Genomic DNA, 72,089 nt, shown 5'->3' on the forward strand with positions numbered 1-72,089 from the left:
TATACCATTCATAACATTATTATTTACATATCCCAACATTGGGATATGCATAGGCTCTTGGGGCCCGATTCAGACTAAAGAAATGTATGTATTTCCTATGCACGCCTTTCCTTTGCACTTCTCAGTAGTTGGTATTCAGACTTACCTTATGCAGGTGCGTAATGGGCTTTGCAGACATGGTTCCCTTGCGTGCGATGAATAAACCCTCCCACTTGCTGGCCAACAGATTTTTTTGTGGAGTTTTCATTCAATAGGGTTTTCACTACATTTATCTAAAGCCATCCCTTTAAAGTTGGTGTACCTTTAATTAGAATTTTCTCGACAGACTAACTAGAATATATGGAGAGAACGGTTCAGAATACAAGGATCAATTAAAGCAAGCCATCTAAATATACGCATATTCTTCTCCGTTTCAGCACCAACTGGTAGATTTAGAAATACTCTGATCTTGTAGATTATATGGGCAAATTTTAGGGCTAGGAAAGTATGAATCATAAAAAACTGGTTTGGAGAGCCTTCACGCATGAAATATATTGATGAATCAAATATACAGTGTTTTGATTAATCTTGAAAGTTGCCATATTCAAGTTCAATCCATGAAATATTGTAAGGTGGAAAAAAACGGTACAATAGGGGTTTAACCATAGTCCTATAAATCTGGTGTCCTGTGTGATCTTAGGTATGCTCCCTCTAATTTTCCCATCTCTCTCTCGCTCTCTCTCTCTCTCTCTCTCCTCCCGGAGGACCTGAGCCCTAGGACCATGCCTCAGGACTACCTGGCCTGACGACTCTTGGCTGTCCCCGTCCCCAGTCCACCTGGTCGTGCTGCTTTCTGCTTTTAGAAACCTGCTGTTTCGACCCTCTCTCTCTCTCTCTCTCTCTTTCTCTCTCTCTCTACTCCCCCGCACCTGCTGTCTCGACCTATGAATGCTCAGCTATGAAAAGCCAACTGACATTTATTCCTGAGGTGCTGCCCTGTTGCACCTTCTATAAGCACTGTGATTATTATTTGACCCTGCTGGTCATCTATGAACGTTTGAGCATCTTGAAGAACAGTCTGGCCTTAATGGCCATGTACTCTTATAATCTCCATCCGGCACAGCCAGAAGAGGACTGACAAGTACCTAAACCCCAGAAAGCATGAGAGCAAGCAATGCAGATGTAGAAGCACGGTGGCTAGGAAAAAGTCCCTAGAAAGGCAGGAACCGAGGAAGAAACGTAAAGAGGAATCAGGCTCTGAAGTCACCCCTCAGGGCCTGGTTCCGCTCTAGGTTTCTCCCTAAGTTCCTGCCTTTCTAGGGAGTTTTTCCTAGCCACCGTGCTTCTACATCTGCATTGCTTGCTCTCTGGGGTTTTAGGCTTGGTTTCTGTTTAAGCACTTTGTAACAACTGCTGATGTAAAAAGAGCTTTATAAATAAATTGGATTGATTGATTGAGGACCCCCTACCGGCGAAATAGTCATGATTCTACAAGCCTCTCGTTCACATGTCATTCACCATAAAGGGCTTATTGGATCTGTCATTTGTGATTGAGACTTGTAAAACGTGCTTTAAACAATGTACATTTGTTGATTGTTAGGCAAATATGATTATGTATCTGACTAGATTGTGAATGACTCTTGGCGGAATGCATTGCTTAACTGCTGTGAGGGTGATAAGCACAATATTGTTCGTGAACTGCAGCACCCCAAACGATTTGTTCTCGAGTTCAAGTTTGTTGAGCAAAGGCTGTGTAGGTTTTGGTTCTACAAGGTTGTGTCCATCATAACATTCAATAATCAATTAATTGCATTCATTCTTGCACCATGCAAACAATTATCAGTTCTAAACAGTCCCCTGTAGCTCAGTTGGTAGAGCATGGTGCTTGCAACGCCAGGGTTGTGGGTTTATTTCCCACGGGGGGCCAGTATGACAATGTATGCACTAACTGTAAGTCGCTCTGGATAAGAGCGTCTGCTAAATGACTAAAATAAAATAAAAGGTATTGAACAATCCAGGTGTGAAGTTAGAGATTTACCCAGAAAGACTCACAGCTGTAATCGCTGCCAAAGGTGATTCTAACATGTATTGACTCAGGGGTGTGAATACTTGTGCAAATTAGATATTTCTGTATTTCATTTTCAATACATTTGCAAAAATGTCTAAAAACATGTTTTCACTTTGTGATTTTGGGGTATTGTGTGTAGATGGGTGAGAAAAAAATATGTAATCCATTTTTAAATCAGGCTGTAACACAACAAAATCTGGAATAAGTCAAGGGGTATGAATACTTTCTGAAGGCACTGTATATGACAAGACAGTTGTTGGTCGGAGTACGTCTCCGGACAGAGGAGCGTGTATAGACATAGACGGGTTAGCTGACAACATCACGAAAATGATGAGTGCGCTTCAATGGGTGTTGTTGTCATTCTGGATGGCCAGATAGCTAGCAACAATGACAACAATCTGCCATGCGGGGAATCGTAGGAGGCTCGTTTCAGCAAGTTTTATCTTGTCTTGATACCATGTCTTATTTTGATGTGTTTTGACTGATGTCATGTATATGCTATCGTTCACGACCTACACATCACTACTCAATAACCCAGCATCAATAACCCAGCACCCAGCATCAATAACCCAGCAGTTTTTAAAGAAAACAGCCCAACTATGTGACCCATAGCCTGCAACCCAGCAGTTGGGTCAACCAAACAACCAAGTGTGTGTACAAAATGTAAAAGCATTGAGTCAGCTCTCTCAAATCGAGTTAGTCCATCGTGAGCTAAACAACAAAATTAGCCTTGGACCAGTATGAAGAGAGAGTAATAGCACGACTCTGATCTGGGCAGCGCGGGTTCTGATTGGACGCAAGGACCACGAGCTCCGTGTGATGTTGTATTACAGGGACTGCACGAGCGCTGCTGTGGCAGTGCGTGGTTATTACGGCCAGACGGTGAAAACTATTTGAAGACGAATTACGAAAAGAAAGCTATGCAATACTGACGGTGTGATGCTCTATATTTAATATAATAGAGAAATAGTAATTTATCAACCTCTGCTCATATCTTCTCCCTTTGTTTTCATACTGTAAAGATAAAAGTACATGCGTGCGTTGCTCAATTTACAAGTTTAGGCTACTATGTAACTGTTATGGCTACATTCTGCCAAACGTTAATGTTACATAGTGTCAAGGAGCTGTTGTTCAAGTGAAACATTATTCTGTGAAGTAATGGGTTCTAAGTTTACGAGGCAGAGTAGTCTGGACCAAATAGAAACCACATTTTCCAAGAAGAGACGCCAGCGGCATGGCAGCTCCAGAGAAGCCGGGAGGAGTGGAGGCAAGGGAGGCGGGGAGTTCTTGTTTACATCCCTGATGCTAAAGTCCGACAAGCTTCCAGGGATGCTGCGAAAAACCAACCACAGCCCCTACGTGAGACGGGTGGCATGGATCCGAGATATACAGAAGCTTCTCCGAGAACAGAAACAAGAACAAGCAGTCGAAGTGCTCAAATTGCTAAGAAAGGTAAGAGATAATGTTTAACATTGAATATTAACGTCTCCTCAACTTCATAAGACGTGCCCGTCCGTAAATCACCTGCTACACCTACAGAATGTGATGCTGTTTGTTCAGCAGTATCCACAGGTTGTCACTCAAGTCATTGCCTGATCAATAATTACAAATGTACTGGTAAAAATTCTGCATCTATTATTAGTATTAGATTATATTGTAGGTTTGTTTTTACATTAGGCTGGGTTCCTAATAATTTTGGGGTTTCCCGTTTAAAATTATTTACTGTATGTCTTGAAATGTTTTGGGGTTTTTCATTGTCAACCTTTAAGTGTCTTAGCTTTATAGTTAACTTTGCTCCAGGATACAATTATTCAGTGGCTTGGCCCTTATATCATCTCTCAGCAAAGGTGTAACTGCGGTGTCGGATTGCCATTTAGCAGATGCTCTTATTCACACCCCTTGACTTTTTCCACATTTTAGATTTTTGGTCACTGGCCTAAACACAATACCACATAATGTCAAAGTGGAATTATGTTTTTCGGAATGTTTACTAATTAATAAAAAATGAAAAGCTGAAATGTCTTGAGTCAATGAGTATTCAACCCCTTTGTTATGGCAAGCCTAAATACGTTCAGGAGAAGAAATGTGCTTAACAAGTCACATAATAAGTTGCATGGACTCACTCTGTGTGCAATAGTGTTTAACATGATTTCTGAATGACTACTTAATCTCTGTACCCCACCCATACACATCTGTAAGGTCCTTCAGTCGAGCAGTGAATTTCAAACACAGATTCAACCACAAAGACCAAGGAGGTTGCAAGAAGGGCACCTTTTGGTAGATGGGTAAAAAATAAAAAATAGACGTTGAATATCACTTTGAGCATGGTCAAGCTATTAATTACACTTTGGATGGTGTATCAATACACCCACTCACTACAAAGATACAGGCGTCCTTCCTAACTCAGTTGCCGGAGTGGAAGGAAACTGCTCAGGGATTTCACCATGAGGTCAATGGTGACTTTAACAACAGTTACAGAATTTAATGGCTGTGATAGGAGAAAACTGAGGATGGATCAAGAACATTGTAGTTCCTCCACAATACTAACCTAATCGACAGAGTGAAAAGGAGGAAGCGCGTACAGAATACTTTTTTTTCTCCAAAACATGCATCCTGTTTGCAACAAGGCAGTAAAGTAATACTGCAAAAAATGTGGCAAAGCAATTCACTTTTTGTCCTGAATACAAAGTGTTATGTTTGTGGCAAATCCAATACAACACATTACTGAGTACAACTCTCCATACAGTGGGGGAAAAAAGTATTTAGTCAGCCACCAATTGTGCAAGTTCTCCCACTTAAAAAGATGAGAGAGGCCTGTAATTTTCATCATAGGTACACGTCAACTATGACAGACAAAATTAGTAAATAAAATCCAGAAAATCACATTGTAGAATTTTTTATGAATTTATTTGCAAATTATGGTGGAAAATAAGTATTTGGTCAATAACAAAAGTTTCTCAATACTTTGTTATATACCCTTTGTTGGCAATGACACAGGTCAAACGTTTTCTGTAAGTCTTCACAAGGTTTTCACACACTGTTGCTGGTATTTTGGCCCATTCCTCCATGCAGATCTCCTCTAGAGCAGTGATGTTTTGGGGCTGTCGCTGGGCAACACGGACTTTCAACTCCCTCCAAAGATTTTCTATGGGGTTGAGATCTGGAGACTGGCTAGGCCACTCCAGGACCTTGAAATGCTTCTTACGAAGCCACTCCTTCGTTGCCCGGGCGGTGTGTTTGGGATCATTGTCATGCTGAAAGACCCAGCCACGTTTCATCTTCAATGCCCTTGCTGATTGAAGGAGGTTTTCACTCAAAATCTCACGATACATGGCCCCATTCATTCTTTCCTTTACACGGATCAGTCGTCCTGGTCCCTTTGCAGAAAAACAGCCCCAAAGCATGATGTTTCCACCCCCATGCTTCACAGTAGGTATGGTGTTCTTTGGATGCAACTCAGCATTCTTTGTCCTCCAAACACGACGAGTTGAGTTTTTACCAAAAAGTTATATTTTGGTTTCATCTGACCATATGACATTCTCCCAATCCTCTTCTGGATCATCCAAATGCACTCTAGCAAACTTCAGACGGGCCTGGACATGTACTGGCTTAAGCAGGGGGACACATCTGGCACTGCAGGATTTGAGTCCCTGGCGGCGTAGTGTGTTACTGATGGTAGGCTTTGTTACTTTGGTCCCAGCTCTCTGCAGGTCATTCACTAGGTCCCCCCGTGTGGTTCTGGGATTTTTGCTCACCGTTCTTGTGATCATTTTGACCCCACGGGGTGAGATCTTGCGTGGAGCCCCAGATAGAGGGAGATTATCAGTGGTCTTGTATGTCTTCCATTTCCTAATAATTGCTCCCACAGTTGATTTCTTCAAACCAAGCTGCTTACCTATTGCAGATTCAGTCTTCCCAGCCTGGTGCAGGTCTACAATTTTGTTTCTGGTGTCCTTTGACAGCTCTTTGGTCTTGGCCATAGTGGAGTTTGGAGTGTGACTGTTTGAGGTTGTGGACAGGTGTCTTTTATACTGATAACAAGTTCAAACAGGTGCCATTAATACAGGTAACGAGTGGAGGACACTGGCTATAAGGTGAATGCACCTATTTGTAAGTCGCTCTGGATAAGAGCGTCTGCTAAATGACGTAAATGTAAATGTGAGGACAGAGGAGCCTCTTAAAGAAGAAGTTACAGGTCTGTGAGAGCCAGAAATCTTGCTTGTTTGTAGGTGACCAAATACTTATTTTCCACCATAATTTGCAAATAAATTCATAAAAAATCCTACAATGTGATTTTCTGGATTTTCTTTTCTCATTTTGTCTGTCATAGTTGACGTGTACCTATGATGAAAATTACAGGCCTCTCTCAGCTTTTTAAGTGGGAGAACTTGCACAATTGGTGGCTGACTAAATACTTTTTTTCCCCACTGTATTTTCAAGCATACTGGTGGCTGCATCATGTTATCCGTATACTTGTAATAGTTAACTTAGGCGAGTTTCAGGATTATAAAGAAATGTAATGGAGCTAAGCACAGGCAAAAACCTAGAGGAAAACCTGGTTCAGTGTAACGTCGACGCAGGGATTCAGGAAGCAGGTGCAGTTAGTGAGTTTAATATGAACGAACTTAGAACAATACAAAACAAGCGACACGTCTGACAAGGAAACATAACCAATAACGCCTGATGGGAAATAACAATGCAGTGCTATATATAGGGGGAGTAATTAAGGGAAGTGATAAGGTCCAGTTGTGCCTGATGATGAGGCACAGGTGTGCGTAATGAAGGGTTGCCAGGACCGGTGGTTAGTAAACCGGTGACGTCGAACGCCGGAGGGGAGGAGCAGGAGTAGACTTGACATTCAGTCTGCTTTCCACCAGACACTCGGAGATGAATTCACCTTTCAGCAGGACAATAACCTAAAACACAAGGCCAAATCTACACTGGAGTTGCTTACCAAGAAGACAGTGAATGTTCCTGAGTGGCCGAGTTACAGCTTTGATTTAAATCTGCTTGAAAATATATGGCAAGACCTGAAAATGGTTGTCTAGCAATGATCAACAACCAATTTGACAGAGCTTGAAGAATTTTGAAAATAATAATAGGCAAATGTTGCACAATCCAGGTGTGGAAAGCTCTTAGAGACTTACCAAGAAAGCACAAGAGGTTGGTGGCATCTTAATTGGGGAGGACAGGCTTGTGGTAATGGCTGGTGCGGAATGAGTGGAATGGTATCAAATACATCAAACACATGGAAACCATGTGTTTGATGCCATTCCATTCCATTCGCTCTGTTCCAGCCACTATTATGAGCCGTCCTCCCCTCAGCATTCTCCTGTGCCAGAAGACTCACAGCTGTTATTGCTGCCAAAGGTGCTTCTACAAAGGATTGACTCATGGGTGTGAATGCTTATGTAAATGAGATATTTCTGTATTTCATTTTCTTAACATTTGAAAAAAAAATCTAAAAACACAGTCAATGGACCTAGATTCATACAGTTTCTGGACTGTCCAGCTTGCTAATAATCATTGACTAGACAGTCAGGGCGCATCGAAAATGTAAAAAATGATGGATAGAACCCTATATTTTGCCAATTCTGAAGAGATGGAAATATAACCAATATTCAGTGCGGCCCTCCGGACCTTGTTGGAGACCGAATGCGGCCCTAGGGCAAAATGAGTTTGACACCCCTGGACCACTTCACTGCAGGCAACCACTGCATATGTTAAACCAGTGGTCACCAGCCTTTTCTGAGTCAAGATCAGTTTTGCACTCAAAAAGCAAGCCGATCTACCTCTTAAAACATTTAAACATTAACCTAATAAAAACAGTTCTGTAGGAATGAGGTTTGTACAGTAGGCCTAATACATTATCACAGCATATTTACTATATTCCTGGCCTGCCAAAATTGTTATTCTCAGACCATAATATATTTCAAAACTCCAGTTTTGATAACAAATGAGATCAGTTGGTGTAGCACTTGCAAGGCACAGCTGAGCATAAATTCAAATAATTTGCAAATAATTTGCTTTTTTATTTTACTGGACTGATGGTACCTGCATCTGATGGTCATTGTGCTTTCAAGACATCTGGGAATTCTGAAAAAAAACTAGGTCAAATCATGACGTCAGTGATCTTCAGGTCGGAAAGTCGGAGCTCTAGAAAGATGCCAGAGTTTCCGACTTGGAATTGGATGACTGTTCTATTTTTCCCAGCCGGATCTAGTTTTTTTCCCAGTTGTCTTGAACGCACTGAAGTCGGAAGTCTGAGATTTCCGAGTTCCCAGATGTTTTGAACATTAGCATTAGACTCATCTGAGGGAGGGAGAGAGCAGCAGAGGGTCCGTCTCATGGTCCCTGCTCTCTCCTTCCTTTCCTCCTGTGAGACTGACCAGAGAGAGGGGACACCGTCTTCCACCTGATGGCGAAACTCAAGTCACACCGCATGTGCCTCATGCACAAATTCATGTTATTCCTATGACCAGAGAAAGTGAAATATTCCTTGATATTAAATAGAAAATACAATCTGCTAATAATAATACAAATGTAGGCAGACTTTGTCTTTTCAGACAAATTAAATGGTTCAAAATGGGAACACTTTGCCTACCCGGTGCGCAGGGCTTCTGAATCAAGTGCACTTAAAAAATGGAGCACAAGCCTTTATAATTGGCATTTCTACAGAAATGTTTGCTGATCGACTAGGAATGCCTTGAAGATCGACCAGTCAATCGCCATCGACCGGTTGGTGACCACTGTGTTAAACCAAAGGCCAATTTTCTATTACTTAGATATCATTCTCGGGGACACAAAAATGCTGTTTTTCTACATTCTACAGTTCTTCTCAGTGTTCTTTACAGATGCACTATGCAGATATCACTCCGCCATTTCCTGGTTGCTAAAATTCTAATAGTTCGCCTAATTTCAGTTTATGTGACATAACAAGCAAGTATAGTGTAGAGAATCATTGTACCATCTAATCCGTGTGAAATACATTTTCCATAACCAAAAATATTGTATTTTCAGCTGTTTGAAGCTGTTGTACAAAACCAAAAGTAAAAGACGCAAAAACTAAGAACGGGAAGCATAGAAATAGAGCACATAGAATATATCTACCGCTTCTTATACTTGCTTTCAATGAGAATGACAGATCTATAACACACATTTCAATGTGAATTTGGTCGGGTCACCCAAAAAGTTACATATTGTAACTAAGTTATCTACAGGGTACACAGAAATGTGTCCATCTATGATTGTGTTCAGGGGTTGGAACCGGTTCAGGGAACAGAACAGAAAACCAGATTTTTTATTTGAGGAACAGAAACAGAACCAGTAATGAAAGTGATCTATACTGTTCCGGAACAGAACAGTTATTTTAAAAGCAGGGGAACCGGATAATAACGTTATTTTACATTGCTGGCATTTTTTTACAGTCCCACAAGAAATGCAACAAAGTGCCTATGCAAAGCCCTCACTCTCACTCCAACCTGGTCTCAGAGCATTTTGTATTATTCTGTATGTAAATCCGAGAACTACATTTAGTATGATATGTTACATTTGGTATGGTTACAGAAGACAGATAGTTACTAAAGGCAAAAACAAAAAGAGGGTGGTTGGTCGGTTGGGTGTATAACGCGAATGTCTAGCAACCCAAAGGTTGCGAGTTCAAATCTCATCACGGACAACTTTAGCTAATTAGCAACTTTTCAACTACTTACAACTTTTTAGCTACTTTGCAGCTACTTACCATGTTAGCTAACCCTTCCCCTAACCCTTAACCCTTTTAGCTAAGCTTTCTAGGCTTGGGCGGTATACCGTATACCGGGGTATTTGGAAATAGCCACAGGATGGTTTTTAAATACCGTCAATACCGTTGAAACAATTTATTTAACGTTTTTTTGTCCATTTTAATATTTGTAGCAATTTTTTTAGGAAATACCTGCAGTCAACTTGTGCAATGCGTTAGGAGATAAAGCAGATTGCGTTCTTATTTCACCTGTCACATTATTTTACATTATGAAGCTTACTTAGTTCCCCAGCACAGTTGAGCGAGTCACGTGTTTGTTTGTAAATAGCACAACAGGAGAAAGTGGGAGCATTTGAGTCCAGCAGTGTATTGACAGGGGTTGCGTTTTATATTGAAAGTCAACAATGTTTTCTTTTGCTTTAATAGAGTGATCAGAGATGTGCAACTATAGTTTTCCTTAACAGAAAATACATTAGTGCGACACATTCTGCATAAAATAGCTTAATTTTCATCAGATGACAACAGAAGTGCAATGCTATTTGGTTGGCAGCCACACAAGTAAATGAGCTTACAATGAAAAAGCAAAAACGATGCATGGCCCTCATATTTCTAATTTTTAGGCCTATCATAGAAAGAATGTAGCCAGCTACATTTCCTAATGTTTTGCTTAAAGTTAATCTTGCATTTTACCAGAGAAATACAGGCTGGCTACACCGAGAAAATGTTTGAACTAAAGTAGCTACACAATAGTCAGAGCGCTGTCTGCTGATAAAATGACCTTTCATGAATTCTCATCCGAGTTTAGAAGTGCAAATGAAACACAACATTTGTCTGACGCTGAGCAGAAATTACAATAAGAAGCATTTTAGGTCTGTGTTTACAAATGCAGCAAGATATTTCGTATGCGTTTTATCTTTTTTTCCTGCGTGAAAAACGCAGAATTATGTGTTAACACGACCCCTAGTTTAACTTGCTATCTAAGCAAGTGGCTGAATAAATAAGGTAACGGGTTATCATATTGTGTTAGTTTTCTGCCGTGCTTGAGAAGGCAAAAGCCCTTCGGATGAGTTATTTGACCAGCTGCCACTGTTATCTTGATTTCCTTGCGTTTTTTTCTCCTCTCTGTTCTCGGCCCGTCTGCTCCTCCCCCTTCTTCTCCAAGCAGAGCAGGCAGGCCCATTGCCCTAGCGACTCAGACTGCACACAGACACAGCATGTAGACATGCTGCTGGAGAGCCAGTACTGCATGCGTCAAAACTTTGTTCATTTGCAAAATGTCTCTCGTTCACATTCGCTTGTAAATGTCCAAACTGACCAAAAATGACATTCGGTAGCTCCTACCTATATATGTATAACTTTAGGAGCTGGATTGCCTGTCTTCGCAATTCATCGATTTTCTTTTGCGCTGGTTAGCATATTTAGCTACCAGCCTCTATGTAAATGTGCTATTACTTGTGCTAATTTTGTTAGCATTCTAGTAATAGACGCCCAATGGCGTCACTTCCTGTTGAACGCGGAATGAGGAAGAGCTCGGATTTGTTGTTTTGAAAAGTTTGTTGTTTTGAAAGTGTATTGGGAAGTTTTTAATAGCTAGCTAACTTTTTAGTTTGGATCCCGCGACACAGTTGGCATCAGTTGCTGGGATTGCTAGTCTCTGTCCAGTGATCCTGCCGACCAAGGACGGGTCTGAGGAGCTATTTGGCGTTGCAGCTAGCCTAGCTGCTAGCTAGCAGCATATCAAGCTGGCAGGGTTTTCTTGAGGGCTTGAACGTAGCCCGTGACGGGGTTAGCCATTGTGGCTGGGACCGCGGATTGTCCCGGGTTTGTGGCTGTCTAGATCCCTGCTGTTTGTTGTTTTCAATCTTCCCTGTGACTTGCCCTGTCTGGAACTGCGAGGAGTCACAGCGTAACCTACGTTGCTAGCTACCATGACAAAGACCAAAGCCGGCGGGAGTACCGTTGTCAAGGACAGTGGTGTCTCTCTATCACACGTGAAGGATCTTTTAAACAAACAAAAAGAGTTCTACAAGCAGTTGTTACAACAAGAAAATTGCTTCAAGTGCTTTGTCCAAATACTGGTGGATTCAACTAATAAAAGAATGGACGACCTGACCAGAGAGGTCCAGGACCTAAAGAACAGTTTGCAGTTCTCCCAGGGTCAGCTCGATGAGTTGAAACAGGAGAACGGCAAGATGACAGCAATCTGTAAGTCATTGAGAGAGGACATCAGTTCTGTGTGTGAATCCATGATAACAATGACGGATAAATCAGACTATCTCGAGTCTGAGGACAAAGTGAGGGAAATGATCTCTGAGAAATTGAAGATGGACCACAGGAAGATTGAGGTGGAGCGCACCCACAGGACTGGAAAACCCACCACCAGCCCAGGTAACAGGCCCAGGCCGATAGTGGTCAAGATCCTGAGGTTCAAGGACAAGGTAGCTGTTCTGGAAAGAGCCAAGAACTTGAGAATAACGTATATCTTTCTCAACGAGGACTATCCTGAAGCTGTGCGCAAGAAGAGGAAAGAACTTATCCCAGCCATGAAAGCTGCCAGAGCGCATGGGGACATTGCTTACATCCGCTATGACAGGCTCATTGTCCACCCTCCCTCCCAGAAGCCTGGAAGGGATGAGAGAGCCAAGCCTATGGGTTCGTAGCTTCAACCCTGCAGCACACATACACACACCAATTGATTAATGGACTGCTGAATGTATTTTTTTTTCTCTTGCTTTGTTTGATCTTTTCAGTATTATGTCTATCTCTGATAAGCTACCCAGGAAAGGGCTGAAAATAGCCCATATTAATATATGTAGCCTTAGAAATAAGGTTCATGAAATCAATAACTTGCTAACATCAGAAAACATTAATATATTAGCCATTTCTGAGACTCACTTAGATAATTCATTTGATGATACAGCAGTAGCAATACAAGAATATAACATAAATAGAAGAGACAGAAATGCTTATGGGAGGTGTTGCTGTATATATTCAGAGCCATATCCCTGTAATGCTTAGAGAAGATCTTATGTCAAGTGTTATTGAAGTGTTGTGGTTGCAGGTTCACTTGCCACATCTAAAGCCTTTTCTTTTGGGGTGTTGCTATAGGCCACCAAGTGCGAATAGTCAGTATCTAAATAATATGTGTGAAATGCTTGATAGTGTAAGTGATGTAAACAGAGAGGTCTACTTTCTTGGGGCCCTGAATATTGACTGGTTTTCATAAGCTGTCCGCTTAAGAGGAAGCTTCTTACTGTAACCAGTGCCTGTAATCTGGTTCAGGTTATTAATCAACCTACCAGGGTGTTTACAAACACTACAGGAACAAGATCATCCACATGTATCGATCACAGTTTTACTAATACTGTAGAACTTTGTTCTAAAGCTGTATCCATACCCATTGGATGCAGTGATCACAATATAGTGGCTATATCCAGGAAAGCCAAAGTTCCAACATATGGGCCTAAAATAGTGTATAAGAGATCATACAAAAGATTTTGCTGTGACTCATATGTGGAACAAAAAATATTTGTTGGTCTGATGTGATTAATAAGGAGCATCCAGACGCTGCACTTGATGCATTTATGAAATTGCTTCTTCCAATTATTGATAAACATGCACCTGTTAGGAAACTGACTGTTAGAACTGTAAAGGCTCCATGGATTGATGAGGAATTTAAAAACTGTATGGTTGAAAGAGATGGGGCAAAAGGAGTGGCTAATAAGTCTGGCTGCACATCTGACTGGTTGACTTACTGCAAGTTGATGTGAGGAGGTGATTTTGAAGGAGTCAGGCGCAGGAGGGTAAATCACATAATAACAGGATTTATTCTGAACCACAGAGTTACGCAGAAAGGCAGCCTCGGAGAAAGTCGTGACAATTGAGAAATTATGTGACTAAACTCAACAACAAAAAAGAAGAAACTGTATTATGAAGCCAAGATCAATGATATAAAGAATGATGGAAAAAAACTTTGGAGAACTTTAAATGAAATTATGGGCAGAAAGACAAATTCAACTCCATCTTTCATCGAATCAGATGGCTTATTCATTACAAAACCATTTGATGTTTGCCAATTAATTTAATGATTACTTCATTGGCAAAGTGGGCAAACTTAGGCAGGAAATGCCAACAATGAACAGTGAGCCATCGTATTCATGCATAAAAAAATAAAATAATGAAAGAAAAGCATTGCAAGTTAGAATTTTGTAATGTTAGTGTGGGAGAGGTGGAAAAATGATTGTTATCGATCAATAATGACAAACCTCCTGGCATTGACAACTTAGATGAAAAGCTACTGAGGATGGTAGCTGACTCTATAGCCACTCCTATCTGTCATATCTTTAATCTGAGCCTAGAGGAAAGTCTTTGTCCTCAGGCCTGGAGGGAAGCCAAAGTAATTCCGCTACCCAAGAATGTTAAAGCGGCCTTTACTGGTTCTAACAGCAGACCTATAAGTTTGCTGCCAGCTCTTAGCAAGCTGTTGGAAAAAATTGTTTGACCAAATACAATGCTATTTCTCTGTAAACAAATTAACAACATACTTTCAGCATGCTTATAGGGAAGGGCACTCAACATGTACTGCACTGACACAAATGACTGATGATTGGTTGAAAGAAATTGATAATAAGAAGATTGTGGGAGCTGTGCTGTTAGTCTTCAGTACAGCCTTTGATATTATTGAACATAACCTGTTGTTGAAAAAACGTATGTGTTATGGCTTTTCAACCTCTGCCATATCGTGGATTCAGAGCTATCTATTTAATAGAACTCAAAGGGTTTTCTTTAATGGAAGCTCTAATGTCAAACATGGAATGTGTGGTGTACCACAGGGCAGCTCTCTAGGCCCTAGTTTTACCAATGACCTGCCACTGGCATTAAACAAAGCATGTGTGTCCATGTATGCTGATGATTCAACCATATACGCATCAGCAACCACAGCTAATGAAGTCACTGAAACCCTTAACAAAGAGTTGCAGTCTGTTTAGGAAAGGGTGGCCACTAATAAACTGGTCCTGAACATCTCTAAAACTAAGAGCGTTGTATTTGGTACAAATCATTCCCTATGTTCTAGACCTCAGCTGAATCTGGTAATGAATGGTGTGGCTGTTGAACATGTTGAGGATACTAAATTACTTGCTGTTACCTTAGATTGTAAACTATCATGGTCAAAACATATATATTCAGTGGTTGTAAAGATGGGGAGAGGTCTGTCCGTAATAAAGTTATGCTCTGCTCTTTTGACACCACACTCCAAAAAGCAAGTTCTGCAGGCTCTAGTTTAGTCTAATCTTGATTATTGTCCAGTCGTGGTGTCCAGTGCTGCAAGGAAAGACGTAGTTAAGCTGCAGCTGGCCCAAAACATAGCGGCACGTCTTGCTCTTTATTGTAATCAGAGGGCTGATATAAATACTATGCATGCCAGTCTGTCTTGGCTAAGAGTTGAGGAGAGACTGACTGCATCACTTCTTCTTTTTATAAGAAACATTAATGTGTTGAAAATCCCAAATTGTTTGCATAGTAGGCATACACACAGCTCTGACACACACACTTACCCCCCCAACAGACATGCCACCAGGGGTCTTTTCACAGTCCCCAAATCCAGAACAAATTCAAGAAAGCGTACAGTATTATATAGAGCCATTATTGCATGGAACTCCGTTCCATCTCATATTGCTCAAATTAACAGCAAACCTGGTTTAAAAAAAACAGATAAAGCAACACCTCACAGCACAACGCCTCTCCCCTATTTAACCTAGATAGTTTGTGTGTATGTATTGATATGTAGGCTACATGTGCCTTTAAAAATGTTTTATGTAGTTCTGTCCTTGAGCTGTTCTTGTCTATTAATGTTCCGTATTATGTCATGTTTCATGTTTTGTGTGTACCCCAGGAAGAGTAGCTGCTGCTTTTGCAACAGCTAATGGGGATCCTAATAAAATACCAAATACCAAATACCAAATGGGCTTTTTTGTGGGGGTTTTTCGAGCCCCCTTGTGTACTAAACTGGTAATACCATATATCCCAGGTTGAGAGAAGGACGGTATGATGATATGAAATAGTGGATACTGCCCAACCCTAAACCCTTCCCCTAACCTTTACCCTTTAACCAAACTCCTACACTTAACCCAAGCTAACGTTAGCCACCTAGCAACCTATCTAGAATTCGTAACATATCATAAGTTTTGCAAATTTGTAACATAATATACTTTTGCATATTCGTAATATATTGTACATTTTGTAAATTCGTAACATATACTGTAATACGAATTGTAATTCGGGACATATCATACGAAATGGGTGATGAACATCCAGAAATTCATACCATACTAAATGGAGAGGTGTGTGTTTACGTACAGAATAATACGAAATGCTCTGAGACCATGTTGGTCACTCAGAAACTTCTTCCAGTGTCTGCCATCCAGCTGAAAATATTTGCCAGTGTGTGTGCATGTGTAGGCTACCTGCCCCTCGTACTCTCTCCACCCGCTAAATTTAAGTAGCATCTCACGCCCTACACTTGTTTGACCATCACGTATTTAAACAACTAGCTTGCATGCTCCATACAAGCTGCTCTATCTGCACTGATTGGTGAAGTAATTTAATGAGCTCAATGTAAAAAAAACTGTTGATTTCACAGGTTTAAAAGGAACAGAAAGGAACGATATAAACCAGTCCTTTATTGGGGTTCAAACCAGTTCAGAACTTTATTTTGCTGGTCGTAACAGTGGAACGGAACGGAATAATTGTGGTTCTGTTCAGAACGAAACGATTGGAAAATCATTTAGGTTCCAACCACTGATTGTGTTGCCATGCAGGATGGGGCATGTTAATTGCACAAGTTAGTTAACTATATCTGAGCCACGTGCCATACATCAAACCTTAGCAGCAGCAAAAAGCATAACCTTGTCTAAAGGACGTCACGCTATTCGCTGACACTTAAAGCTGAGTAATTTTCACACACCCCCTGTGCTACATTCACCCCTCAAACTTAACAGTGACCCCAGTGGCACCAGTGTAAAGGATGTCACGCTGCTTGCTCAGCGAGTACCACTTCCTCCTAATTCGGCTCACACTGAGGCTCAAACCTTGGACCTCTGCCTTGCTAGCACACGAGACCGCCCTCCTAAAGCATCTTACCAGTCAGCGAGACACTTCAAGCTGAGTTTCACACAACTTTCGAAGATCTGCTTCATGGTTGGAAGAAGTTGCTCTCGGAGGATGTGTTGGTACCATTCTTTATTCATGGCTGTGTTGTTAGGCAAAATTGTGAGTGAGCCCACTCCCTTGGCTGAGAAGCAACCCCACACATGAATGGTCTCAGGATGCTTTACTGTTGGCATGACACAGGACTGATGGTAGCGCTCACCTTGTCTACTCCAGACAAGGTGATTTCCGGATGCCCCAAACGATTGGAAAGGGGATTCATCAGAGAAAATGACTTTACCCTAGTCCTCAGCAGTCCAATCCCTGTACCTTTTGCAGAATATCAGTCTGTCCCTGATGTTTTTCCTGGAGAGAAGTGGCTTCTTTGCTGCCCTTCTTGACACAAGGCCATCCTCCAAAAGTCTTCGCCTCACTGTGCGTGCAGATGTACTCACACCTGCCTGCTGCCATTCCTGAGCAAGCTCTGCACTGGTGGTGCCCCGATCCCGCAGCTGAATCAACTTTAGGAGACGGTCCTGGCGCTTGCTGGACTTTCTTGGGTGCCCTGACACCTTCTTCACAACAATTGAACCTCTCTCCTTGAAGTTCTTGATGATCCGATAAATGGTTGATTTAGGTGCAATCTTACTAGCAGCAATATCCTTGCCTGTGAAGCCCGACGGCACGTGTTTCCTTGCAGGTAACCATGGTTAACAGAGGAAGAGCAATGATTTCAAGCACCACCCTCCTTTTAAAGGGTAAAGTCATCATCCAGGCTCTGTCGTAGCCGGCCGCAACCGGGAGACCCACGGGGCGGCGCACAATTGGCCCAGCGTCGTCCGGGGTAGGGGAGGGAATGGCTGGCAGGGATGTAGCTCAGTTGGTAGAGCATGGCGTTTGCAACGCCAGGGTTGTGGGTTCGAAACCCACGGGGGGCCAGCATAAAAAAAAGTTATATTAAAAAATAATCATAATAATATTACGGTCAAAAATATTAAATAAAAAAATACATGTATGCACTCACTAACTGTAAGTCGCTCTGGATAAGAGCGTCTGCTAAATGACGTAAATGTAAAGCTTCCAGTCTGTTATTCTAACTCAATCAGCATGACAGAGTGATCTCCAGCCTTGACAACACTCTCACCTGTGTTAACGAGAGAGTCACTGACATGATGGCAGCTGGTCCTTTTGTGGCAGGGCTGAAATGCAGTGGAAATTTTTTTGGGGGATTAAGTTCATTTTCATGGCAAAGAGGGACTTTGCAATTAATTGCAATTCATCTGATCACTCTTCCTGACATTCTGGAGTATATGCAAATTGCCATCATCAAAACTGAGGCAGCAGACTTTGTGAAAATTAGTATTTGTGTCATTCTCAAAACTTTTGACCACGACTGTATATCATGAAAATCAATACATTATAGCATGTTTTTTGGCTCATTCAGTAGTTTATACCTAAGTAGGTGGATTCATGTTGAAAGATTATCTTAAAATAATAATTTATATTCCTAAAACTGAAGTTGAAAATGATACTGTTGCTGCTTCCTGTTTTCATGAATTTGAGATTTATTGCCCTGTGTCAAAACACCGGTTTTAGATGTCCAAATTCATAATCGATATGCTGAAATAAGCTGTGATATATTGAAGACAAGAAAAATTACTCCCTACACACACGTCACACTTGTAAATTTGTACCTTATAAACTGCTCTCGCACCAATATTTACCAGGCAGTCACTCTAGATTGGAATTGATTAGCTTGTTCTACTGTAATCAATAGCGTGCACATATTAATCAGTAACATCAATATTTGTATTAAAGTCAATGAAACTGGTACAAAAACTGCGTTGACATGTACCGCTTGCGCTCTTCTAACAGACAAAACTCAATGAACTTGGGTATACTACATATATTAACTCATATCTCTGTGAGAAAATGTTTACGGCAGACAGCCAATACGAAGAAGGGATCACAACACTCACTTTTTGACTGAACAATTTCAACGGATCACCACCTCACATCGGTTTCTAAATAGCAACAGAGGTTGGCTTTCATTTGAATGATAGCCCTCAAATCCACAAATTCATGTGAGGCCAGAGATGTTTATATATAATTTTTTCTTGCTGCTATGGTCTGAAAGTCCCACTACAGACAGAAACACTGGTACTAAACCAAATATATTGATTTGTTTCAAGCAATCGAATTTGTAAGATTGTGATCACTTATTTTTTACTTTTATTTAACTAGGCAAGTCAGTTAAGAACAAATTGTTATTTACAATGACAGCCTACCCCGGCCAAACTCTCCTCTAACCCGGACGACGCTGGGCCAATTGTGCGCCACCCTACGGGACTCCTGATCATGGCCGGTTGTGATACAGCCTGGGATTTTTTTTTTTTTTTTTTTTTATGCCATTTAGCAGACACTTTTATCCAAAGCAACTTACAGTCATGTGTGCATACATTTTTACATATGGGTGGTCCCGGGGATCGAACCCACTACCCTGGCGTTACAAGCGCCATGCTCTACCAATTGAGCTACAGAGGACCACAACTTCCTGACTGATGTCTTGAGATGTTGCTTCAATATATCCACATAATTTTCCTTCCTCATGATGCCATCTATTTTGTGAAGTGCACCAGTCCCTCCTGCAGCAAAGCACCCCCACAGCATGATGCTGCCACCCCCGTGCTTCACGGTTGGGATGGTGTTCTTCGGCTTGCAAGTCACCCCCTTTTTCCTCCAAACATAACGATGGTCATTATGGCCAAACAGTTCTATTTTTGTTTCATCAGACCAGAGGACATTTCTCCAAAAGGTACGATCTTTGTCCCCATGTGCAGTTGCAAACCGTAGTCTGGCTTTTTTTATGGCGGTTTTGGAGCAGTGGCTTCTTCCTTGCTGAGCGGCCTTTCAGGTTATGTCGATATAGGACTCGTTTTACTGTGGATATAGATACTTTTGTACCTGTTTCCTCCAGCATCTTCACAAGGTAATTTGCTGTTGTTCTGGGATTGATTTGCACTTTTCGCACCAAAGTACGTTCATCTCTAGGAGACAGAACGCGTCTCCTTCCTGAGCGGTATGACGGCTGCGTTGTCCCATGGTGTTTATACTTGCATACTATTGTTTGTACAGATGAACGTGGTACCTTCAGGCATTTGCAAATTGCTCCCAAGGATGAATCAGACTTGTGGAGGCCTACAATTATTTTTCTGAGGTCTTGGCTGATTTCTTTTGATTTTCCCATGATGTCAAGCAAAGATGCACTGAATTTGAAGGTAGGCCTTGCAATATATCCACAGGTACACCTCCAATTGACTCAAATGATGTCAATTAGCCTATCAGAAGCTTCTAAAGCCATGACATCATTTTCTGGAATTTTCCAAGCTGTTTAAAGGCACCGTCAACTTAGTGTATGCAAACTTCTGACCCACTGGAATTGTGATACAGTGAATTATAAGTGAAATAATCTGTCTGTAAACAATTGTTGGAAAAATTACTTGTGTCATGCACGAAGTAGATGTACTAACCGACTTGCCAAAACAATAGTTTGTTAACAAGAAATTTGTGGAGTGGTTGAAAAACAAGTTTTAATGACTCCAACCTAAGTGTATGTAAACTTCTGACTTCAATTGTATATATATATATATATATATATATACATACATACAGTGGGGGAAAAAAGTATTTAGTCAGCCACCAATTGTGCAAGTTCTCCCACTTAAAAAGATGAGAGAGGCCTGTAATTTTCATCATAGGTACACGTCAACTATGACAGACAAATTGAGAAAAAAAAATCAGAAAATCACATTGTAGGATTTTTAATGAATTTATTTGCAAATTATGGTGGAAAATAAGTATTTGGTCACCTACAAACAAGCAAGATTTCTGGCTCTCACAGACCTGTAACTTCTTCTTTAAGAGGCTCCTCTGTCCTCCACTCGTTACCTGTATTAATGGCACCTGTTTGAACTTGTTATCAGTATAAAAGACACCTATCCACAACCTCAAACAGTCACACTCCAAACTCCACTATGGCCAAGACCAAAGAGATGTCAAAGGACACCAGAAACAAAATTGTAGACCTGCACCAGGCTGGGAAGACTGAATCTGCAATAGGTAAGCAGCTTGGTTTGAAGAAATCAACTGTGGGAGCAATTATTAGGAAATGGAAGACATACAAGACCACTGATAATCTCCCTCGATCTGGGGCTCCACGCAAGATCTCACCCCGTGGGGTCAAAATGATCACAAGAACGGTGAGCAAAAATCCGTGTTGCCCAGCGACAGCCCCAAAACATCACTGCTCTAGAGGAGATCTGCATGGAGGAATGGGCCAAAATACCAGGAACAGTGTGTGAAAACCTTGTGAAGACTTACAGAAAACGTTTGACCTGTGTCATTACCAACAAAGGGTATATAACAAAGTATTGAGAAACTTTTGTTATTGACCAAATACTTATTTTCCACCATAATTTGCAAATACATTCATTAAAAATCCTACAATGTGATTTTCTGGATTTTTTTTTCTCAATTTGTCTGTCATAGTTGACGTGTACCTATGATGAAAATTACAGGCCTCTCATCTTTTTAAGTGGGAGAACTTGCACAATTGGTGGCTGACTAAATACTTTTTTCCCCCCACTGTATACATATATATCTATATATATATATATACATACATACATACATACATACATATACATACATATCCTTTTTTAAAATATATTTCCCTTTATTACATTTCAACCCCACCACCCCTTCCCTAATTGGAGTAAACTAGTGAACAACAATGCTTAGGCCTCTACTTCCAGCTTATACATACTATATACATTTTATGGACACAGTCAATTTTACAATAATTATATTTTGTTTGTTTTTACTCCTGAACTTCCTCTACCCTCAACCGCTCTGATCATTTTCATAATGTCCATCCAGTTTGCTTCTATATGCCATATCTTTCTAACTGTGCTCTTTCACAAAAGCTCTCAACCTATATACTTATTATGCTTACATTTTTTGTTATCTTGTTGTTATTAGTTGTTGTTAGTTGTTATTAGTCCCATCATTCAACTCCGTTCAACACCACCCGTCTATATCTTAACACCATCCATATTGGATTTCTATTTGCCATATATTTTTCAACTGTACTGTGATGTTTTAGAAAAGTTCTGAACCTTTCTATTCTCATTGTTTCTACATATATTAAATTGAAAATAAATATTTTTGCTAAAAGTATTATTATATTATTGATCGATTGACTATGACTTTTCAGTTCACCCAGTAATGCTATCTGCAGGGTTAGCTCCAGGTAAATATTGCAATCCTTTAGCCATTCCTAGACCTGTGTCCAAAAACAAGCTACAAATGGACAGTACCAAAACAAATGATCTAATGATTCTGTCTCTTCGCAGCAAAATCTGCAGAGCTGGGAAGATTGTATCCCCCATATAAATAACATTCTATTGGTAGCAAGAATTTTATATAATAATTTAAATAGAAAAATTCTAAGTTTTGAATCCGGCGTCGTTTTGCGTATCAGTTCATAAACACTATGCCATGGGATCGGTACATCAAAAATCTCTTCCCAACTATTTTGCAATCTATATGGGACGGCTGTCAATCCTTTGGTTCTTAAATTAAACTGGTATACTTTTTTATTTATAACAGTTTTCTTTAACCAATTATGTTCTTTAATGCAAGGCCGACAGAAAAGTTCCTTACCTTTTCCTCCTTCCACTTTCCTCTTCCATTTTTGCGGTAAGGCTGCAATTATTTGGTTGTAATTTTGGGTAGAGCAGACATTTCCATATGTTTTTGTTAGCTACATGTGCGACATAACTCCACCAGTCCTATCGATGATATCATTTACGAAGATTATACCTTTTTTAAACATTTTGTCAAAAAAAAGGTTTTTTATCAATTAGAATATTTGAGTTTAACCACAATATTTGTTGCATTATTTGTTCTGTCATTTCTGGAGGATTCAATTGAAATTGCAAGCAACTTTCTATGGCTTGTTTTAGAAATAGTGATATTTGGGAAATTATTTCCTTTTCAAATAACTGAAAGTGAGAGGTTGTAATCTGAATAAAGGGGAAAAGGCCATTCTTGAACATTGGATGAAACAATCTTACTAATTTGCTAGAGAACCAGTTCGGATTTAAGTATAATTTTTTTATGACTGAAGCTTTTAGTGATAGGTCTAATGCTTTAATATTTAATAATTTATGTCCTGCAAATTCATATTCAATATATAAATAGGCCCGTTTAATTTTGTCTGGCTTGCCGTTCTAAATAAAATGGAATATTTTTTTCTCATATAATTCTAAAAACTGTTTGATAGGCGTAGGCAAGATCATAACCAAATAGGTAAACTGGGATAATACTAAAGAGTTAATCAGGGTGATTTTTCCACAAATTGACAGGTATTTACCTTTCCATGGTAGCAAGATCTTATCTATTTTTGCAAACTTTCTATTAAAATGTATTGGAGTGAGATCATTTATGTCATTTGGGATATGTATTCCGAGTATATCCACATCACCATCAGACCATTGTATTGGTAAACTACATGGTAATGTGAAAATTGTATTTTTTAGTGATCCAATACGTAATATAGTACATTTGTCATAATTTGGTTGTAATCCAGAGAGGTTAGAACATTTATCTAGATCCTCTATGAGGCTGTGGAGGGATTCAAGTTGTGGATTTAAAAGAAACATGAATCATCAGCGTACAATACCACCTTTGTTTTTAAGCCCTGGATTTCTAATCCCTTGATATTATTGTTGGATCTGATTTTAATAGCAATAATAAATAGATATACCGATAGTGGACAACCTTGTTTCACTCCTCTTGACAGTTAAACATTTTCTGAGAAATAGCCATTATTTACTATTTTACACCTAGGGTTACTATACACGATTTTAACCCATTTTATAAGAGATTCTCCAAAATTGAAATGCTCCAGGCATTTATATATAAACCCCAGTCGTACTTTATCAAATGCCTTTTCGAAGTCTGCTATGAATAGCAGGCCTGATTACCCAGATTTTTCATAGTGTTCTATTGTTTCCAGTACTTGCCTTATATTATCTCCAATGTATCGTCCATGTACAAAACCTGTCTGATTCGAATGAATAATGTCCGACAATACCTTTTTAATTCTATGCACTATACATTTTGCTAGAATTTTTTCATCACAACACTGAAGTGTATGGGGCCTCCAATTTTTTAAATGGACTGGATCTTTATATTTCCCACTTGTATCCTGTTTCAGTAATAATGAAATCAGACCTTCTTCTTGAGTGTCTGATAATCTACCATTTACATAGGAGTGGTTAAACATGCTAATAACGGTCCTCTGAGTATATCAAAAAAGGTTTGGTATACCTCGACTGGTATGCCATCCAACCCTGGAGTTTTCCAAGACTTAAAGTCTTTAATTGCATCCAGATGTTCCTCCTCTGTAATTTCACCTTCACATGAGTCTTTCTGTATGGCTGTTAATTTTACATTGTCAATAGGAAAAAATCTCTACAATTAGCTTCAGTTAGAGAAGATGGAGGCGACTGAAACGAAAACATATGCTTAAAGTACTTTGTTTCCTCCTTCAAAATATCATTTGGTGAGTCATGGGTGACTCCGTCATTTGTAACCAGATTCAGTAAATTATCTTTGGTAGCATTCCTATGTTGAAAATGTAAAAATAATTTAGTGCATTTTCCCCCACATTCCATCGAGTTTCTTTATTTTTATAATATATTACACTTGATCTTTCTTGAATAAGTTTCTCCATTTATTTTAGTTTTTCCTCTAATTTATTCTGTGCCTCTATGTTACAATTTTTATTGCTATCTATCTGTTCTGTTAGACCTTCTATTTCCTTTGTTAGTATGGACTCTTTTGACCAAAATTGCTTTTGTTTTCGAGATGAGTACTGAATTGCATGGCCTCTAAAGGCACAATTAAAGGTGTCCCATACAATAAGGGGCTTTGCTGTACCTATGTTATGTCGGAAAAAACAGTTAAAAACAAGTTATCATCCAATAGGCTTAGATTAAATTTCCAATATCCTCGCCCACGTGGAATTTCAGTAATAGTAATGTATATGGTCCGACCGCATTCTGTCCCCTATCAACACTTTTAAAACTTTTGGTGCCAACGAGAATGACATAGGAAAGAAGTCAAGACGACTAGCTTGATTGAGTCTCCGCCATGTATATCTCACTAGAGCAGGATATTTAAGCCTCCATATACAGTGGGGAGAACAAGTATTTGATACACTGCCGATTTTGCAGGTTTTCCTACTTACAAAGCATGTGGAGGTCTGTAATTTTTATCATACGTACACTTCAACTGTGAGAGACGGAATCTAAAACAAAAATCCAGAAAATCACATTGTATGATTTTTAAGTAATGAATTTGCATTTTATTGCATGACATAAGTATTTGATCACCTACCAACCAGTAAGAATTCCGGCTCTCACAGACCTGTTAGTTTTTGTTTAAGAAGCCCTCCTGTTCTCCACTCATTACCTGTATTAACTGACCTGTTTGAATTCATTACCTGTATAAAAGACACCTGTCCACACACTCAATCAAACAGACTCCAACCTCTCCACAATGGCCAAGACCAGAGAGCTGTGTAAGGACATCAGGGATAAAATTGTAGACCTGCACAAGGCTGGGATGGGCTACAGGACAATAGGCAAGCAGCTTGGCGCAATTATTAGAAAATGGAAGAAGATGACGGTCAATCAACCTCGGTCTGGGGCTCCATGCAAGTTCTCACCTCGTGGGGCATCAATGATCATGAGGAAGGTGAGGGATCAGCCCAGAACTACACGGCAGGACCTGGTCAATGACCTGAAGAGAGCTGGGACCACAGTCTCAAAGAATACCATTAGTAACACACTACGCCGTCATGGATTAAAATCCTGCAGCGCACGCAAGGTCCCTCTGCTCAAGCCAGCGCATGTCCAGTCCCATCTGAAGTTTGCCAATGACTATCTGGATGATCCAGAGGAGGAATGGGAAAAGGTCATGTGGTCTGATGAGACAAAAATAGAGCTTTTTGGTCTAAACTCCACGCCGTGTTTGGAGGAAGAAGAAGGATGAGTACAACCCCAAGAACACCATCCCAACCATGAAGCATGGAGGTGGAAACATCATTCCTTGGGGATGCTTTTCTGCAAAGGGGACAGGACGACTGCACCGTATTGAGGGGAGGATGGATGGGGCCATGTATCGCGAGATCTTGGCCAACAACCTCCTTCCCTCAGTAAGAGCATTGAAGATGGGTTGTGGCTGGGTCTTCCAGCATGACAACGACCCGAAACACACAGCCAGGGCAACTAAGGAGTGGCTCCGTAAGAAGCATCTCAAGGTCCTGGAGTGGCCTAGCCAGTCTCCAGACCTGAACCCAATAGAAAATCTTTGGAGGGAGCTGAAAGTCCGTTTTTCCTAGCGACAGCCCCAAAACCTGAAGGATCTGGAGAAGGTCTGTATGGAGGAGTGGGCCAAAATCCCTGCTGCAGTGTGTGCAAACCTGGTCAAGACCTACAGGAAACGTATTATCTCTGTAATTGCAAACAAAGGTTTCTGTACCAAATATTAAGTTCTGCTTTTCTGATGTCATGCAAGAAAATGCAAATTATTACTTAAAAATCATACAATGTGATGTTTTGGATTTTTGTCTCTCACAGTTGAAGTGTACCTATGATAAAAATTACAGACCTCTACATGCTTTGTAATTAGGAAAACCTGCAAAATCGGCAGTGTATCAAATACTTGTTCTCCCCACTGTACCTACTAGTTCTAATGTATCCATGACATTCACGATTTCCTTAAGAGCATGAGGGTGATAGTTTGTAGTGTGATTTCCTTTACGGTCCATTGAGCTATTTAAAACGGTATTATAATCTCCCTCCATAATAATAGAGTCTTGACTTGCTTGCAGGGTTGAGAATGTATTATATATATTGTCAAAGAAATGTTGATCATCATTATTTGGTCCGTAAAGGTTAATGAGCCATATCTGTTTATGGTCCAATAACATATTTAAAATAATCCATCTACCTTGTGTATCTGTTTGGACAATTTGCACATTCGGATCGAAATTACTGTTAATTAATATCATCACCCCTTTTGAGTTACTTTGCCCATGGGAGAAGTATATTTGCCCCCCCATTCCCTTTTCCACGTAACTTCATCTAGAATTTTTGAATGAGTTTCCTGTAAACAATAGATATTATATTCCTACTTTTGGAGCCATGTAAATATTGTTCTTCTTTTGTTATTATCTGCTAAGCCATTACAATTATAACTGGCTATACTTATTTCACCATATACCACTATGGTTTCAAATCTATTTGTCATTATATATGTTTGTAAATTTACCAATAAAAAATACCATAGTGATATCTATTTCTTACTACTTTAACATGAGAGTTTAAAAATGCTCCTAACCACAATTTAACAGGGCACACTAGACTAGAGCTTCCAAAGTGATTGTGCAGCAGGCTGAACATTTGACATCTCTATATCTATTCTGTACATTTTACATTTACGTCATTTAGCAGACGCTCTTATCCAGAGCGACTTACAAATTGGTGCATTCAACTTATGATAGCCAGTGGGACAAGCACTTTTTTATGTGGGGGTGGGGGAGGGTGGGGGGGGGGGGTAGAAGGATTACTTTTATACTATTCCAGGTATTCCTTAAAGAGGTAGGGTTTCAAGTGTCTCCGGAAGGTGGTCAGTGACTCCGCTGTCCTGGCATCGTGGGGGAGCTTGTTCCACCATTGGGGTGCCAGAGCAGCGAATAGCTTTGACATAGATAGACAGTCTCTTCCCACCTGCTGTGTCGACCCATTACACTTTTGATCCGATAATATACCATTTTAATGAACACATCAATGCAACTTGATAAAAAAAACACCCACTAGATAAAAACACTGTAAAATAGGCTGCACTGCTGCTTCTCGATTTCATAAGGGTTGAATGGATGGTACATTCTTGGAAGAGATGTGAGATATCAACAGGAATGATGGTGACCAGAGTTGGCGTTCCGTTGCATACATACATTATCCAGCCACTTGGAAAGATTTCCAAACACAGATCAGTCAGTCTTCCAATAGCTTGCAGTTTAGGAAGCGCACAGAGCATTACCATTGGTCCGGTAAGGTGGGAATGAAGCCTATATCAACTCACACTGTTCCACTGAGCCACTTTAACAACACGGTAGTTCTTGTAGCTCTGCTGTTTTTCCTCAATGAGTGGAAAAGCTGCTTTTTCTTTCAGGGAAGACTGGATTTGGAGTTAACGCTTTGAGTCCCATGCCTGCGTGTTTTAGTGATTCTAACCCCTTTTAAACATTTTGTGTTTGAGCTACAGACTGCTGCTTTTTTGCATTGGATTTGTCTATTTCTATTGCTTCCGTGGATACCAACCATTAGCGTGTGCGATTAACAGGGAAGTAGAGCGTTGTTTGTGAGACAAGGCAGGATATCGAATACGGTTCTTCTCACAAAAACGTCTGTAAAGTCTGAACGGTTTGAGCTACAAATTATTATGACCCCACCATGAAAACCTGAGATTCTCACAAAACACGCACATGTCTGTTTTGCTCTATGACGCTCACAAGCCACACAAGAGTCATTCGAAGGTAAGGGTTATTTTACATAGAAGATCATTGGACATCCCAGGACATAGTGTCTATCATACTGTCGTGCTTTATGTAGATGTTATTTATCTCTCTGCTATTGCTCCTATGGAATGCTAGCCTAGCCGTAGCAAGTTAGTTAGGTGGCTAGCGGGGTCCCGTTAGAGAAGGTAGGGAGAAATACTCACTCAGGACAGGAGGCGTAGAGTGACACAACAATAGATATAAGGTTCTCGATTAATGTCGGTTTACTGACAGATGCGGTGGTACAGAACAGTGGTGGTGCTCTTGCTCTAGTATCACGGGTTATCACAGATTGACCATGATCAGAGCTAATGCGAGCACACACCATATTGTTTCATCAACCAGATTAAGGGAGGCCTAAATCACACCCGGAAGGGGAGTAATCAAACACACAACATACAGTCCCACTGAAACAAAATACTGTAATAAGTTCACATAGTTGCTATCACAAACTCCAAACTCCACACAGTTGTCACTGACTAGTTGGATATTCATTTCCAACTTATCCAACAAATTCTATACTTAAAGCATTCTTATACATTTATTTTCTATCAGGTTTTTGCTTGGCAGACCTTATTTTTTGATTGACATTTGTCAATGCAACTGTTAATGTCAAATTGGTTTGTGTTCTACCCTGGTTGTCCTGAAAATAAAATGTTAAAACACTTAAATGTGAGGATAAATATGAGGGCAGAGCAAGCAGATAAATAAAAGTAATGAATTTCAGGTTTTTACTTAGGGATTGCCTGGGTCTGATAAGGTTTTAATCTACTTGAGATGGTGGATGATATTGGAGCATGCCTGATGCCTCCTTCAGAGCACAGCGCAGCACACAGGAAGTCATTACACAGAGGAGATACACAGAGGAATCAATGAGACCGGACTCTTATCTCCATCTCCAATCTCTCGTCTGGGCTATTAATGTTAATTACTTTGGAGTCTTCTCTATGTTTGTCAGTAAACAAGGAATCAGCAAGCAGGCATTAAAATTAAAAGCATTAACACAGAATATGTTTAGTGATGCGGGAAGCAAATACTAAAGTGCCCCTGAGTTTATAATAGACTAGATAAAATTACCTTTGGAATGAGACTTAATTGTGCATCATTTTTCTACCTCAGTTGTGTTTGAGAGGATTAGTGAGTCACCGTTGTTTGAAACGTAATGTGAGGTGCCACTTCTCCTGATAGTTGGATGTTAAGGAATAGGCTACCTACCAATCATGTACTATACATATGTATATTACATGTCTATATTATACATCTCTCATATGGAGGCCAAATTGGACTGTTGAGGAGAATACGCCTCTTGCCCTCTTCTATGTTGCACCACAATCAGTTACATTTAATTCCTTGCTCTAATGATATGTCAGTGCTTGTCTTGTTTATTTGGTAGCCTTCTGCCATGAATCCATAACTAAAGACTTGTATGTATGGTGTATGAACATTCACTCATTCAGAACATAGAAAGTGTCACAGTGTTTTATGTTGTTATTCCATTTTATTCATCGTTTTTCAAAGGCAAGTGTTAGATGTGAGCAATTTTAGAGGATTATTATGTCTAATAATCCCACTTGTCAAATTGTCAAAGCAAACTCAAAGTAGGCAACAGACTCCAGGACGGTTGTGGGGCTCTATGCAATACGTTTTAATAGGTTCCTAATGAGCTGTGGATGTGGGATGGGTGTTCTCAAATTCCAAACTTTCAGCACTCAATTCTCAGTTGAAAAGACAGATATGCAGGCAGCCTACGGAGCAGGCTTTGTGGATTGATCTGAAGACAACTTTCATGCAGAGACGGCGACGCAGACACACTGTCAGTGACAAAATGAAACAGCCTTCACACAGAGATGGTGGAATATGAGAGACGCAGTGGCACGTCAATTATTCTGTCAGATTAACCCATGCAATGTTGAGACGCCACACCAATGTAGACATCGCACAATGCTGTTTTGTTGTTTACTGTGAATCCAGAGAAAAAACATACCTACTGTAATAGATTTAGAACCGTGGCATTTCTTCCAATATTATACAAAATTGGTCATAGTTGACCTATTTGGTGATTTAACACATTTTCAACATACTAATCAGAAAATGATCTACAATATAGGCCTATCTCTATGCTGTTGTTGTTTGAGACTTGTTTACTGTATTCTGTTGGGGTATGTTTCCCTGACATAAAGGGAGCTCTGGAGAAGGGCCCGGAGTCAGGGAAGCCCAGAGAGCTGAAGTTTAATAAATCAGCCAGAAAGCTGGAGGAGGAGGAGAAAGGGCTGATGGGAGTTTGCCTCAGAGCTTTCACTGTAGCCATCAGTGTTCGACCTGTCAGACTGTAGGGTCTGCTTAATATAGCAGGAGTCCTCATAGCAGTCCTCAGCCTCTTCCTATACAGCCTCTTTACAGCAGCTTACATGTATATCCCTAAGCCCTCACCTGCTACTATCTTCACATTGCATGTCCAGCAAGTAAACAGTCCAGCAAGTAAACAGACTTACAGCAGCGGAGAAAATCATATTTTGTATCATTTTCCTTGAAATTATATAGCCCCCATATTTGACGCAGAACACATTTGTAAACCAAGTTATAAACAAGAGGAGGATAAATGTTTTCCTGAATTTAGTTTTTGTCCTCCTCTGCTCTTATCCGCCATAACCTTTCATTGTGGTGGATGTTTTGTTTTTGAGCCTCTCCTTCACATATTGCCTGCGGTTTCAGCTCATTTGTTTCAGGACTTGCTGTGTCTGTTTGGTTGATGTCATCCTCCTTGGTAGAGCAGGTGGGTGAGGGCTGCGTCGAAGACCCTTTGATGTGTCTCAAAGCGTTACATCTCAAACTCGGGCTCACGATGACATCCCTCACCAGCAGCAGCCCTCAGAGCATTACCTGAAGTTGCAGATTCCTTTGCCTCAATATATTTACACTGTCACTGCAAATAGCAGCCACCCTGCAGATGATACTAGTAAGAACAACCTCTGGGGATGTTTTCTCATTCCTCATTTTTATTAAACCCGTCTGCACATCACACCCGCCTGCCATTTGAATTCCAGAGAAGACGGTGAGTAACTGGAGTTCTGTAGACTTGAACCGTTTCTCTCTAAGTGCCTGTGTGGTGTTTCTAGAGGTTGTTCTTGGATAACTGGAGTGTGTTCAGTGTGGTGTGTGTAAAGACCCAGGGCTTTTATGGATGGAACTTTCCTAAGGCATATTGCTGTTATTTTGCAGGGAGTCTTCTCAATTTCACTGTCCGTAGAATGCATGTAATGCAGTAGAAAGTCATTTTACCGTTAGGGGTGAATGACGGTACAGCACATCACTTTAGTTGTTATGTGTCTGTTGAAATTTCATTTTGGGAGAAACTGTCCTGCTTTAACCCCCTATACCCCTCATGCCACATCCCAGCCCTCCCCGTGCCTTGTCCCATGTGACACTCATATTATAAAATCCTCTCAGCTTGATAAGTGAACATCATGAGGCAAGTGGATGATGAAATTATTATATAAATACATTGACAAGCTGTTACCATTAAGCAGTCCACATCATGTCAGTTGAATGCCTAATAATGCATGACTTTCACTTTTAAAATATTGAAATTCACATCCTGTTGGACCTTGGAATAATTGAAAAGAAACACCAATGATTGATTATTTTCTCCTCCGCTGTGTTCCCACAGGACTTGGGACTCCAGGGAACATCCCTTAATGATATCCTCTATAAGAATGCAGCCTTTCTCAACCTGGTGGATCCAATCTCCCATGAGCTCCTGCTCAGCCTGGCCAAAGACATGCAGTGTCCAAAGACGGTAAGCCAATCGTACTGTCTGGCTGTTGATCTCTCTGTTTGTCTGTCTGTCTATTTGTCTCAACCTCCTCAGCCGTGCTGTTGTCAGGGAACATCAAATGAGATCAGGCACAGAAAATAGAAAGTTTAGGAATCCATAGCTGCAAGGGTCAATTCAAGAGCAAATACATGACGTTCAGTCTCTTAGAAATATGAGTGCTAGGCCACTTGGTTTGGTTCCAGCATTCCAACTGCTGCCAGCATCCATACAATCGTTATGATTAGGCTCTAAACGATGCCTGTGTGTTGTATGTGTTCACTCTTGGGGTGCCGGAGACATTGACACCTATTTATAACTAGTGATCAGAAGTAGGTCAGTCACAGTGTGGTGTCATTTCTACAACATACACAACTTACAACACAGTGTGGTGTCATTTCTACAACGTACACAACTTACAACACAGTGTGGTGTCATTTCTACAACGTACACAACTTACAACACAGTGTGTTGTCATTTCTACAACGTACACAACTTACAACACAGTGTGGTGTCATTTCTACAACATACACAACTTACAACACAGTGTGTTGTCATTTCTACAACGTACACAACTTACAACACAGTATCTCTGTTTCTCGTTACTTTTCATTCAGTATTCACTTGCATGAAAATAGGTAATAGTGGACAACTGATCTAAAATAATGAATTTACTGCCAAGAAAAAATGAAGCAGACAATAGCTCATATAGAGTAAAAAAGTGTTTGCTCCTTCCTAAAAGCCTTATACCGTATATTATATATCTCAGCCTTATACCGTATATTATATATCTCAGCCTTATACCGTATATTATATATCTCAGCCTTATAGCAGTGCTTCTCAGCCTTATACCAGTGCTTCTCAGCCTTATACCAGTGCTTCTCAGCCCTTTGTTTTCTAAATGAATTTTCTGGGAGCTTGAATCTCTCAGATTGATGTGGTTGACCTTTCCCTTGCTTTAAAGATGCACCAGACATCTTTTGATAAGCTCTTTTCCCAATAAATAGCTTCCCAGAAGGGGTACACTTTCCTGTAATAACAAAGGCAGACAGCTGTGCCCAGCTAACAGGCTCATCTTGTATAAACCGGCGCCCAGAGAGATCTAACTACACATTATGTGAAATACAGTAGTTAGAAAAGTTGAACTATGAAGCACTTCTTCTCTTTAACAGATGATGAAAAACACCTTTGAAAAAAGGCTACTTTGAAATAAGATCTTCCAATAAGAGCAGCATACCCAGGGTGGTGTGTATTGGAGGTTTTTTAAAAGTTTTGGGGTGAGTGGGTCGTGAGGTGGCAGGGGTGTTCTCTACTGTGACCGCCTGGCTTCCCACTGGGAACAAATTGGTTGAATCAACATTGTTTCAACGTAATTTGTCAACGTATTATGACATGGAATCAATGAGGAAAATGCATTAGATTTGAAAAAAAGTAATCAATGTAAACTGTTGTTTTGAGTGTGAAATTTCAACCACAGGATTATGTCATCATGGTAACCAAATTTCAGCATAGACAACCTTGTATAAAATATGTTGAATGTGTACCTTTAAAACAATGTCAGATCTTCAACATTAAATCCACTATCAGAAGGAAAACAAACTATAAGCTCAGCAGCACCTCCTACTGTAGAATTGATATATCTACAGCTACAGGCACTCCCGAGTGGCGCAGTGGTCTAGCTGTGCCACTAGAGATCCTGGTTCGAATCCAGGCTCTGTCGTAGCCGGCCGTGACCGGGAGACCCATGGGGCGGCGCAAAATTGGCCCAGCGTCGTCCAGGGTAGGGGAGGGAATGGCCGGCAGGGATGTAGCTCAGTTGGTAGAGCATGGCGTTTGCAACGCCAGGGTTGTGGGTTCGATTCCCATGGGGGGCCAGTATGATTTTTTTTTTTTATGACATTTTTTCACATATGACATTTGGTACCCTGGTTTGGTTTCCTGGAGCGTTTGTGAGAATTTTACAGTATACGTTTTGCTTTCACAAGACCTGAAAATAACAATTTCAGGGTGCGATTAGCAAGACGTAAATTCTACATGAAGTTAGCGAGCTAGCTTGTTCACAACGTGCAAAAAAGTTCCACGCAACACGCGCTGCCGTGTCACAGTACCTGGTACTTTGGTCCTGGATCTTGGACCCGCTATTCACGCAGGTCCAGGATTTGTTTGGGTTTCACACATGCTTTATAGCGTGGATCAGGGTACCAAACGCTCCAGGAAACGGATCATAAGGGGATATGTGAAAGCGCCCTTTATCACTCATATAACATCAATGATGCTATTTAGGCCAATATAGCATTTGCAAAGTCATCAACAGCTATTGTTTCAATTCAACCCAGAATTCAACTAAAAATCAACAATACAATAGGCCTAGGCTAGGGTTTCAACCCCTGATTTCAAATGTTATGATATTCAGTGATATTGAATTGTGTTTGGTTGTCAACGCAATCAAATATCAACAGTTGAAGGAGATATCTTCTGCTTGTGTCACGTAACTGATGTGGATGCAGTGGTGGAGTCAAGCGCAGGACAAGGAGGCTAAGTCCAAAATGACTTTACTGATAATGCACAAAGACAAAACAAACGGCCTCAAAAACAAAGGAGGCGAACGATTACGCACACACGCGTAAAACACTAAACATCAATCGAGACACCAATCGGACAGGCGTACAATTACACACAACTGCAAACAAACCAAAAGGGAAACTTATAGGTGACATAATCAATACTCAATATACGAAACAGGTGCACACACAAGACCAGACCAAACAAACATCGAGAACATCCAGCGGTAGTAGCTAGTACTCCGGTGACGACGAACGCAGAAGCCTGCCCGAGCAAGGAGGAGGAGCAGTCTCGGCAGAATCCGTGACAGTAACCCCCCCCCCTTGACGCGCGGCTCCAGCCGTGCGCCGACCCCGGCCTCGGGGACGACCAGGAGGACGCGGAGCAGGGCGCGTGGGATGACTACGGTGGAACTCAGTCAGGAGGGATGGATCTAAAATGTCCCTCCTAGGCACCCAGCACCGTTCCTCCGGGCCGTACCCCTCCCACTCCACGAGATATTGTAGACCCCCCATCCGACATCTCGAATCGACCGGACTGAGTACGCCGGAGCCCCCTCGATGTCCAGAGGGGTGGAGGAGTCTCTCTTATCTCACTGTCCTGGAGTGGACCAGCTACCACCGGCCTGAGGAGAGACACATGGAACGAGGGGTTAATGTGGTAATCAATAGGCAGTTGTAACTTGTAACAAACCTCGTTCAATCTCCTCAGGACTTTAAATGGCCCCATAAACCGCCGACCCAGCTTCCGGCAGGGCAGGCGAAGAGGCAGGTTTCGAGTCGAGAGCCAGACTCGATCTCCAGGTGCGTACACCGGACCCTCACTGCGGTGGAGATCGGCGCTCGCCTTCTGTCTACGGATGGCCCGCTGCAGATGGACGTGTGCAGCGTTCCACGTCTCCTCCGAGCGCCGAAACCACTCATCCACCGCAGGAGCCTCGATCTGGCTCTGATGCCATGGTGCCAGAACCGGCTGATACCCTAACACACACTGGAAAGGGGTTAGGTTAGTAGAGGAGTGGCGAAGAGAGTTCTGGGCCATCTCTGCCCAGGGGATATACCCCGACCACTCCTCCTGCCGGCCCTGGCAATAGGATCTCGGAAACCTACCCACATCCTGGTTCACGCTTTCCACCTGCCCATTACTCTCCGGGTGGTAACCCGAGGTAAGGCTCACCAAGACCCCCAAGCGTTCCATGAACGCCCTCCAGACTCTAGAGGTGAACTGGGGACCCCGATCAGACACTATATCCTCGGGCACCCCGTAGTGCCGGAAGACGTGGGTAAACAAAGCCTCAGCGGTCTGTAGGGCAGTGGGGAGACCCGGCATTGGGATGAGACGACAGGCCTTAGAGAACCGATCCACAACGACCAGAATAGTGGTATTCCCCTGAGAGGGGGGAAGGTCCGTGACAAAGTCCACCGAGAGGTGGGACCACGGCCGTTGTGGAACGGGCAGGGGTTGTAACTTCCCCCTGGGCAGGTGTCTAGGCGCCTTACACTGAGCGCACACCGAGCAGGAGGAGACATAAACCCTCACATCCTTAGCTAAAGTTGGCCACCAGTACTTAGCGCTAAGGCAGTGCACTGTCCGGCCGATACCTGGATGTCCAGAGGAGGGTGACGTATGAGCCCAATAAATGAGACGATCACGGACCTCGAGCGGCACGTACGTCCGACCCACTGGATACTCTGGGGGAGTAGGGTCGGTACGTAACGCCCGCTCGATTTCCGTATCGACCTCCCACACCACCGGTGCCACCAGACAAGACTCCGGCAGTATGGGAGTGGGCTCAATGGACCTCTCCTCTGTGTCATACCGCCGGGACAGGGCGTCTGCCTTACCGTTCTGGGACCCTGGGATGTACGTTATCTTAAACACGAACCGGGTCAGAAACATGTTCCACCTAGCCTGACAAGGGTTCAATCTCCTAGCTGCCCGGATGTACTCCAGGTTACGGTGGTCAGTCAGAATGAGAAAAGGGTGTTGAGCCCCCTCAAGCCAATGCCTCCACACCTTTAGGGCTTGAACTACGGCTAACAGCTCCCTGTCCCCTACGTCATAATTCCGCTCCGCCGGGCTGAGCTTCTTAGAATAGAAAGCACAGGGGCGGAGTTTAGGTGGCGTGCCTGACCGTTGCGACAGCACTGCCCCAATACCGGCCTCTGACGCGTCCACCTCTACCTGGAACGGTAAAGCGGGGTCCGGGTGCGCCAGCACCGGAGCCGAAGTGAACAGGTCCTTCAGTTTACCAAACGCCCTGTCCGCCTCAGCTGACCACTGCAAACGCACCGGACCCCCCTTCAGCAGGGAAGTAATGGGAGCTGCCACCTGTCCAAAACCCCGGATAAACCTCCGGTAGTAATTGGCAAAACCCAAAAACTGCTGCACCTCTTTAACAGTGGTTGGGGTTTGCCAATTACGCACGGCTGACACACGGTCAACCTCCATCTTCACCCCTGACGCGGACAACCGATGACCCAAGAAGGAGATGGACTCCTGGAAAAACAGACATTTCTCTGCCTTGACATACAAGTCATGCTCCAACAGCCTACCCAACACTCGGCGCACCAGTGCTACATGCTCGGCCCGTGTAGCAGAGTACACTAGGATGTCGTCAATGTACACTACTACACCCTGCCCATGCATGTCCCGGAAGATCTCGTCCACAAAGGATTGGAAGACCGAAGGAGCATTCATTAACCTGTATGGCATGACGAGATACTCATAATGACCCGAGGTGGTACTAAATGCTGTCTTCCATTCATCTCCCTCCCTAATGCGCACCAAGTTGTAGGCGCTCCTGAGATCCAGTTTTGTGAAGAAACGCGCTCCGCATAATGATTCAGTCATACTCGCAATCAGAGGAAGAGGAGAACTGTATTTAACAGTGATCTGATTGAGACTACGGTAATCAATACACGGTCGCATGTTGAAATGAACATCTCAACCAAATATTACCCAATTATCCATGTTGAAATGACGTGGTGTGCCTAGTGGGTGGGGACTTGGCAGGGTTTGTGAAATGTGACAGGGATTTAGTGAGTTGGTCTGCTGTGCCTCAGGGCCTCAGCTGCAGGTCCAGTCACGGTTCTTCCTCCTGTACCTCTTTGCTTCAAGGGACTGACAATCGAATGCCAACAACAACTCATCAAAACGTTTCACTGCTTCAAAATGCATCACAACACATTACTATTATTGTGCATTCAACCATAGAACTGTATATCTAACTCAAGAGCCCTGTGGTCGTTTGTCTATGAATATTCTGAATCGTGTTTGAATTTGAGTGGAAAACATGTTTTGAACAATGTTGAACAGATTCCATGTTGACAATGCCCCAATCTACATCAAAGAGAAAAACATGTTATTTCCAGATTATATTCAATACCTTTTCTAAGAATACTTCCATTCAGTGGACCCTTTTCCCACCAAGACTTAACATAACATAGACTGTAATGGTGTTCTCACTGTTATTTCATTGCCTGAAACGAAACGCTGGAAGGTTTGAAGTGTATGAGGTATGTTTGTGCCACACAAAGTGGGAGGAGTGGGAATGGTTAATCGCCTGAGGTAAATTGCCCCTGTCTTTTTTCTCTTTTGCTGCATTGCCTCTTTCTTGTTGTTGTGTTGTACCATTAATTAGATTTACCCTGCTCTGCTCAACCCAATCCGTTTAAAGTCTTTGACAGAGGAAGGGAGAGAGAGCGCAAGTGAGAGAGTGGGGGGTTGGGGGGGTTGGGGGGGAGCAAGGGAGCAAGAGCTGGAGCAAGACCAAGGAGGAGGAGAGAGGGAGACTGACAGAGATGCTACAGCTTATATTTGGATGTATAAAATGCTCAAGGCAACCATGTTGGATGGACAAAGAAGAAGAGCCTTGAGATAATTTGGTGAAAGCAGTCAAACGGTTGGATTGTTTGTAGAGTGATACAGTGGGGGAAAAAAGTATTTAGTCAGCCACCAATTGTGCAAGTTCTCCCACTTAAAAAGATGAGAGAGGCCTGTAATTTTCATCATAGGTACACGTCAACTATGACAGACAAATTGAGGGGAAAAAATCCAGAAAATCACATTGTAGGATTTTTTATGAATTTATTTGCAAATTATGGTGGAAAATAAGTATTTGGTCACCTACAAACAAGCAAGATTTCTGGCTCTCACAGACCTGTAACTTCTTCTTTAAGAGGCTCCTCTGTCCTCCACTCGTTACCTGTATTAATGGCACCTGTTTGAACTTGTTATCAGTATAAAAGACACCTGTCCACAACCTCAAACAGTCACACTCCAAACTCCACAATGGCCAAGACCAAAGAGCTGTCAAAGGACACCATAAACAAAATTGTAGACCTGCACCAGGCTGGGAAGACTGAATCTGCAATAGGTAAGCAGCTTGGTTTGAAGAAATCAACTGTGGGAGCAATTATTAGGAAATGGAAGACATACAAGACCACTGATAATCTCCCTCGATCTGGGTCTCCACGCAAGATCTCACCCCGTGGGGTCAAAATGATCACAAGAACGGTGAGCAAAAATCCCAAAACCACACGGGGGGACCTAGTGAATGACCTGCAGAGAGCTGGGACCAAAGTAACAAAGCCTACCATCAGTAACACACTACGCCGCCAGGGACTCCAAATCCTGCAGTGCCAGACGTGTCCCCCTGCTTAAGCCAGTACATGTCCAGGCCCGTCTGAAGTTTGCTAGAGTGCATTTGGATGATCCAGAAGAGGATTGGGAGAATGTCATATGGTCAGATGAAACCAAAATATAACTTTTTGGTAAAATCTCAACTCGTCGTGTTTGGAGGACAAAGAATGCTGAGTTGCATCCAAAGAACACCATACCTACTGTGAAGCATGGGGGTGGAAACATCATGCTTTGGGGCTGTTTTTCTGCGAAGGGACCAGGACGACTGATCCGTGTAAAGGAAAGAATGAATGGGGCCATGTATCGTGAGATTTTGAGTGAAAACCTCCTTCCATCAGCAAGGGCATTGAAGATGAAACGTCGCTGTGTCTTTCAACATGACAATGATCCCAAACACACCGCCCGGGCAACGAAGGAGTGGCTTCGTAAGAAGCATTTCAAGGTCCTGGAGTGGCCTAGCCAGTCTCCAGATCTCAACCCCATAGAAAATCTTTGGAGGGAGTTGAAAGTCCGTGTTGCCCAGCGACAGCCCCAAAACATCACTGCTCTAGAGGAGATCTGCATGGAGGAATGGGCCAAAATACCAGCAACAGTGTGTGAAAACCTTGTGAAGACTTACAGAAAACGTTTGACCTGTGTCATTGCCAACAAAGGGTATATAACAAAGTATTGAGAAACTTTTGTTATTGACCAAATACTTATTTTCCACCATAATTTGCAAATAAATTCATTAAAAATCCTACAATGTGATTTTCTGGAGAAAAAAAAATCTCATTTTGTCTGTCATAGTTGACGTGTACCTATGATGAAGATTACAGGCCTCTCTCATCTTTTTAAGTGGGAGAACTTGCACAATTGGTGGCTGACTAAATACTTTTTTCCCCCACTGTAAGTGAAGGGGATCAGACAATTATAAATAACCACCTTTTAAACCAACATTCTAGGAACAAAGGAAAAAGCCCCCTCTCCACAGCTCAGTGTGGCTAATAGGGGTTGCAAGGCCAGAAGTGATACAATGGTCCATTGAAAAATATGTGTATCCAAGATGTTCTGCCTTGGGCTTCTAAAAGTAACAATTCATTCTTTGGCGTCACAAGGTTACCTGTTGTGCTAAATGTGGTTAAGACTACCTTGAAAAGAACAACAGGTGCATTTGTTGTAAACACATTCCTAAGAGTTTTCAATCTCTTGCAAGATACTCAGCACTGCATAATATGGATATGGTCATTCGATTGGATACGATTTACTCAAGTTATTTTACACATGTACTTTATACATATACAGTGGGGAAAAAAAGTATTTAGTCAGCCACCAATTGTGCAAGTTCTCCCACTTAAAAAGATGAGAGAGGCCTGTAATTTTCATCATAGGTACACGTCAACTATGACAGACAAAATGAGAAAAAAAAATCCTGAAAATCACATTGTAGGATTTTTAATGAATTTATTTGCAAATTATGGTGGAAAATAAGTATTTGGTCAATAACAAAAGTTTCTCAATACTTTGTTATATACCCTTTATTGGCAATGGCACAGGTCAAACTTTTTCTGTAAGTCTTCACAAGGTTTTCACACACGGTTGCTGGTATTTTGGCCCATTCCTCCATGCAGATCTCCTCTAGAGCAGTGATGTTTTGGGGCTGTCGCTGGGCAACACAGACTTTCAACTCCCTCCAAAGACTTTCTATGGGGTTGAGATCTGGAGACTGGCTAGGCCACTCCAGGACCTTGAAATGCTTCTTACGAAGCCACTCCTTCGTTGCCCGGGCGGTGTGTTTGGGATCATTGTCATGCTGAAAGACCCAGCCACGTTTCATCTTCAATGCCCTTGCTGATGGACGGAGGTTTTCACTCAAAATCTCACAATACATGGCCCCATTCATTCTTTCCTTTACACGGATCAGTCGTCCTGGTCCCTTTGCAGAAAAACAGCCCCAAAGCATGATGTTTCCACCCCTATGCTTCACAGTAGGTATGGTGTTCTTTGGATGCAACTCAGCATTCTTTGTCCTCCAAACACGATCGAGTTGAGTTTTTACCAAAAAGTTCTATTTTGGTTTCATCTGACCATATGACATTCTCCCAATCCTCTTCTGGATCATCCAAATGCACTCTAGCAAACTTCAGACGGGCCTGGACATGTACTGGCTTAAGCAGGGCGCACTGCAGGATTTGAGTCCCTGGCGGCGTAGTGTGTTACTGATGGTAGGCTTTGTTACTTTGGTCCCAGCTCTCTGCAGGTCATTCACTAGGTCCCCCCGTGTGGTTCTGGGATTTTTGCTCACTGTTCTTGTGATCATTTTGACCCCACGGGGTGAGATCTTGCGTGGAGCCCCAGATCGAGGGAGATTATCAGTGGTCTTGTATGTCTTCCATTTCATAATAATTGCTCCCACTGTTGATTTCTTCAAACCAAGCTGCTTACCTATTGCAGATTCAGTTTTCCCAACCTGGTGCAGGTCTACAATTTTGTTTCTGGTGTCCTTTGACAGCTCTTTGGTCTTGGCCATAGTGGAGTTTGGAGTGTGACTGTTTGAGGTTGTGGACAGGTGTCTTTTATACTGATAACAAGTTCAAACAGGTGCCATTAATACAGGTAATGAGTGGAGGACAGAGGATCCTCTTAAAGAAGAAGTTACAGGTCTGTGAGAGCCAGAAATCTTGCTTGTTTGTAGGTGACCAAATACTTATTTTCCACCATAATTTGCAAATAAATTCATTAAAAATCCTACAATTGTGATTTTCTGGATTCTTTTTCTCATTTTGTCTGTCATAGTTGACGTGTACCTATGATGAAAATTACAGGCCTCTCTCATCTTTTTAAGTGGGAGAACTTGCACAATTGGTGGCTGACTAAATACTTTTTTTCCCCACTGTACAATGTACATCACCTGGGACATTGATCCAATTCTCAACAAAGGGGTCAAATTCAGTTATTAATGATGTCGGAAATGAAAATAAACCTGTTTTCATTACATTCATTCACTTCTGTCCCTGCCGTGTCCCCTTCTTCCAGCCAATTGTGGTTGTGAAGGAAAGAGGAAGGGTGTGATGGTTCAGCCCAACCAGGGACCAACACTTTTGACATCCAGTGTAGTTCAGCTTCTGGCCACCTGTGAAATGCTTTCAAATCAAGCAGTGTTTTGTTTTTGTTTTACTTGTTCAATTGTTTTGTATAAGTTCAATTCTTGGAATGCACAAGTTTGTTTTGATATGCATTTTTTTTAAATAACTAAAAAATTATAAAATTATAATAATTCACTTCAGAAAGTCAAATAGAGCAGTCATTTGATTATTCCTCTATATGAAAGCCAGACACTTTTTAAGCCCTTTGAAACCTTTTGAGACCTTTTTTCAGCAGTAGTCGCAAGCAAAAGAGATGAAAGTGTGTGCTTTTGTGTGTTTTTGTGTATGTGTGTATTACAGGAGAAGGACACCCTGAAGTCGTCCGACAAGATCTGCAGACAGCTGATATTCCACCTGACCCCTCACTCCAAGTGGATGAGACAGAGCGTGCCCAGGAGGAAGTCGCAGGCCTGGTGAGTCCGTCTGTATACCCGTTTGTCCATTTTTTGCTCGCACATCCACTCACCGGGACAGCTACTGCCATAACACCAACGCAAACAAATAAACAGCTAACAGCAAACTGACATCAGAGCCGTGATACATGCCTAGATACAACCTAGAGAATGGTAGCTCTCCAGAATCAGGAACAGGGTTGGAGTGAAAACCTAGAGGATGGTAGCTCTCCAGGAATCAGAGGATGGTAGCTCTGCAGAATCAGGAACAGGGTTGGAGAGCCCTGTGTTAGATAATTATACAGCATCACCAGCTGCCACCAAGTCTACTAAGTTATTGTCTTGGGGTCCTATAATATAGGCCTGTGTTGTAGCCTATTGTTTGGGGCAGGATATCATGTTCACTTGGTGCAGAATCAGTTTCTTGGGGTGTGTACTGTAGCCTCACTGCACAGCTTGACAACTGTCGTGGTGCTGTAGACTTATCTCACCCAGAAATAAACGAACGGATCAATCCTAATGAATAACAGAAAGGTTTTAATGAAAAAAAAACATCAGACAGATCCAGCTCGAGAAACGCTGTGTAAAGAATAGACAGAACTGCAAACGCTCTCCAGCTCTAATTGGCAAGCAGGTTCATTTGAGGGGAAGAAGGGAGGAAACAATCTAATGATCTTCATGTGTTTCCCTCTCCCTGAGCAATTAAACTAGTTTGTGAGATGTTTGATAGCCTCAGTCGAACCTGTCTCCTTGTTGCAACGTTTCAAAAGAAGTGTCAACAATAGCAAGGCTGGCTCTCCCACTGTGTTCATTAGCAGACTCTGCTCTGGCAGCAGGCTCCTCGCTGTAAACCATCCTTCTTCTCATAGCCTCAACCCTTTAGCAGACAGCCTCTCTTCTCACTGCCTCAACCCTAACTAACTACCCAGCCAGGCAGCCTCAGCCATACTGCGCTGGAACCCCGTCAACCAGGGTTTCCGTTAGCCGGTAATAGCTACCAGTCAAAGTACTGTAAATACATTTGACTGGTCATGCTTATTTGTGTATAGGTTCATTTGCATAATTTAGTGGAATTAAATTGGCACGTGTACAGTGTATTCGTTATGTATCTTATTTATCACATGCGTACAGCATACAGATACAGAGCCTTTGAGTGGAAAATCTCAAACAGCAAATGCATAGGCAACGGAAGGCAGGCTTCATCAGCAAGTCACACACCACTTTACAATGAACTGGAGGCAGTATGCATTTTGAAAACATATACTTAATAGTTTGAAACCTGATTGTTTTAATACATGTCTTACCTTGCTTCTAAGTAGCCTAGCCAAAATCAGACCATATCCGTGGAGGCAATTATTTAATATCAACTTTCTTTCATTGTCCAGTAGCCAAAGGCACAATATTAGTCCTATTAGCAATCCATGCTAGTTGTTGCATATAAGATCTCCCCTCTTTCTCTGTCACATGAAACTACTCGAATCTGCAGTGCCCTTTTTACAACGGGGTTTTCCTGCTAATTGCATTATAGAACAAACATTGCTGTGCGCATTGCTGCGCTTAGCTATAATGTGAAGAAATAATAGTTTATCAACATTTTAAGCTAAACGTTCTGATCTGTTGCATCAGATTCATTGGTTTTTTATGTTTTTTTTATGTAACCTAGGCCTACTAGTCGTATGAATTTGGGCTCTATCGTCCCCCAACTGTTCCAGAGTCTGTTTGGAATAGGCTATTTATTTCTCGACAAGCTGAATAGGTATATTTTGTTCTATGGTAGATTGACATAGGCTAGTGATTTTGCTGTTCGTTACTCATCTTGTTGGCTGAGGAAAAGTAAATGTGTACAGTTATTCTAACATCTTCAAAGTGCACATCAGAATTCGGTAAGAAGGATCGCACATCGTTGCATCCTTAACTTGCATGTTCTGTTCATATGAATTGCCATAATCTAAATGTGATTTCTGGCATTTTAAGCACTGTGGATGGACGCCCTAATCAGGTTACGCACCCAATGCATATGGGTCTGGTAAATTTCTCAAATGTCTGGTAAATGAAAATGCTGCCGGTCAAATATCCGGTGCCACATTTTCCTAACGGAAACCCTGCCGTCAACCCATTTCTATTCAAGTACATTTCCAGGCTTAATGAAAAATATCAGAAGACTTTGGAAGAGTTTGTGCTGTGAATATACTAGCAGCATTTAGATTTCATAATGGTTTCACTGTTTCACTGATAATGGGTATTTAATAGTGTTTGATAATTGGTTACGTTTGATAATGGGTATACTTTACATAAAGTGATGCTTTTCCTCAATTTATGTCTTTATGATATAGAATAATCTTCCCCTTCTATCCTCTCTATCTCTCTCTCTCTCTCTCTCGCTCACTCTCTCTCTCTCTCTCTCGCTCTCACGCTCCCTCTCTCTCGCTCCCTCTCAGGTTGGTCCTATTTTTAAATATTTTTTCTCACTTCGATTTTTTTCTATTTTTTCTTTCTTTCTTTTAAGAGTCCATTTTGTTCAACAGTTGCCTCACAGAGAGAACAGAGCAGTTCTGTGGTCTGAGCTGGGGCTCTAGGGAAAACCTTCTGTCATAGAGAGAGAGAGAGAAGGAGAGAGAGGAGGGAGGGAGAGAGCGAAGAGAAAGGAAGAAAAGAAAGAGAGAGGCGACACTGCAAGGTTACCCATTAGAACCCCTGTGTTTCTTTCATTCCTCCCACCTCGTCTTACAGTAAATAGGTTACAGCTATAGATCTGTTCTCTCATGTATAGGAAAGAAAATACTTATTACATGTGCAATAGCATGATTTCCAGCAACAGAAAATGTAATTATTTTCACAGAAGAGATGGAATAGAATCCATTCTATTAGTTTCAGAGCTCATGCATAAAAATGAAATCCAGACCTTGCTTTTTTACTTCAGTCAGCTCAGTCTTAGAACACTGTGTAAGGTGTAGAGCCATTTTGTCCTTTATTGTTTGGAATCGTGTCCCAGGAGAGTTGAAAGTCTATTCGATTCTTGTCCGCAATAGCAGGTTATAGGGTCCTCCTTACAATTAATTTGCTGAGTCCCCCTGAACATGTTTATAATGTTTTTTAAATCTGCATTGGATTTCAAATTAATCATCTCCACATTCTTTATTACACTGAAATTGCTCTTCCAGCACAATCGGAGAGGATTGCGCTCAAATAGCAGATGTTATTTCATTACTTGTCTTTACTGCCAGGCAACCATTGACAACATCCAATGATGAATCTAGCTCAATATAAATAGGAAGAAGCACTGCCTGCAGCCAATTTAGTGCATACCGTAAGACAACATTTCCCATGTAGTAATAAATGCATTGCACAGTACTAGCTGATGAGAGTTTGAAAGTTATAAATGAAGTCAATGGATATGAGTTACATTCTCTATACTGTGTTTGCATGCACAGTAAATATATACATGGTTCTACTTCTAACCCAATTGTTCACATAAAGTTATATAACTTTGGGGCTATTCTTTTTAGGACTTTATATGGTACTACATTCATACTAAACTCAGAATTAAGAAGCTTTATCAGCTGCATGGGTCAATGGTTGTCCAAGTATCCCAATAGAAAGCATTATCAGCTTTAGGTGAATGGTGAAAAAAGTAAGATACCGGCTTTGAATGCTTTATGGCTGTCGGGCTGTTAGCACAGGTCTTATTTTACATTTACATTTTAGTCATTTACATTTACATTTTTTACATTTTAGTCATTTAGCAGACGCTCTTATCCAGAGCGACTTACAGTTAGTGAATACATATTTTTTTTATACTGGCCCCCCGTGGAAATCGAACCCACAACCCTGGCGTTGCAAACGCCATGCTCTATCAACTGAGCTACATCCCTGCCGGCCATTCCCTCCCCTACCCTGGACGACGCTGGGCCAATTGTGCGCTGCCCATGAGTCTCCCGGTCGCGGCCGGCTGCGACAGAGCCTGGATTCGAACCAGGATCTAGTGGCACAGTTAGCACTGCGATGCAGTGCCTTAGACCACTGCGCCACTCAGGAGTAAGTATTTAGCAGACGCTCTTATCCAGAGCGACTTACAGTTAGTGAGTGCATACATTTTCATACTGGCCCCCCGTGGGAATCGAACCAACAACCCTGGCGTTATCAGCTGTGGATGTGGGTGAATATAATATACCCACTCTGACTCCATCTGTCTGCTACACGTGAGGCTGTCCGCCAGCGGCTCTGATATCTGACCCAGACACAGGCTACAGGGTCAGACGATTAGGTTACATATAGTACTAAGCACGCATTTGACAGCCTGTTCCTCACTGCTATCCCTAGCACACTGCTGGCACACTTACAGTACACACAAACCTTTGCACACACACACCCAGACATCTACACACATCCACATACACTCTGGCGGTGACATGAGGTAACAGGTTTATCCAAGGCAGGTGGTGTAGGTAGGGTTTGAGTCAACTCAGCACGTGTCAAGCCCCGTTTGATTGACTGGCAATTTTACAGAGTAAAAAAAGATACTGCCAAGGTTACTTTTGCACATCCCATGCAATGTAACTTAATTGGTCTTTCTTGCCTATTTTTGTCCCTCGAATTCACTCATACACTCACAAGGACATTGTAGTATGCTTTTCATTGGCTTGCCTGTTCAGCTAAGCATTCAGTATTATATACAAATTGACATTGATTTACTCAGGCAGTTCAGGTTAATTAGCTACCATGCTCAGGAGCACAACAGCGTTCTGTCATGCTATTGCTACCACTACCTGTTGTATCACTACCATGGTTCAGTGACTCCAGCAGACTTAAGAGTCTAGGCCAAAGTTGTTCATGATACTGAAGCACTTCTCCTTCATTTATTTATTTACATCACTCATCTGCCTGTTGCCCCAGTGTCAACTGTCTCGGCAGGCATCCCCTGAGGTCTATCTACATAAAGGTCACGACAACTCTGACTCATCTCTCCTGATCCTTTAATAACCTGAGAGACATGCTCAAGGTGAGAAAAGGAGGTGAAATGAGTAAACAATATGTGGGAGGAAAACAGAAATCTAAATATAGAGTTCCTTTTAGAGTAGAGTGAAATGCTTACTTAGAATGAAATACATGAAATGGAGAATAAACAAGGGAAATGTCTTAGTAGGTCACAGACTGGTATGTCATTGCCTCAAGTTGTCTATCCCCTACCCATTTGATTTAGTATAATTGTCTCCTCCTCTTATAGATTAAGTAGTTGTTCTAGTTTCTTGTATACTCTAGATAATCCAATCAATCTCAATTTCTAACCTCCACCTTGTAGAGAGACTTAAGGACTCAGCCATGGTCCTTATCCATAATTCATGACACATTTCCCAATGAGCCCACTGTATATCTGTGAAAACGTATTGATCTGATATTAGAGCTTTTGATTTGGGTCTTGCATAGGAAAAAACTTGTTACATGTTGAAAATATTGAAAACCTGAAAGATGAATCAAAGAGCATTTCTGTTGCTGCCTGGTCTGACTTTTACATAGAGCAAATCCCCATTGCCTCCCAACTACCATCAAGCACCACTGTCTCCCTTTGGAATGCTGCACTTTAATGTTGGTTTCATAACCGTGCCTTGACATTGCAGACGGGCGCAGTCTTCCATGATTTAGTATTTAGTAGTTTATTAGGATCCCCAATAGCTACTGCTAAAGCAGCAGCAACTCTTCCTGGGGTCCAGTTACAGTTATGTAATGCAAACCCTTTTCCATGCAGCTTTAGTTGGAAACTGAAAACATGGCAAATAATGTACCTCTACAATTGTTTTTTTCGTACACTCTTAGAAAAAAGGGTTCCAAAGTGGCTCTTTGGCTGTCCCCATAGGAGAACCCTTTTTGGTTCCAGGTAGAACTCTTTTGGGTTCCATGTAGAACCCTCTGTGGAAAGGGTTCTACATGGAATCCAAATGGGTTCTACCTGGAACCGAAAAGGGTTCTTCAAAGGGTTCTCCTATGGGGACAGCCAAATAACCCTTTTATGTTCTAGATAGCACAAGATTTGTCTAAGAGTGTAGAGTACATGCTCACAGACAGGTATAGAGATATGTCTTAACATCTGTAGCTCTAGATACTGAGTAAGCCACTGTCAATGATTAACTTTATTAATTTGATTTTTTTAAAATCCCTTTGTGAACTTAGTACAGATACAGTAGATCCTATTAGACATTAGAGAGAGGGAAACAGTGAGTGTGGGAGAAAGGTTATTACGGTTTATAGTTCATGGCTTTGCTTTACCTTGCATTGTGTTACTGTACGTGTGTTCCTTCATGTTGTGTTGTGTTCCCTCACGTTGTTGTGTTGTGGTGCATGTCGTTGCACACTGCGCTGAGCTGCCACTCCAGCCTGTGCTAGGGGAACCCGGTGGCGTGCTGGTGTCAGGAGGGCCCATGAGAGTGGCTGATTGGCGGATTAGTGGAGGGAAGGAGGCGTTGGTTGGCACTGAGACACTCTGCCCCTCCCGTCCCTCTGAGACCACAGTGCCCTTCTCTGGGCTAATTCAAGCACCCTGGCAACACCTGTGGAAAAGCCTGGGGGGTCCCATAGAGCTGGATCATGAAGGGTTGGTGGAAGGAGAGGACTCCTTCAGAGACTGTTGGATGAGGCTTACTTAGTAGTGGGTGGGTGGGTTTAGGGGTGAAAGCCTGTGTGTGTATGATCGTATGCGTGCCCAATCGGAATGATAGCTTGGCTCGAACCAAACTTGTTGTTCGATATTAGCTTCCAAGGCCCTGTGGCAAAGTTCTGAATCATTGCATGCACATCCATTTGTGCAACGGGCCCAGCAGCAGTACTAAAATGTTGTAAAATATTTTCACTCTGAAAAGCTTCTCTGTGGTGTCCTCTTTTAAAACCACCCAGGCCAATGAATCTGTGCCCTATCTCGCCAGTGCCCCCCTGGCTAGCCAACAGACTGAAAGAAAGGATAAAAAACAGCACAATGAGAGAATTCCACTCCTGGTTTGGTGTTGAAAGAATAGATTAGTTAGGCTCAGCCAACCCAGACCATCCACCATTTATAATACAGATACCCAGAGGCAAAACAACCTGGATCGATATCGTGAATAAACAACTCAGGAACTCAGGACCAAAGCGTTGATGAAGCAGACATTGATCCAGCCAGATCCACCGGGCCTCTGGGATCGCATTCCACATCCAATGTTTCTCAAGTGCCTTTATTTCATTCGGCATGAAATGAGTCAAGTGTGTCTTTGCATGCTCAGCTGAAGTGTAGCCGACCGGAGGACATTTTAATTTGTATTACCTAGCTAGGCCCTCTTCCCAGTTCCCTGAGAGACTCACATAGTGCATATTATTTATGCCTGAGCAGCTTTTCTAGCATATTGCTGGAGTGTCCTGCTACGGTGGCAGGTAGCCTAGCGGTTAAGAGCATTGGACCAGTAAACAGAAGGTTGCTGGTTTGAATCCGTCAGCCGACTAGGTGAAAAATCTGTCTGTGCCCTTGAGCAAGGCACGTAACCCTAATTTCTCCTGTAAGTCGCTCTGGAGTGTCTGCTAAATGATGTAAATGTACTGTATAGTAAATGTCTAAGCATGAGTTTCTGTAAGTCCACATCCCTCACTGCAACTCCTTACATTTATCAAATGAGACTGAGTCATCCCACCGTTTGGATATTTAAGTGCACAAAAACCGTTCAGTAGGAATTAGTCTATATCCACTCTCTATGCATTACTGATTTATGGGGGTAAATGAAGGGGAATGTGTATTCTATGTGGGTGGACAGATTTCAAGATTCCCCATACATTTGCATTTATCACTCACCACCCACCCCCAGATGCTTTAGGTGTTGTGTGAAAAGTGTCTGCTAAAAGTTTACCACATTTCTTTCCAAAACAAGTTTTCGTGGTGACAGAAATGTTCATCCCCCACTTTCCCATTTACAGATATATTGCGTACCTTTGAGAGAGTTAAGTCGTGCCAGGGTTTTCCTGAGGATAAATAATTGGGCGGGACAAAGAAGGCCAATGCTGATGACCACTTACCTTCTGTCCACCTGGAGAGAGGCTACACTGAACATAGCCATTAGCCTCAGTGGGTCTAAAATTACCCTGGCAGACAGTAGTAGAGTGGTAGAGATTAAAGGAGAGGATGAGAAAGGGTGAAGGTGAAGAAAGAAATCAATGGGTCCGCTAAGGTCTTTACTGGAATTGCTATCAGTACAGCCAAGAAGACAGAAAGGAGTTTAAGTGACCAGAATTAACTTAACTACCAGAGTTTAAAAGCAACACTTACACAGTACACAAGCTCACCAACATCCTGAATACAAATTCACATTTTAGCAGACACTCTTACCCAGAGCGACTTACAGTTAGTGAGTGCATGCATTTTTCATACTGGCCCCCCGTGGGAATCAAACCCACAACCCTGGCGTTGCAAGTGCCATGCTCTACCAACTGAGCTACACGGGGCCCACATGAACGTTGATGTGTGCTGAAACAGGGAATAGGGGTTGCATGAAGAGAGCTCCTCTGGCTGACACATGACTGTCGTGACTGTAGAGGCAGAGGCTGTCTCACCCTGTAAATCTCTGGATTTGTGGCGGCAGGTCTTGAAATGGATGTTACCATAACTTAGCCTGTATGATCTCAACCCAGAGCTGTTTAAACTGACACTAAATCACAGGTGATGGCCTCACCCTATTTCACTGAATGGATTGTTTATTGAGAGCGTTAGAAGCTGATAAAGATATAGTTCTGGCTTTAGTTCTGGCTTACCATCTCAGCTTTATGCCCCCGTGTTTGATTTTGAGGATATCTTACCATAGACTTTACAGCCCTTTCCTCAATAGATAACATAGATGGTCATATAATGAGAATGAGGGTCCATAGTCATCCTTATTAAAAATAGGACTATTTCCTATAGGAAAGAACAACTATGAAAAGCAATCAGCCAGAGCAGCTAACCCTACATTATCCTGTCAAATGTAATATCAAAATGTAGATTTCCACATAAATAGACATAACCAAAAGTAATTATTTATCATGAGAGGGCCGTAAACAATACCTAGTAATGCTTATACTGCCAGAAAGATTAAAAATCTCACCTTTCTGGTCAAAATAGTTATGAATTGCTGAGGTGTAGTCACTTTTGAAGACACAAGCTCAAGTACAAATATGAAAATATGAAAAACCTTATGATTTCTTTCCTATTCAACAAAAGTGGGGGAATAGGGCTTGAAATTATTGAAATGCTTTCTAGTTATATTTGTTTATACTAATAGCTCAGAGAAATAAATGTGTTTAACAAGTAATAAAAACAAATTTGGTCCCATATTCCCAGCACGCAATGACTACATCAAGCTTGTGACTCTACAAACTTGTTGGATATATTTTCAGTTAGCTTTGGTTGTGTTTCAGATTATTTTGTGCCCAATAGAAATTAATGGTAAATCATGTATTGTGTCATTTTGTAGTCACTTTTATTTTAAATAAGAATATAATATGTTTCTAAAGATTAATGTGAATGCTACCATGATTACAGATAATCCTGATTGAATCGTGAATAATGTTGAGTGAGAAAGTTACAAAGATCATAACCCCAAGACATGCTAACATCTCACCATTACCAATAACAGAGACGCCATTGAAATGGCTGATGACTCGATATAATTTCAGCTTTACGCACGAAGTGATTTCGTCCCTCTGTGACCAAGAGAAAGTGGTCTTGTTTCAATTCAACTAAATTATTTTGTATTTTTTCATGTTGTGAGCTCTAAATCCATCTGAGAACATTACAGTGAGATGAGACCGCTTTATCTGCAATCGCTAGGCTCTCTGTTTCATGTGCAGGATTGCAAGCAGAGCTGTAAGGTTCACAGCCAGAGGAAATCGATCCTTTGTCTGGCTATGCCAGAAAATGTGTTGTTCCCTATGCAAATGAGGTGTCAGATTTCACATACTGCATCTCAGCTGAGAGCGGAGAGCGGCATGTGGAGAGGGACAACCAGAGTGTTCACGGAGTGCACAGCAATTGATGTTGCGCCGTTTACAGAGTGCTCTGTACACATAAATGTTGTCCAGAACCGGTCCAGAACCGCTCAAAGTCCCCTAAATAAGGGACTTAACGTATATTAAACCAGCTAATATCTTTACAAAGGAGAGTCCATTCTCATTTAGGTTCCTGTGCTGCAGTATCAATTCCCTCTTGATGGAATGGATAGATGGATATCCCTCGCTCATTTGCTGTTAAATGAGACCTAATACAGGAAAAGCTCAGTGTTCTTGAGATGCATCTTACTTATTATGCAGACAAAAGCTGCTTTGAAGTTCTTTGTTTTGTTTATGTTGTAGAAACTGCTGGTCCAAGTAGAATGATACTGCTGGCCACAAGCAAAGTGGGTACATTAAATTAGAACAAGAGAGAATACTTTTTGTTGTTTATGTTATTTTATCTTTTCATGGTAACGGGCAGTGAGAAAGGTTGGCTGTGCCCATGAGTCCGAACCAAGCGGAGCCCTAGGCCTGTGGGTGGCTTTCTGCCCACCTTGCTGGGAGGCATTGGATTTGGATGGCGGTCTGAGACCGTCTCTGCTGCTCAGCCTCATTAAAACAATAGTACAGAGAATATTCCCCTACGCCACCCACACGCCCCGTCGCAGTCGAACTTCAACAGGCTCTTTCCTTCTTTATTTCTCTCTCTCTCTCTCGCTCTTTCTCTGTACTCTCTTTTTCTCTCTTCCTACCCCCCCCCCCCCCCCATTTGCTCTACTCCCCCCTCTATCTCTCCTCTCTCTCTCTCCGCCCACACAGTGAGCTGAGAAAGCAGGATGCTCCAGCAGGAACTGGGAAATACCCACATCCTCTGAGCCCTCAAGCTGCCAAAATACAGCACAACACATAAACGAAAGTTGATGCATGGCTCTGTTGGCTCAGGAGGTGTAGCCTACATCTTGCAGATCTTGCACAAAGCAAAAGCCCCAGAGCCACTCTGCTGAGGAGAACTAGGGAGAGACAGATGGGGCTCCCTGGCATTTAGAGGGGAGAGTGAAGGAGCAACCAGTCAATGCCAATGAGGTTTATTACCATATAGAGGAGTGGCAGAGTACACCTTATATTCCTATGGGGAAATCAGCTTGCCATTCTAATCCTTAGGGGTTATTAGAGAGAAAAGGATAGCAAAATAAAAACAGATCTTACAACATACAGAGCAAAATAACAAGAGAGCAGCCCAGACTGGGAATGCAGAGGAAGGGAGAGTGGAATGGATGGTGATCGAGGGAAGGAGGGAAAGCGAGAGTAGGAAGTAGAGAGAGGGAGTTGAATTATAGCCCACTCGAGGAATCAATAACCTCTCAAATCTGAGCTCCAGTTAGCTGCTGCGGGCCTTTCCCTGGCTGCTCCAGAGCAGATAGGCTGACAGATGTGAGGACCACAGGCAGCCCATTTATGAAGCTCCTGCTCCCACACAACCTAGGAGCAGGAGGGGAGAGGAGAGGGGGTTCAAACCCCAGGAAAACAGGACTGTGACTAAGAGGAGAGGGAGGGACCTCAGGCTAAAGTGTACACTTCTGAAGTGTAACCTAGTACATCCTCCCAGCGAACTACAGAAATGCTGTATTTATATGGAAATCTCTCTCCATGCCCACTTTGTCATTGTCAATTGTTTTAAAGACTTCCTCCCCCTGACTTCCTCCTACTGTAATGTCCTGCTGGAGACTAGAGCAGGGAGCTCAACCCTCGCCCCAAATCCATAACATATTCTTCCATGACACATCTAGAGTCCTGCACTTCAGTGCCACCTCCGCACGGTACAGCTGCCTCAGAGCTTTCAAATGAATATTTAATCAGACTATGGCAGGGAGCAGGTTTTTGTTTAGTGCCTCTATTCTGTATAGTCTCAGAGCTAGTGAGGGATGTGATGATGCACCATGACAGAGACAGAGGTCCAGTAGCACCACTCTTTGAACTCTCCATACACTTTGAACTCTCCATACACTTTGAACTCTCCATACACTTTGAACTCTCCATACACTTTGAACTCTCCATACAGTTTTATTTTTTATTTCACTAGTCCAGTCATTTGAAGATTGGTATGATCATTAAATGCCATATCCTTAATTTGCCATCACCACAGATTCCATCTTCTTTTAAAACAGATTGCTCTTCTACTATATGCTGAGATAGGGTTGAGTAAATCACATTGTCAGCAGTGCCAGTTTGATGCCTCTTTGCCCACTGACAGCTCTGTGGAAAAGGGACAGTATAGCCAATGTCAGCCGTGCCCTGTGGAAAGTGACTTTTTGATTTTTTTGGGCTGTTCTGAGGGAAGAAGGGAGGGTGGGAGAGAGGGAGAGAGAGAAACACACACTAATACATGACATTCACCAAAAACACTTCTCAAAACAATTCTCCCAATTCTCTTACATTCTGTTTTTATTGCCTGGTTGCAGTGGGACCTCTGTTCCCGTGTCATGTTAAACAACATCCATAGTCCCACATAACAGGGCTCTCTGTACATCGATAAAGACAGGCTCATTAAGTTAAGATCATTTGTTTTCACACGCTAGAGGATACCTATCTGCCAATATAGGATGCTTGGTCTCAGCTTCGTTATCATGTATACTAAATGGCTATTCTGTGCTCTAGAGTCTGAGAACCAAAACAACTTGCATACAAGATTGGCTTTTCAATTATATTCTTTGTGTAGTTTCTAACCGTCTCTGGTCTTTCCTTTCACAGTCTTAAAACCACACTGAAGAAGAAGCTGACCAACGACATGGTCAACCTGTCTGGCATCCCTCTGTCTGGCCGAGACGTCCACCGGGTGGCCTACTACCTCCAAAGTAACGGCGACTTTGTGTCGGCCGTGGACCTCAGCTTCACCGAGCTGCAGGACGAGAGCCTGCGTCTGCTGCTACCCCACCTGGGCTCCATGCCCAAACTTACCACCCTGGCAATCAACGGCAACCGTCTGACGGTGGGCGTGCTGAAGGACCTGATGGAGATGGTGAAGAACCCCCTGCAGTTCCCCAGCCTGGCCTGGGTGGACCTGGGCAACAACGTGGACATCTTCACCGTGCCACAGCCTCTCCTAGTGGCCCTGCGCAGACGCTTCGGCCTCCGGAGCAGCCTGCCCACCATCTATGAGTACAGCGAGGTGCAGGTCTATAGTAGTTATACCCTGGAGACCTCTATTGAAGAACCCAGCCTGTATGAAGAGGAAGAGGGGGGAAAGAGGGAGGAGGAGGAGGAGGGGGAGGGGGAAGAGGATGAGGATAAACTGGAGCTGGAGGCGTGGGGTGTTGGGGGGAAGGTTATATCTACGAATGTGGCTCTGCACTACTGTGAGAGGTGATGGGTCAGAGCCAGCGCAACCATTGAGCATTGTGTATTGACAAACCTTTGTACCCTACTGTACCCTCACCTTGCCCTGAGTCCTGTCTCCCGTGTCAGCATGCGTCATCATGACAGGAGAAGCTTGGGGTCAGCATTTTCATAAAACACCCACTAGGAGAAAACACTGTGTTGTGTTGTCCCTTTGTATGTTCCGATTGCAGAGACCTCAAGCCAGTTTCAGGAAAACGTACAGTTATTTTGTTGGTACAGACATTGGTATCCTAGGCACTGCAGTGACGTTGTTACTGTGTCGTCCTGCGAATGTCATTCTTTATGAGCAAAGGAATCTTAAACAACAAGAACAAGACAGATTAGATTTCACCTGATTGTTTTGGCTTTCTAATGTCACATACTTTTTTTCTAATGTACTTTCATGTAGCACATGCAGACTGGATGACACAGTGGGAGGTTTTGTTTGCATAAATATGCTGCTGTGTTTTATTGCACAACACACAACATTGACTAAACGCTGATTTCAGAACAGATGGTTTTAATTCACCAGATTCCCATTCATCAAAGAAGAGTTTTTATTTTCCAAGTAGAGCAGCCCCGATGAGGCTGTGAACCTCTGAGTGAGCCTCAGCTGGCAGGTTCTGGGTCGGGCTGCCCTGGGCTGGGATCTGGGGAGAGGACATCCAGTCTGTCTGTCTGGGAGGGAGTGTGTTTGGGCAGCTGATGAACTGATTGCTGCCTCTGTCAGGTCATGTTAGAGATGACCAGAGACAAATGCTGGGGAGATTAACCATGTTTCTCATAGCAAAACGGAATGATCTTTCGAGTGCATCTTCCACCATGGGTTATATGAAAGATTATATTTGTAAATCGTACCATAAAGAAATAAAATGTGCCCCACTTGTTCAAATGAAAGGCAAAAATATTGAGATGATGAATGATAATTAATTTTTCTTTCCTCTGTACTGCTGTTTGCACATAATATGAAACTGAATTGTGAATGAGGATCAGAAGGAGCATGTTACAGGTGTCCATCACCTGTTCTCTTTAGATGTTCTGTTCAGTGTTTATCTTGAGCATTATTTTGTATGTTTTTTTTTAAACTGACATGACTGTTTACTGCAGCTCAACAATAGTCTGCAGAGATAAAGTTCATAAGAAATTATTTATAGTGTGTGTGTACTTGTTTGTCCACTCTTGTGGTTGTCTATGTGTGTCTGTCTGCACAGGTGTGTCGTATGTGTGGGTGTGGATGTATGTGTTTGTGAGTGCTCTGGACATACCTGGTGTCCTCTAGAAACGAATTGTTTACTCATTACTCATTCATAAATGCAAGTACAAGTCAATGCCTGTTTAGGCTGGCTCTATCCAGTCACAACTCTCTAACTGAATGTCCACTAGAATGGATCAATCTTCATCCAAACCACTATAGTCATTATGACTTCCAACACACTGCATTTGTCTCTGCTTCCCACCTCAGTCTACTTTACAGTAAAAACTATGGTTTTCTCTGAAAATTATAGAATACATGTTATGACTGTTCTTGCTTACTGTAACAAAATAAATACATGTCACAATTCCATGGATGTGGTCATTGTTGTTGTTTGCTGTTGAACAGTATAAACTGACGTCATCTCCCCAAAGGCAAGCACATAAACCAAGGAGCTGCACACTCATATTCTGTGCATAGGATGACCACATTTAAAATACCCAAATGCGGGACAAAGGGATGATTTTGCGGGACAGTGTCGCCTACATTAATACTTTTTTGGGGCAGCACCCCCCTCCCTCCCTGCCCCAAAATCCCCCTTCCGCTGCACCGAAAGGAATTGACATGGGCCTATAGGCTAATCCTTTGCCTCACACAAAATTTGGTCATACAGAAACGAGAGATCAAATGTGTGGCTGTTTTATGAAAATCTGGGAATACTTGGCCAGGGTAACATTTCTGGTTGGTTTCAGCCAATGTAAAACAGTTAGGAAGGGAGACTTGAAAACCAGATTGAGTGAGCAGCAAATATGTTGAAGCAACTAATGAGCATGGAGAGTCTCACAAGCAGTGGGCGATTTTAGCATGTACAGTGGGGGAAAAAAGTATTTAGTCAGCCACCAATTGTGCAAGTTCTCCCACTTAAAAAGATGAGAGAGGCCTGTAATTTTCATCATAGGTACACGTCAACTATGACAGACAAATTGAGGGAAAAAAATCCAGAAAATCACATTGTAGGATTTTTAATGAATTTATTTGCAAATTATGGTGGAAAATAAGTATTTGGTCACCTACAAACAAGCAAGATTTCTGGCTCTCATAGACCTGTAACTTCTTCTTTAAGAGGCTCCTCTGTCCTCCACTCGTTACCTGTATTAATGGCACCTGTTTGAACTTGTTATCAGTATAAAAGACACCTGTCCACAACCTCAAACAGTCACACTCCAAACTCCACTATGGCCAAGACCAAAGAGCTGTCAAAGGACACCAGAAACAAAATTGTAGACCTGCACCAGGCTGGGAAGACTGAATCTGCAATAGGTATGCAGCTTGGTTTGAAGAAATCAACTGTGGGAGCAATTATTAGGAAATGGAAGACATACAAGACCACTGATAATCTCCCTCGATCTGGGGCTCCACGCAAGTTCTCACCCCGTGGGGTCAAAATGATCACAAGAACGGTGAGCAAAAATCCCCAAACCACACGGGGGGACCTAGTGAATGACCTGCAGAGAGCTGGGACCAAAGTAACAAAGCCTACCATCAGTAACACACTACGCCGCCAGGGACTCAAATCCTGCAGTGCCAGACGTGTCCCCCTGCTTAAGCCAGTACATGTCCAGGCCCGTCTGAAGTTTGCTAGAGTGCATTTGGATGATCCAGAAGAGGATTGGGAGAATGTCATATGGTCAGATGAAACCAAAATATAACTTTTTGGTAAAAACTCAACTCGTCGTGTTTGGAGGACAAAGAATGCTGAGTTGCATCCAAAGAACACCATACCTACTGTGAAGCATGGGGGTGGAAACATCATGCTTTGGGGCTGTTTTTCTGCAAAGGGACCAGGACGACTGATCCGTGTAAAGGAAAGAATGAATGGGGCCATGTATCGTGAGATTTTGAGTGAAAACCTCCTTCCATCAGCAAGGGCATTGAAGATGAAACGTGGCTGGGTCTTTCAGCATGACAATGATCCCAAACACACCGCCCGGGCAATGAAGGAGTGGCTTTGTAAGAAGCATTTCAAGGTCCTGGAGTGGCCTAGCCAGTCTCCAGATCTCAACCCCATAGAAAATCTTTGGAGGGAGTTGAAAGTCCGTGTTGCCCAGCGACAGCCCCAAAACATCACTGCTCTAGAGGAGATCTGCATGGAGGAATGGGCCAAAATACCAGCAACAGTGTGTGAAAACCTTGTGAAGACTTACAGAAAATGTTTGACCTGTGTCATTGCCAACAAAGGGTATATAACAAAGTATTGAGAAACTTTTGTTATTGACCAAATACTTATTTTCCACCGTAATTTGCAAATAAATTCATAAAAAATCCTACAATGTGATTTTCTGGATTTTTTTTTCTCATTTTGTCTGTCATAGTTGACGTGTACCTATGATGAAAATTACAGGCCTCTCTCATCTTTTTAAGTGGGAGAACTTGCACAATTGGTGGCTGACTAAATACTTTTTTCCCCACTGTAAATCTTGGTGGGGCAAACAAAAAAATTTTTTTTAGATGCATGCCAGCAAAGGCACCACACAACACAACTCTAAACAATACATTAATTCCACTATAACGATGACAAACGTGCCCACAAACTGTTAGGGCCTACATAAAGCTGTCCCAACAGCAGAGCTTTCTTTTCAACACCATGGAGTGAATCCTTACCACTGCTACACCTGGCTATCAGCGGAGCCTTGTCTGGCAGCGAAACAGTTAATTCAGCCTCATTTACTGCCTTTTAAAAAGACATAGCTGATATGGCTGACTTGCTTAAACAAATGTGGTTTCTACTGACAATTGAGATGTACAAACTATGGCATAAGGGGACAACGAGCGGATAAGAGGCAATCCGTAATTTCGATTAAGACATTAATAAGCGAGCTAGGACAGACGTAGTCAATATAACTATTTGAAATGTACAGCGACAGAATTCAGAACATGGGCCGTTCTTACAGTATTCTTCCTGTACAACAAGTCAGAACTGTAGGATAAATAAAGGTGGCATATAAGCAGACAATGAAAGCTCTTACACTATTTGATAATAATAGCCTAAACAAACCTTTATTGAGCGGTCTAAGGCACTGCAGACCCGGGATCGATCCCAGGCTGTGTCACAGCCAGCCCTGACCTGAAGACCCATGAGGCGGCGCACAATTGGCCCAGCATCGTCCTGGTTAGGGGAGAGTTTGGCCGGCCGGGATTTCCTTGTCCCATCGCACTCTAGCGACTCCTTGTGGCGGGCCAGGCGCCTACAAGCTGACTCGGTCGCAGCTGGACGTTGTTTCCTCCGACACATTAGTGCGGTTGGCTTCCGGGTTAAGCGAGCAGTGTGTCAAGAAGCAGTGCAGCTTGGCAGGGTCATGTTTCGGAGAACGCATAGCTCTCGACCTTCGCCTTTCCGAGTCTGTAGCGGAGTTGCAGCGATGGGACAAGACTGTAACTACCCATTGGATATCACAAAATTGGGGAGAAAAAGGGGGTAAAAGTACAGAATATATCATAATTTTAAAAAACACACTTGGACCACACACCCACTCCACTGAATAGCAGGCTAGTGATTGCTTTGCGATGCTTACAGTTAGCCACTGATACCTTACCAACCACTCATTGTTGAATGCGATTTCCTACTTGTTGTGTAATGTTCATGTCCAATGGCCGATGAGCACTGATATGTTTTATCTATAATTTGTCCTCATAATTTGTTTTCATATGACAAGGATTGAAAAGAATTTGCCAGTACATTGTCGACTTGATTCATGATGATGACTGCTAGCTTGCTAGCTAAGATTTTGAAAGTATGATGTTGACATGATCAGTCCAATCAAAGCTAGGGTAGATATAACATCATTTGACGTCTTTTATCTGTGGCCAATGACCTTGAGCCTTCTTGGATATGCACTTCTAATGTAGCTATATGGCAGCACCCAAGGGGCTTGAATTTTCAAGCTCTACCCATAGATTTTGCAGTGACGTAGTGTCCCCATGAGTGACAGAACACTGAGCCAATCACGGCGCAACTAGAGAACATTACCAACCCCTACGCTCTGTATTTTCCGCTGGCTGCCCCACCACCACAGAAAGTACTGAGCTAGGCTGAAACAGCTGCATTTTGGAGCTGCCTTATTCAAGAAAGTGTAAAGAGACCATGTTTGTATGCGGCTTTCTTAACGCAGTGATTCATTTTTTTACATTGTTTGCAAACTGATATGTGACACGTATTAATGCCAAAATAACATGCAAAACAGGCAAAAAATTGGTACAGTGCATTCGGAAAGTATTCAGAACCCTTTGACTTATTCCACATTTTGTTACATTACAGCCTTATTCTAAAATGGATTTTTTTCTAAATTATTCTCATCAATCTGCACACAATACCCCTTAAGGACAAAGCGAAAAAAGGTTTTTAGACATTTTTGTAAAAAAATATTTACATAATTATTCAGACCCTTTGCTATGAGACTCGAAATTGAGCCCAGGTGCATCCTGTTTCCATTGATCATCCTTGAGATGTTTCTCCAATTTGATTGGAATCCACCTGTGGTAAATTCAATTGATTGACATGATTTGGAAAGGCACACACCTGTCTAGATAAGGTCCCACAGTTGACAGTGCATGTCAGAGACAAAACCAAGCCATGAGGTCGAAGGAATTGTCTGTAGAGCTCCGAGACAGGATTGTGTAGAGGCACAGATCTGGGGAAGGGTACCAAAACATTTCTGCAGCATTGAAGGTCCCCAAGAACACAGTGGCCTCCATCATTCTTAAATGGAAGAAGTTTGGAACCCCCAAGACTCTTCCGCGAGCTGGCCGCCGGACAAACTGAGCAATAGGGGGAGAAGGGCCTTGGTCAGGGAGGTGACCAAGAACCTGATGGTCACTCTGACAGAGTTTCAGAGTTCCTCTGTGGAGATGGGAGAACCATCCAGAAGGACAACCATCTCTGCAGCACTCCACCAATCAGGCCTTTATGGCCCGCTTGGGCTGTCATGAAACAAGATTCTCTGGTCTGATGAAACCAACATTGAACTCTTTGGCCTGAATGCCAAGCGTCACGTCTGGAGGAAACCTGGCACCATCCCTACGGTGAAGCATGGTGGTGGCAGCATCATGCTGTGGGGATGTTTTTCAGCTGCAGGGACTGGGAGACTAGTAAGGATCGTGGGAAAGATGAACGGAACAATGTACAGAGAGATCCTTGATGAAAACTTGCTCCAGAGCACTCAGGACCTCAGACTGGGGGTGAAGGTTCACCTTCCAACAGGACAACGACCCTAAGCACACAGCCAAGACAACGCAGGAGTGGCTTCAGGACAAGTCCCCAGCCAGAGCCCGGAATTGAACCCAATCGAACATCTCTGGAGAAACCTGAAAATAGTTGTGCAGCGACGCTCCCCATCCAACCTGACAGAGCTTGAGAGGATCTGCAGAGAAGAATGGGAGAAACTCCCCAAATACAGGTGTGCCAAGCTTGTAGCGTCATACCCAAGAAGACTTGAGGCTGTAATCACTGCCAAAGGTGCTTCAACAAAGTACTGAGTAAAGGGTCTGAATACTTACGGAAATGTGATATTTCCGTTTTTTATTTTTACATTTGCAAAACATTGCCTGTTTTTGCTTTGTCATTATGGGGTATTGTGATGAGGGGAAAAAACAATGTAATCAATTTTAGAATAAAGCTGTAACGTAACAAAATGTGGGAAAAGTCAAGGGGTCTGAATACTTTACAAATGCACTGTATATATTTTTTTTTATTATATATATTTTTTTGCTAAACAGGTGGGCTCTCCCCCACCTTCCCTGAATGATGGGTCGCCAATGCTCACTAGTTGGACAAAATCACCTTATTTCTTTTCAGTCTAATCACCTTATATATTTTCAGTCTAATACTGCTATTTACTTACTTTTATAGCTTTTTATCAGAAGCATGCTTTTTGTACGTAGTTATCTGTCCTCTCCAAGCTTACCTGGAATTTAGACTGAAAGGATTTGACAAATGTGATTGGTTGACGATATGACATTGGCCTACATCTCCTCTTGTGCTGTGCAGAATATCTCAACAACCATTGGAGAAGCCATTCTTGTGATTGTTGTGATTTTGCTATTCATTGTAAATGTTTGTAGGCCTATGTAGCCAAATATATCTTTGAAATAACCAATGATATCAAGCCACACCCGGCCATGATTACAGACACCTGTGTGTGTCCTTTGACACTATATAAACTAGTGACCTGCAGTGTTTGTCATTATACCCTGATGAAGACAGCTCATCTGTCGAAACATTGGTTATTAAGTTATAAAATTATTGCATCTGAGCTCCTAGTGTGCGGCTCTCCTTTTCTTTTCCAAGTGTTCTACTCCGCTAGCCAGCACCTCGCCTAAACAGGTGTGCGTTTCTTTCGCCTCCATATGAATGTGTTTCTACCTGTCATTTAGACAATGACTAGACCAGTTAGCGCTAGTTTATGCTAACTTGCTAGCAAGCAACTTCACTAGCAGTAAATGCTAGCCAGCTAGCTAGTTAGCATAAGCTGCTAGGAGTGCTAGCTAGCAACCTTACTACCAGATCGTCTGAGGTAAAATACATTAAAAAGATAACTTAAGTTAATTGCAGGTGTAAATGTTTCCACTAGTGACTGATAGCTTTACAGTTAATTTTACTTTATAGCCTTTTAGCTATTTTACACAGCATTATACGTCATATAGCTAGATAATTAGCTACGTTTTTAAGAGAGAGGTTTTCAATTGGCATCTCTCCCCATGTTTTCAGTTACAGGTGGGGACTGGATTAGGTGTGCGCAGTGCAGGAGGTGGGCTCATGAGTTGTGCTCCAATATTACTGGGGATAGCTTTATTTGTGACCGTTGCACAAATTAGGATTGTGCAATAGCAGAGCATAAGAGAGTTGCCACATCAATGTTACACTGAGTTAATTAGTTAAGTTATTATTATTAAATGTTATATTCCAATGTTATTTAATGTCATTAGTTGTATTCCATTCCAATATTATATTCCAATGAATCTTTTTTGAATGAATTAAAAACAACTATTGAAAACCTTTTGCTCCTGAATGTCATTTTAAAGACTGCTGGGATTTAAAATCTAGCATTATTCAAATAATATTTAGTGCAATTGTACATAATGGATTGTATGGAAAAGGATAGGGATTTAAAAAATAGGGATTTTACATAAACTCTCCTCATAGTGCGGATATTAATGGTGACATGTGGAACACCATCCCCCCCACATATTTTATTTAAATAATTAAAATAAGACAACTTGACCTAGCTTTTAAGTATTACTTACTAAAGAATTTCTAAATAAAACGGATTAAATGGATTTTAACACACTTGTGTGAAACCCTACACCATAATCTTCTACCGGGGTAACTGGCACCCCCGCGCAGTTACCCCGGTACTTAAAAAAATGCCCCTTTTCCAAAAACAAAATTTCATGAAATAACTAAAAAAGTGTAAACTGTAGCCATTTATTTTCCTTTATAGTTTATTCGCCTAAGCATGACCTTCATCCACATACCATTCTTTTCCCAAACGTTGCTTTTTTGTGTCAGCAATTAGACCTTGTTCTTAGGGGGGGCTAGTTACCCACTAGTACCCTACCACATCCTTATGATATATACACTACCGGTCAAAAGTTTTAGAACACCTACTCATTCAAGGGTTTTTGTGTGTAAAGCTGTCATCAAGGCAAAGGGTGGCTACTTTGAAGAATCTCAAATATAAAATATATTTTGATTTGTTTAACACTTTTTTGGTTACTACATGATTCCATATGTGTTATTTCATAGTTTTGATGTCTTCACTATTATTCTACAATGTAGAAAATAGTAAAAATAAAGAAAAACCCTTGAATAAGTAGGTGTTCTAAAACTTTTGACCGGTAGTGTATCTTGTCAAAAACGCAACGTGAAGGCAAACAGAGATCTGTATATAATGATGAGATGCTCATGTATCCGTCCTAAACAATGGGAGTCATTGTCCAAAGGCGGGAAGGCAGGCGACAAGTTTAGTTCCAAAATAAGCCCATAGAAACGAATTGGGCTTATTTTGGACAGATGTTGGCGAGTGAAACCTCTCGCTTCGCCTCTTCCTCTCTGCTGCAAAAGAGACAGGTTGGAATGTCTGACTGAAATACGGGACTAATCAACCTTTTTTGTAAGTTAGTGGTGTTTGAATTTGTTGGGACATAATTGTTTGGTCGTGGGACAGAGGGCCAAAATGCGGGACTTTCTCACACAATCCGGGACATGAGGTCACCCTATCTGTCCATCGAGAGAGGATATCCAATTCATCAGCTGGATTCTCAGACACGGTTTGTGTTCTGTGTGAATGAGTAGGTTGCAACGAGATGGAGGCGAGGCCCAGTCCTATATGCTGACTGTGACTCACTGCTCTGCTGGGTATGCAGCTTTCCCGGTAAATAGGGAAAGCACCGGTATGCAGGGCCATCCATCTTCTGCTCTTATTAGGCCTGTAGAAAGTCATGTTGGAGCTCAGTGTCAGATAACAGGGGATCCTGGGCCAATTTGTAGCTGACATAAAGCTCACCAGCTTGTCCTAAAACCTGGAAATTAGTTACCTCTGGTTCATTCAGCCATTCCTATGGGGAAAATGAATGGGGAAAGAATAGGGTTTTGGGATAAACGCTGAAAATAAAGTCTGAGGTTAACACAGGTTTAGGAGATCTTATACGTTTTGTTCTATGAGATAATATCAGTCAGCTAACATGACCTTTATGAAATATGAAGCCTTTATGTGATTTATGTGCTTTTTTAAATGACATAAACGCTTCAAAATTCACAAAAAGTGACGTTAGCTGATGAAGATTATCTAATAGAACAAAACATATAAGATCTCCTAAACCTGTACCACAGACCTTATTTTCTGTGTTTTATGCAAAAACACTACAACAACTCCATTCATTTTCCCATAGGCTTTGTCCAACGAACCATGGCAGAGTTAGTGCCTACTAAAAGACGGCAGTACTATTTCTCTCTATTGACCCAGGCAGACTAGTGTAAAGAAAACCACATGGTTAGCATTCCTTCTAATAGCATCTCCAAGGCAAAGAGCTCATTCCCACGTTCATGCAATAAGGTCTTTTGACAAAATCTCTGCTGCAAGTACAGTAGCTTACCACATTCCCATGTCCCACATGGGTGAACTGACACAAAACACTTAGGGCTCTTTTTTAACAAACCTAACGCAATGGTAAATCTTATCACTGAGAGGATGTGTCAGAAATATTTTTTTTATTTTCACAACCAGAATTATGGGCGCTGATTAATAAACAAGTTGTAGGTGTGGTGAGGCTTGACCTCTCACTGGCCAATCAGAACGTGGTCCATGGCTAAATATGTAGTTGCTTCAAGTTGTGTATTTTTGTGTATTTACAGTCTTTTATATTGCATTGTCATCAACTCCAATTTGAATGTTAGTCCATTACCCCATGTAGCTCAGTTGGTAGAGCATGGTGCTTGCAACGCCAGGGTTGTGGGTTCGATTCCCACGGGGGGCCAGTATGAAAAAAGAACATGTATGCACTCACTAACTGTAAGTCGCTCTGGATAAGAGCGTCTGCTAAATGACTAAAATGTAAATACAATTTTAAAAAATTATAGCCTAGTTTGTTAAATAGCCTACAGAAACAAACGGTATGTAGGCCTATCCCATCTTTGCTAAATATGTTGAACATGTTTGCAGTCAAAATTGAAAGAAGCCTAATTGCATGGCTTCAATATGGAAATACACTGCTCAAAAAAATTAAGGGAACACTTAAACAACACAATGTAACTCCAAGTCTATCACACTTCTGTGAAATCAAACTGTCCACTTAGGAAGCAACACTAATTGACAATAAATTTCACATGCTGTTGTGCAAATGGAATAGACAGCAGGTGGAAATTATAGGCAATTAGCAAGACACCCCCAATAAAGGAGTGGTTCTGCAGGTGGTGACCACAGACCACTTCTCAGTTCCTATGCTTTCTGGCTGATGTTTTGGTCACTTTTGAATGCTGGCGGTGCTTTCACTCTAGTGGTAGCATGAGACGGAGTCTACAACCCACACAAGTGGCTCAGGTAGTGCAGCTCATTCAGGATGGCACATCAATGCGAGCTGTGGCAAGAAGGTTTGCTGTGTCTGTCAGCGTTGTGTCCAGAGCATGGAGGCGCTACCAGGAGACAGGCCAGTACATCAGGAGACGTGGAGGAGGCCGTAGGAGGGCAACAACCCAGCAGCAGGACCGCTATCTCCGCCTTTGTGTAAGGAGGAGCAGGAGGAGCACTGCCAGAGCCCTGCAAAATGACCTCCAGCAGGCCACAAATGTGCATGTGTCTGCTCAAATGGTCAGAAACAGACTCCATGAGGGTGGTATGAGGGCCCGACGTCCACAGGTGGGGGTTGTGCTTACAGCCCAACACCGTGCAGGACGTTTGGCATTTGCCAGAGAACACCAAGATTGGCAAATTCGCCACTGGCGCCCTGTGCTCTTCACAGATGAAAGCAGGTTCACACTGAGCACATGTGACAGACGTGACAGAGTCTGGAGACGCCGTGGAGAACGTTCTGCTGCCTGCAACATCCTCCAGCATGACCGGTTTGGCGGTGTGTCAGTCATGGTGTGGGGTGGCATTTCTTTGGGGGGCCGCACAGCCCTCCATGTGCTCGCCAGAGGTAGCCTGACTGCCATTAGGTAACGAGATCCTCAGACCCCTTGTGAGACCATATGCTGGTGCGGTTGGCCCTGGGTTCCTCCTAATGCAAGACAATGCTAGACCTCATGTGGCTGGAGTGTGTCAGCAGTTCCTGCAAGAGGAAGGCATTGATGCTATGGACTGGCCCGCCCGTTCCCCAGACCTGAATCCAAATGAGCACATCTGGGACATCATGTCTCGCTCCATCCACCAACGCCACGTTGCACCACAGACTGTCCAGGAGTTGGCGGATGCTTTAGTCCAGGTCTGGGAGGAGATCCCTCAGGAAACCATCCGCCACCTCATCAGGAGCATGCCCAGGCATTGTAGGGAGGTCATACAGGCACGTGGAGGCCACACACACTACTGAGCCTCATTTTGACTTGTTTTAAGGACATTACATCAAAGTTGGATCAGCCTGTAGTGTGGTTTTCCACTTTAATTTTGAGGGTGACTCCAAATCCAGACCTCCATGGGTTGATAAATTTGATTTCCATTGATAATTTTTGTGTGATTTTGTTGTCAGCACATTCAACTATGTAAAGAAAAAAAGTATTTAATAAGATTATTTCATTCATTCAGATCTAGGATGTGTTATTTTAGTGTTCCCTTTATTTTTTTGAGCAGTGTATTTTGTTAAACATAGCGTTCACACTGTTATAGGGGCTAGGCCTACTTGAAATTGCATTATGTCTGCCATGTTTATGCCACGGACATGCCAAATGTTGTCAATAAGCAAGATTAAATGTACTATTGATAAGGCTTAAAAAGACCCACTGGGCACCCACTGGTTGAATCAACATTATTTCCACATCATTTCAATAAAATTACGTTGAACCGAAGTGGAATAGAAGTTGAATTGATGTCTGTGCCCAGTGGGGAGAGTGAATAATTATAATCAAATTATAATCAAACACAGGGGCGCAATTTTGTTTTAGAAGTGGGGGGGACATAATTATAATTATTATTTATTTTTTATCCAGTCGGATAAACACTCCAAACAGCCTACCCGACCAGGTGTCCGCATGGTCCTAAAACACACCATTGCCTCGTTTTGTATCACATTCCAATGATCAAACTGGGGGGGAGAAAAATACAATTTCAGAACGTGGGTGGGGGGACACGTAAGCATTTAACAATTTACATGTTTAGAAGTATTGACCTTGGGCGATATAGTCCGCACTGAATTCCACAAGAGATCATCCCCCCCATCCCCAGTGAAAGTTGCGCCCCTGTTCAAACAGCATAATTGCTCATATAATATTAAGGTACACTATGGAGGCATTTACGCACATCCAAAATAATAAGCGGAGCAGGCTAAAATAATGATAAAAAGAGGATGTCATCTCACTGTCTCCACGGCTAGGAGAGACGCCCAGAAATTTTTTAGGGGGGGGCTCACGCCTTGGACGACGGGACAGCAGGAGGCCGCCAGGTTACGGGAGTCACTGGTCACCAGGGGGAAAGAGGATGTAGGGGCACGGCGAGAGGTACTGGGGTGTGTTGCCAGTCCGGTCCGGCCTGTTCCTGATCCCCGCGTAGGGCCAGTGGTGTGTGTTCCCAGTACGGTCTGGCCCGCTCCTGCTCCCCGCACCAAGTCAGTGGTGCGTTTCGTCAGCCCAACTCGGCCCGCTCCTGCTCCCCGCACCAAGTCAGTGGTGCGCTTCGTCAGCCCGGCTCGGCCCGTTCCTGCTCCCCGCACCAAGTCAGTGGTGCGCTTCATCAGCGCGGTCCGGCCCGCTCCTGCTCCCCGCACCAAGTCAGTGGTGCGTTTCGTCAGCCCGGCTCGGCCCGTACCTGTTCCACCGGTGCCTGGTTCGGCACGGGTCAGCTGCTTCACGCCGGAGCTAGAGCAATCCGCTCCACCAGTGTGCAGTCCAGCTCCGGTCAGCAGGGCCAGACCGGACCAGGGGTACTTTGGGGGGTTAGAGAGGGAGTGGGGATCATGCCCGGAGCCGGATCCGCCGCCAAGGCGGAGTGCCCACCCGGTCCCTCCCCTGTGGTATTTGGTTGGCGCGGTCGGAGTCCGCGCCTTTGGGGGGGGTACTGTCACGCCCTGGCTCTGGGGAGGCTTGTATGTTGAGTCAGGGTGTGAGTGTTCTTTGTTTTTCTAGTTCATGTATGTCTATGTTGGCCAGAGTGGTTCTCAATCAGAGGCAACGAGTGTCAGCTGTTGCTGGTTGTCTCTGATTGGGAACCATATTTAGACAGGCTGTGTTCCCACAGTGTTTGTGGGATCTTGTTCCAATTAGGTTTGTGTTTGAACCGAGGACGTCACGTTATCGTTTGTTGTTTTGTTCGTGTGATTACTCATATAATAAAAATATGTTCACCTTCCACGCTGCGCCTTGGTCCTCTGTTCCCGACGATCGTGACAATAGGATGGGGTCAGAAGCCTGATATCATAAAGCGCATTTCTCGTTCCATGACACTGTGTGCACACGTAGGCCTACATTTCTTTATGCATAACATATGCACGTCTATACGAAATACTAGGCTACTGTCAACTATATCGTTGCCTATGTGCCTTTGAGACTTGCGCCTCCTTGGCACCAGCCGAAAATAGAGCCGTAAGATGTTTTTATTTGTCACATAATTCAGCACAATGTCCATTTTAAAGTGTCCTATGTGAGCCTTTATAATTATTCTGAGAGGACACAACACACCACTTTTTTATGGTCAGTCAAGCTCCCGCAGACCAGTACTTATTATTCCCCAGCCCTGGGATGTGTACAGTTAGGGGCCAGAGGTTAGTGAACAGAATGGGCTTTGCACCAGGGTTTGACCGGTCAACCTCACACTAATGGTACCCATACTTCCTCATTTACCAGTGAACATAGTATGACAGGGGTACTCTCCCTGTCAAGGAAGAGTTACTGGAGCTAGCAGTTCATGGAATTCTAGCCCTGCAGTCTAAGAATCTGTTTAATACAATGCAATTGCACTCATCTTTGACTGTGGCTAAGCAAAGGGAAATAACTTGAGTAATCGCAATGTAATAAGGACTTCATACTTCACACTGTCTTTGAGTATATGAACATATTCACATGTATTCATGTCTGGTGGTATAAATAACATTGTATTGTCTCACATTACTCTTTTATGTTTATGTGTTATCTTTGCTCTAATTTTGCAATGTAATGGTGTCATCATTGACTCTTGTTTTGTTTTCTGTTTCTTATTCTATATTCTAATGCAGGGGTATTCAACGCTTACCCTACAAGGTCAGGAGCCTGCTGGTTTTCTGTTCTACCTGATAATTAATTACACCCACCTGGTGTCCCAGGTCTAAATCAGTGCCTGATTAGAGGGGAACAATGAAAAAAAGCAGTGGAACTGGCTTCGAGGTCTAGAGTTGAGTTTGAGGGTTCTAATGTATTCCAGACGTTCAAGTATCTTTTTCACAGAGTCCATTCTCCACCTAGTGGTGATATTGGTCCCATGGCAGCTGATATGGATGGAAACCATCTCTACAATGTAACTCCTCACTGACCTGAAATCCAGAGAGGCAGGACTGGTTCACTATTAACAAGACAGGTAAAGTCTGTTGATTTACCCCTGTGCAATGCAAGCTGTTTATTCAATCTCATAAACAAGATAAACATTACCAGTAAAACTAAGTTAGAGACAAACAGTTCCAAAATAATTTATGGGATGTATTCATAATAAACACAGCTT

The 72,089-nt window shown here is 42.4% G+C and overlaps 1 protein-coding gene across 1 annotated transcript; it reads left to right on the forward strand.

The window, feature by feature from the left end:
• Positions 1 to 2,863: 2,863 nt before the first annotated feature.
• On the forward strand, positions 2,864 to 58,072 carry LOC121582378 (leucine-rich repeat-containing protein 75B-like). The gene is made up of 4 exons (XM_041898121.2): positions 2,864 to 3,499; positions 32,294 to 32,422; positions 43,069 to 43,181; positions 55,884 to 58,072. The coding sequence occupies exons 1-4, from the start codon at positions 3,206 to 3,208 to the stop codon at positions 56,497 to 56,499; spliced, it is 1,152 nt and encodes a 383-aa protein (XP_041754055.1). The 5' UTR covers positions 2,864 to 3,205; the 3' UTR covers positions 56,500 to 58,072.
• The last annotated feature ends 14,017 nt before the right edge of the window (positions 58,073 to 72,089 follow it).

Source organism: Coregonus clupeaformis, chromosome 15 (genome assembly GCF_020615455.1).
Source record: "Coregonus clupeaformis isolate EN_2021a chromosome 15, ASM2061545v1, whole genome shotgun sequence".
In the NCBI taxonomy this organism is placed as follows: domain Eukaryota; kingdom Metazoa; phylum Chordata; class Actinopteri; order Salmoniformes; family Salmonidae; genus Coregonus; species Coregonus clupeaformis.

What these genes read in the sequence shown, in the direction of transcription:
- LOC121582378 (XM_041898121.2), top strand. Translation starts at nt 3,206, where the DNA reads ATGGGTTCTAAGTTTACGAGGCAGAGTAGTCTGGACCAAATAGAAACC. An exon ending in TGCTCAAATTGCTAAGAAAG is followed by an intron (nt 3,500 to 32,293) that starts GTAAGAGATAAT and finishes GTGTTCCCACAG; the next exon opens with GACTTGGGACTCCAGGGAAC. An exon ending in ACATGCAGTGTCCAAAGACG is followed by an intron (nt 32,423 to 43,068) that starts GTAAGCCAATCG and finishes TGTGTATTACAG; the next exon opens with GAGAAGGACACCCTGAAGTC.